The following is a 71143-nucleotide window of genomic DNA, read 5'->3' on the forward strand; positions in this document are numbered from 1 at the left end:
ACCGACTGAGGAGTCGGCCAATCGCGCACACACGCCGTCTTGTCGGGATCCGTTGCTATTCCGGAATCGCCCACGATGTGACCCAGATATCGCACAGAGGTTTGCAACAGGTGGTATTTCGCAAGTTTCAACTTAAAGTATGCCGACCGTATCCTCAACAACACGGAATGCAACCGTTGCAAATGTTCCTCGAAAGTGCGGCTAAACACAATATCGTCAAGGTAAATGAGAAGTGAGTCCCATTGCAACCCCGCTAGGACTAGTTCCATCAACCTCTGGAAGGTGGCCGGGGCTGAGTGTAAGCCTATGGGAAGGCAGTTGAAATGGTACAATCCTTGAGGTGCTCTAAATGCCGTTTTTGGTTTGGATGACTCATCCAGGGGAAGTTGTCAAAATCCCGACAAAAGGTCTAAGGTGAAAAACAATCTGGCCCCTGATAGCGCACCCAACGAGTCGTCCATACGGGGAAGTGGGTACGCATCTGCGACTGACACTTTATTCAACTTGCGGAAGTCTACGCAGAACCCGCACCATGCCATCAGCCTTTTTTACCGACACTACGGGAGCACCCCAAGGACTGGTCGAGCGGGAAATAATATCTGCCGCCAGCATTTCCTCCACCGCCAGTTGCACGCTTTCCTTTTCCCCCGGGCTTAACCTATACTGATTCTGTCGAATGGGGGCAGCCGTTCCCGTGTTAATATGGTGTTGCAGAAGGGAAGTGCGCCCAATATCAAACTTACCTTACTGAACACCTCCGAATATTCACGTAGGAGGGATCACAACACGGCCCGCTGCTCCATGGACAACTTCGGGTTTTCCCCACACAGCTTTTCTATCCATGCTTCATCCTCTCCCCCTGTCTGCACCACTCCACCTCCCACGGCATCCCCGGTGGCCTTGAGGGAATCTCTCCCCGTCAACATCGCATGGGCTAACACCGTTCCCGCCTGAACCACCACCGGCTCTACCCCAACATTGAGGACTTGTAAGAACGGCTCCTGACCACCTCACAACAGCGTCAACGCACCCACCAATGTAAGCCCCCGGGATACCGCCTTAGACGGGTTAAGGAGGACACCTGCCTCCAGGTCAGACAGGTCCAACCGTCTACGGTAACGCAGCGGGACCAAAACTTGAGTACCGGGCAGAATCTCCAAAGTTTCCTTAACCAGAACCTGGACCGACAACCCCTGTATTTCGTATCGATGCGGGGAATAAAAAAAAAAACAACCGCCGCCCTGATGGCATCTGAACACAACTTGTTCGGTGAAAATCAGTAGGGACATCCTACTAAAAAAATCCATGCCCAAAAGGCAGGGAACTGCTAATGTTTTCGAAATACTGGCCCTGGTATCTCAATCTCCCCCAATGAAATGTGAGTATCTATTTGACCTACAATACCCATACTTCCCCTGTACGCCGCCACGCACACGTCAACCACCGGCGCCACACGATGATTCGCAAAAGGCAACGTTTCAAAAACAACCTCCGATATGATAGTAGCCGAGGCGCCCGTGTCAACCAGAACCCGAACGTCCACCCCTTGTACGCGCCCGACGATAACCGACGTGCCTGCCGCCCCTGCTACCACTCTGCATGCCAGCTGTTCCCATTGCGTGCGCGAGATTGGCCACCCCTGCATTGACCGTGCCAATCGATCGTTGCCCCCGACTAGAGAGCCCCCTTGTCCCGACGCGTGAAATCTGGGCGATTCCTATCTGAAACCTGATTCTCACCACCATCTGGCACAGAAGAATTCCCTCATCAAAACACTACACCATAGGGCCCCCCACTGCATTTCTGACCAACACCACCTAGCCAGTGAACTGGAACACGTACACCAGGCCCTGAAGATGAATGGATATTCGGACCGCATTATCCGCAAAGCTGTTTCTCCAACCATGGAGAAACAACCCCCTGAGACGCCGATCAAAACCATCACGTTACCATACATAGCAGGCGTTACCAAAAAGATTTCCAAAATCTTAAATAAACACAAGATCCAGGTCCGATTCAGGACAGTACACAAAATCCATGATCTAATCCCATCTGTGAAGGATGCCATTCCTGACATGCAATATCCTGGAGTCTACAAATTGGTTGTACCTGTGGTGATGGGGAAACGAAACGTCATCGCTCGGACCATATTCGCGAGCACAAGGCAGATCTGAAACACGGCAGAACTAATACCTCCGCCGTGGCTGACCATTGCTATAATGCTGTGGGCTCTCATGATATTGTTTTTTACTGAGACCAAGGTGCTCTGCAAACCTTCGGGCAACTATCAAAGGTTTGTTCATGAAGCCATCCAGATTTATAAACATAGAAATAACTTCAACCGGGAAGATGGATACAGATTGAGCAATTGGAAGGATGTTATTAACAGAGGTGTAAAGTACTTGAGTAATTTTACTTGATTACTGTACTTAAGTATTATTTTTGGGGATTTTTACTTTACTTGAGTACGAATAAAAATCAATACTTTTATTTTACTTAATTACATTTTTTTTAGAAAAAAGTACTTTTTACTCCTTACAATTTTATTTACAGTCAAAAAGTACTTATTTTTTGGAGATCACTTCATTCTATTTTCCCTTGCTATTACCAAACCAATTGAATTGCGCTGATGCCCAGTTTAATTTAAATGTTATTTATTCTGCCTATGAAAATCGTTTTCACATTACATGAAATTGGTCAGACATGTTCATTGATCCTTTGGAAGTGACGTCATGTCACATCTATTACCACAATGCACAGCACCTTGACCTGGAAATTAGAGAAATTATAACAGTCAATCAGTGGAAGAAAATGGAGGAAGAACGTGATTCAGCTACGAGCACAGTCCAAAATCAGCCGCAGGATCAAGAGCACCCGTGGCCGTATCTTAGCAAATTCTTTTCTTTTAGTGGTATTAATAAGGATTCATTCAAGATGAAATGTGTCCTTTGTCTCCCGCTTAATAAGGAAATATCGGCCTTCAAAAGTTCGCCATCAAACTTAAGGAAGCATATTGAGGTAAGTACGTTAAGTATTTTATATTACTGATAGTTTTTTGTGTGTGCATGTTTTGACCTTGACGGCGCGCCTTTTATACGTGTAGTCGTTCTATTTTCACTAATGCATGCGATTGACAATATAAGGCTCACGTAATAAAATGCTAAAATGCATTTGTAATTGTCTGTAAATTATTTGATATGGTAACGTTAGGTCCATGGGAAATTTAGCACCTACAGCAGTATTGCTTTGAATCATCATTATCGTTCCGTGCTCTCATTGTGTTTGAATTCATGCACAACACAAGAAAACCAAGCGAGAAATTTTTCTTTTCAATAATTACCAAACATCATGTTGTATTGTCAAAACGGTAACACTTTACAATAAGGTTCATTAGTTAATGTATTAACTAACATTAACTAACCATGAGCAATACATTTGTTACTGTATCTGTTAATCTTTATTAACGTTAGTTAAATAGAAATACAGCTGTTCATTGTTTGTTCATGTTAGTTCACAGTGCATGAACTAATGTTAACAAGATTTTAATAAAGTATTAGTAAATGTTGAAATTAAAGATTAATAAATGCTGTATACGTGCAGTTCATTATTAGTTCATGTTAACTAATGTAGTTAACTAACGAACCTTATTGTAAAGTGTTACCGTCAAAACTAATGTAATGAAATCAATTCACCCTGTCATGTCAGCCTTACAGTCCTGTGTTTTTGTCAATATAATCAGAAATAAAATTAATGTTTGATAGTCACTAAATGCTGCTGTATTTCTAAAATCAACAAGAATTTAACATTATAAAGTGTGCAATTGGATGCAAATGTCAGTTTTATTAATGCTGTAATCAGAGAGTGCATGTGTAATTGTTACATTTATATTGAATATAAATATTTATTTGTTGTTTTTACAGAGAATGCACCCAAATCACCTCAAAAACTACTCTAAATTGACAGCACGGAAGAAAAAGATCGGGACCTCCACCCATGTGTAGTGACATAAGAAGGGAGGGGCTGCTGTAGGCTCTGGGTTCCCAGGTGGGTCCAGACGCGTAAGCCTCTGGGCGCCAGGCACTGGGTTCCCAGGGGATCCAGACGCTTTTAAGCCTTTGGGCGCCAGGCGTTGGGTTCCCAGGCGCTTAAGCCTTTTTGGCGCCGCCAACGGGGGGGGGGGCTGTGTGTGCTCTGTGGGATGTCTGGTGGCGCACAAGACCCACCCCTCGTCGGACCAGGCATAAAAGGAGAGCTCCCTGGACGATCGGCCGAGTTGTAACTCAAGACCCAAGACCCACGACCAGCCATCTGAAGACCCTGGGATGCTGTGAGAGCCAGCGCTGGGACTCTGGAACTCCCGACGCTACGACCTTGTGAGGGCGAGTCCAGAGCGTAGCCAGAGTAGAGTATCTAGGCTGTGTAGCTAGGCTGTGTACCTAGGCTGTAACAGAGTATCAGGACTGTTGGAGTGTTGTATTGTAATAAAGAAGTTACATCTACAAGTGTCTCCGGAACCCATTACATTTGGCGTCAGAGGTGGCAATGGAGACCTTCAGTCCTGACGGCGATGTTGAGGAGCAAGCGGCGACGGGGCAGCCAACTCGGGCCGACAACAACGCCGCACCACCGGCTGAGCAGGCGTCCACCACACCTGCCGATCCTCCTCCAGCGTCGGGAGCAGCAATGGAGGAAACGCTGCTTCGCCTCACCGAGCTGCTCCACGCCACCGTCTCCATCCTGGACGACATGCGTCGCTCACAGGCGGAGGCAGGAGGGAGAGAGGCGGCGCAGCGACCGCGCCATCCCGCCGGCTCCAACACAAACACATCCGGGTGTGTCGTCACTTCTGCGGGGGGAGCAGTGGCTGCTGGGAGCGACGTCACTTCCGGGCCCAGCGTGGGCCATCCCGATGACGCCGCGTCATCAGCGCGGCGTCCCTCACCGCCGGGTGACAGCTGTTTGCAACCGCCGAGTGAGAGCGCTGCGAACGCGCAGCCAGCTTCAGCCGGGTTGCCAGGCAACGGAAGCTTGGCTCACGTCCAACAACGCCTGCCAGCACTCAAGGCATTTTCTTCAGAGGGGGGTGAGTGGGCAGCGTTCGAACGCCGGTTCGTCTCTCTTATAGAGACGTCCGGCTGGTCGGAGTATGAAGCGCTCCAGGGCCTCCCGGCCATGCTCGACGACGACTCCCTCGCAGCACTCCTTGCTGTGCCACGCGCGAAACGTGCCACGCTCACGGATGCCCTTCATCAGATGCGGCTGATTTATGGACCCCCATCCGAAGCACGTCACCGCTTCGATGCGAGGAGGAAGAAGGCCTCCGAGTCGGCGATGGGGTACCGCAGCGCGCTGCTGGCCATGGCGAAGGTTGCCTACCCTCGCATGGATGAAGACGCTGTGGAGTCACTCGTGCTGCAGAAGCTCATGAGCTTGGCCCGCCAGCTTCGAGTTGCCATGCCGACAGCCGACGACGACGACGACTTCACGTCGCTACGTGCTGCCAGGTGCATCCAAGCACACCTACATTGCGATGAGGACACGACCATCGCCGCCTGCGCAGGCCCACCTGATGCACAAGCCTATGACGTGCATTCGGGGCCTCATCAGGCCTTCGCAGCAACAGAAAATCGCGGATCGTCCAACTGGCGATCCCAGCGAGATCACCACCAGCGGGACCGGCCAACCTCGCGCCAGGACGGAGCGTCCATCGTCTGCCACAACTGTGGCCTTCGGGGCCATGTGGCGTCCGGCTGCCGGGTCCCCCGACGCCGGACTTCAGGACCTCCGGCGCCTCGGCCACCACCTTATCCTCGGCATACCCAGGCGAGTCACGACACCTCGCACTCTCGGCCCCCACTTACAACAAGCACGCACCCTCACACCACACAGGGGGGTCATGCTTCGGAGGAGGGGGATTCGGGCCCATCATTGAACAACCGGGCGCTCGGACCGGGTCAATGGTCCGAGTTGGCCCATAGGGTCGTTGCCGCTGCGGCAGGGTCCTCTGCCGTAGTGGGTTCCATCGAGGGCGTTGATGTTCGTATGTTGATCGATACGGGTGCGTCGGCGACCATCATTTCAGACATAATTTATAACATTTTGCCCGATACATGCCGTCCCTTGCAGCCAGTTGATGTGCCATGCTATGCCGCAAATGGGGGTTCGTTGGGCATCACCGGACGGATCAATGCTCAGATCCGCATTGCTGACGTCCAATTAGTTGGGCCCATTTTGGTCTCATCAACCCTCGCCGTTCCGTGCCTCCTCGGAACAGATTTCTTGGGGAAGATGCCCATTAAAATTCTCATTAACAAAGGGTGTATTGAGCTCCCCTCCGGCCGACGCATGGCCTTCCTACCCACACCCACTCGGTTGCACTCCGCATCTATGACGGTGCAGGCGTTGGCGGCGTGCACAATTCACATTCCTCCTGGCTCTCAGATGTTAGTTCCCCTCCGGTTTCGTAAACCCCTTGATTACGACGCGTTCATGGGGGGTGCTGTGATCGGGCCTTCGCGTTCAGCTGAGCGGGTGCCGGACCTCGTGTGTGCACAAACGCTCGTGCGAAGTGACCACGACCCCTTTATCCAGGTCCTTAACGCGGGATTGGAAACGGCCGTTATCTGTCAGGGAATGGTGCTTGCTCACGCGACGCCAGCCCCGCCAGAAGATGTGATCGTGGGTCACGTAGGGGGCGAGTTCTCTTCCGTTGCCAAGCCAGGTCCTGACACAGGATGGCTCGACGCGCTTTGCTCCACTTCTGCCGATTTGTCACCATTACAGCATGCTAAATTACGCACGCTGCTGAGCGATTTCGCCGACGTTGTCAGTCAAAGCAAATTCGACTCTGGCTGCACTAAATTGCTAAGCCACCACATCGACACGGGTGATGCCGCTCCAATTCGTCAAAACCCATTCCGGTTGAGCCCGGCCGAAAAAGAACATGTACGGGTGGCCGTCAACGATATGTTGGCGGCCGATGTCATTGCGCCATCAAATAGCCCATGGGGGGCGCCGATCGTTCTTGTTAAGAAGCACGACGGGAGCCTCCGCTTTTGTGTTGACTTCAGGAAACTTAATAAGATTTCTGTGGCCGACGCCTACCCGCTTCCCAGGATGGACGAGTCGCTCGATGCCTTAGCAGGTGCGCATTACTTCTCCACCTTGGATCTCCTCTCGGGGTTTTGGCAGCTACCCCTTGATGACGCATCCAAACCAAAGACGGCCTTTCGCACGCCGCAGGGACTGTTCCAATTCAACAGACTTCCCATGGGTCTTCACTCGGCCCCGGCGACGTTCCAGCGCCTGATGGAGCTGGTCCTCGCTGGGCTTCAGTGGGATTCTTGCCTAATCTACCTCGACGATGTAATCGTGTTCAGCAAAACTTTTGATGAACACCTCACGCGATTGAAGGCAGTTTTCCTTAAAATGCGAACGGCTAACCTCAAATTCAAACCGCAAAAGTGCCACCTCATGAGGGATTCGGTTCGTTATTTGGGCCATATTGTCAGCCGCTCGGGAATTGCCACGGACCCCGAAAAGACAAATTGTGTGCGCTCATGGCCAACTCCTACCTCTGTTGGGGAGGTGCGGAGTTTTATCGGCTTCGCCTCATATTATCGACGATTTGTTGCGGGATTCGCATCCATCGCGAAGCCCCTCCACGCATTGACGGCCAAAGGGGTCAAATTCCGCTGGGGAGAGTTAGAACAGGCATCTTTCAATGCCGTCCGAAAAGCACTGGTCGATGCTCCTACCCTGTCTTATCCAGATTTTACCACTCCGTTCATTCTGGATACAGACGCCAGCAACACCGGAATTGGAGGGGTGCTGTCGCAAATTGTCAATGGAGTGGAGCGCGTCGTCGCCTATGGCAGCAGGGTGCTGTCGCCCGCGGAGCAACGTTACTGCGTGACGCGCCGCGAATTGCTTGCTATCGTTTTTTTCATAAAGCAGTACAGGCCATACGTGTATGGCAGGCATTTCACAGTACGCTCCGACCATGCGGCGCTACAATACGCCTTGCGAGTGGACCAACCATCTGGACAGCTCTCGCGTTGGCTCGAGATCCTCCAGGACTTTGCGTTCACTGTCATTTACCGCAAGGGGATTCAACACGGGAACGCCGACGGGTTGTCGCGGCTGCCGAACAATGGGCGCTGTGCTTGTTTTTTGGGTGCGGGGCGTTGTAGGCAGCCTGACGGGGTACCGCCCCCATCCCTTGCGGCCGCGGCCGGGGATGGGGTCGGGGACCACGGGGCTCCCTCCACGCAAGTTCCGCAGGACGCATTGCTGGGCCTCGGGTTGTACGACTGGGGACGTCTTCAGATGGAAGACGTCTCCCTCCTCAAATTGAGACGCCGCGCTAGGGATGCCGAGGGTCACAGGGGGCAGGGGGGCCCCGTATCATATGTCATCCGGGAAGGCGTCCTCATGCATTGGGATGGGGGGTCCCAATCCCACACATTGGTGGTGCCCACCTCCCTGCGGGGGCGACTTGTGTGGGAAACCCACAGTCGCCTCTTGCACTTGGGTGTTCAGAAAACACTAGCTAAAATCCAATTGGAATTTTTCTGGCCGGGCATGGCAAACGATGTGGCTGACCTTGTGCAAGGTTGCACAGAATGTGCACGGCGGAAACCACCTGCTAGGCCGTCCTGCCCGCCGCTCCAATCCATTAAAGTTTCCCGGGTCAATGAGATCGTCGCATTGGATATTTTGGGTCCGTTTCCCGCTACTCCTCGGGGTAGTAAGTACCTTTTGGTTGGGGTCGAATATTTTACCCGATGGGCCATGGCCTGGCCACTCCCCAACCAGTCTGCAGCAGCCATTACGGAGGCCTTTTTCCAGGGCTACGTCCTGGACAAGGGTGCTCCCGAACGCCTGCTGACCGACCAAGGGAAAAATTTCTCTTCCACGCTGTTGCGGGATGTGTGCAACCTGCTAGGGACACACAAAATTCGCACCTCGCCATATCACCCCCAGACTGACGGTATGGTCGAGCGATTACATAGGACACTTACCTCCATGCTAAGCCACCAGGTGTCTGAGTCACAGACTGATTGGGATCTCCACATACCTGGTGTCTTGGCCGCCTATAGAATGGCGCCCCATGCTGCCACCGGGTACTCGCCATTCTATCTTATGTATGGTAGGGAGGTTTGCCCCCCAATCGACGTACAATTGCACATTAAACAGCCCGCACCTAAGGCTAAGATTGCCGACCACATCCGTGCTAATGTGCGTCGTCTCATGGATGCCCGGGAGGCTGCTCAAAATAACTCAGAAGCCCGTCAGCTTGCCAACGAGCGGTTGCGGAATCTCCGCACATCCCGCCACGTTTGGGTGGAAGGGGACCGCGCCTGGCTCCACTGCCCGCAGGTACCATTGGCTACTTCCTCAAAACTGCTTAAGCCTTGGAGAGGCCCGGTTGTTATTATTCGCGTTCTCCGCCCGCAGTGTGTCAGGATCCAGCATGGCAAGCGACGTTGGTTCGTGCACCCGTCACGTCTAAAACCTTACATTCAACCCTACACACCTCCTTCACTTCTCCGGGGCCGAGAGCGCGACATGTCTGACGAGCCGCGCCGCGATGATGCTGCTTCTAACTCTCGGGCAGGTCCCGCTGACCCGCCCTCAGGTGCCTTGGGAATGAAATCCGCCACGGCCGACCAAGCGGGAACAAGCTTGCCCACGGGATCAGCGACCCAGGACACAAGCGCAACAGCGGGTCGTCGGTCCCCTCCCGCCTCCGTCGCGACCGATGGACCTGCCACTCGGACTCGCTCAAAACTCAAACGATTTTCATGACCCCCGCCCACGAACTCTCGTCCCAACGCGGCGCCACTCACTTTGCCATCATGTATAGTGGGCGATTGGGGCGTGCGTTCATCCTGCATATATGTGTTTATACAGTGTTGTTCTGCATCGGTGACCACAGGAGGGGGAGAGGCGCTTTCTTCTCATTTTTTTTTCTTGATTGTCACACACTCATTCTGATGGTTAACAAATAATTTCTTGTACAATTGTATTTTTTTTTGACAGCCGGGTCGGCTGGAGGCTACGTAGAGGGGGGTAATGTAGTGACATAAGAAGGGAGGGGCTGCTGTAGGCTCTGGGTTCCCAGGTGGGTCCAGACGCGTAAGCCTCTGGGCGCCAGGCACTGGGTTCCCAGGGGATCCAGACGCTTTTAAGCCTTTGGGCGCCAGGCGTTGGGTTCCCAGGCGCTTAAGCCTTTTTGGCGCCGCCAACGGGGGGGGGGCTGTGTGTGCTCTGTGGGATGTCTGGTGGCGCACAAGACCCACCCCTCGTCGGACCAGGCATAAAAGGAGAGCTCCCTGGACGATCGGCCGAGTTGTAACTCAAGACCCAAGACCCACGACCAGCCATCTGAAGACCCTGGGATGCTGTGAGAGCCAGCGCTGGGACTCTGGAACTCCCGACGCTACGACCTTGTGAGGGCGAGTCCAGAGCGTAGCCAGAGTAGAGTATCTAGGCTGTGTAGCTAGGCTGTGTACCTAGGCTGTAACAGAGTATCAGGACTGTTGGAGTGTTGTATTGTAATAAAGAAGTTACATCTACAAGTGTCTCCGGAACCCATTACACATGCTTCCAGCAGTAAGCAACTGAAAGTTGACTCAGTTTTCCCAGTCAAACACGTGTCTCCAGTCACTGTGAACAAAGCTATATTAAGGTACATCATTCAAGGACTTCATCCTTTCAGCACTGTTGATCTGCCATCATTTAAAGAGCTGATTAGTACACTGCAGCCTGGCATTTCTGTCATTACAAGGCCTACTTTACGCTCCAAGATAGCTGAAGATGCTCTGATCATGAAACAAAAAGTGGCTGCTGCCATGAGTGAAGTTGAATGGATTGCAACCACAACGGATTGTTGGACTGCACGTAGAAAGTCATTCATTGGTGTAACTGCTCACTGGATCAACCCTGAAAGTCTTGAAAGACATTCCGCTGCACTTGCCTGCAAAAGATTAATGGGCTCTCATACTTTTGAGGTACTGGCCAGTGCTATGAATGATATCCACTCAGAGTATGAAATACGTGACAAGGTTGTTTGCACAACCACAGACAGTGGTTCCAACTTTCTGAAGGCTTTCAGAATTTTTGGTGTGGAAAACAATGATATCGAGACTGAGGCAAGAAGGTGTGAAAGTGATGACACTGATTCTGAAGGCTGTGGTGAGGGAAGTGATGGTGTGGAATTCCAAGATGCCTCTCGAGTCCTGGACCAAGACGATGGCTTCGAATTCCAGCTACCAAAACATCAAAAGTGTGCCTGTCACTTACTTAACCTAGTCTCAAGCGTTGATGCCCAAAAAGCTCTCTCAAATGAACACTACAAGAAACTCTACAGCTCTGTCTTTGGCAAATGCCAAGCTTTATGGAATAAAAGCAGCCGATCGGCTCTAGCAGCTGAAACTGTTGAAGCAGAAAGCAGGCTTCAGCTTTTAAGGCCAAACCAAACGCGGTGGAATTCAACTTTTATGGCTGTTGACAGAATTCTTCAAATTTGCAAAGAAGCAGGAGAAGGCGCACTTAGGAATATATGCACCTCTCTTGAGGTTCCAATGTAAGTGTTTTTCCCCTCTATTGATGTAAACAATGTGGGTTGTTGTTGTTGTTGTATACTCTTTGATTATGCCGATTTCTCCTGTAGGTTAAATCCAGCAGAAATGATGTTCTTGACAGAGTGGGCCAACACAATGCGTCCAGTTGCAAAAGTACTCGACATCTTGCAAGCGGAAACGAATACACAGCTGGGGTGGCTGCTGCCTAGTGTCCATCAGTTAAGCTTGACACTTAAGCGACTCCACCATTCTCTCAGGTACTGTGACCCACTTGTGGATGCCCTACAACAAGGAATCCAAACACGATTCAAGCATATGTTTGAATATCCTGAGATCATCGCAGCTGCCATCCTTCTCCCTAAATTTCGGACCTCTTGGACAAATGATGAAACCATCATAAAACGAGGTAAAATGAATGCAAGCAACATACACTTGACGAATTCTAATCTGGGCAACATTTGAGCCATACCAATATTTTTTATTTTTTTGCACTTTTTAGGAATATTATGATCCGATCTTTGGCTGTGATCTCAATATGAATATTGATGTATAGTATTCTTGCAGCAGGTTGTAGTTATCCCCCAGTGTTTCTTGAAACAAAACTCTCGTATCATATGTGGCTTGGAAATGCTGTTAGAATTTATGCTAAAATAAAGGATTTGCATGATTTTAGACATTTAGATGTAGATGACTGGACGTAAATGTAGTTAATGACAAAATCCATAAAATTTGTTCCCAGTCAGAAGCCCCTCAACCAAACCTTTATTTGTGTCTGCTCACTCTGCTTGTAGGCATGGACTACATCAGAGTGCATCTGGAGCCTTTGGACCACAATAAGGAATTGGCCAACAGTTCATCTGATGATTTTTTCGCTTCTTTGAAACCGACAACACATGAAGCCAGCAAAGAGTTGGATGGATAACTGGCCTGTGTTTCAGACACCAGCGAGTCTCTGCTCACGTTCCCTGCTATTTGCAGCCTCTCTGTCAAGACTAATACACCTCTTCCTGCATCGGCTGCCTGTGAGAGGCTTTTCAGCACTGCAGGATTGCTTTTCAGCCCCAAAAGAGCTCGGCTTGACACTCACAATTTTGAAAATCAGCTTCTGCTTAAGTTAAATCTGAGGTTTTACAACTTTGAGTAGCATGTTGCATACTGGCATTACATAGACTTATAGTTTGATAATTAAATACAAACAGTTCTAAAGCAGGATAAAACATTGTATGCATTTCATTTAATGTTTTTTGAGATTAAAAGCTTAAACAAGAATCTCTAGTTTTCATTCTTGCTGTTACTTTTACTTCTTTAATACTCAAGTATAATTTTAATGTGGTATTTTTTTACTTTTACTCAAGTAAGATTCTAGCCAGATACTTTTACTTTTAATTGAGTAAAATTTTCCCTCAGTACTTGTACTTTCACTTGAGTAACATTTTTGAGTACTTTTTACACTTCTGGTTATTAACCAGGTAAAACCATAACTGCTTTTGGCCTGCCTTCATATCCGCATCTCCAGTTTCCTAATCCTCCCACTCCCAGCCCCGCCCACTTCCCCTCCCCACCCTGGCATTTTTTGCCTTGCTTCTAATCCTTCGAGCAGCGCTCAATTCCCTTACCCCACACCCCCCTCTCTATCTCTCCTCCCTGGCTCCTCCCCGATCTCTTGCCTATATAGTCTCTCGTCACGGCAGCCCTTTTGCCCACTTCAGCAACTGTTTTTGCTGTGGTTGTCCCACCTGATGACGGATGCTTGTGTTGCGCCCGAAACGTCGTGATTTAATGTATTTTATTTTATACCTACGTGACTTTACCGAAAGAACCAAAGAATATGGATCCCTGCAGTCACGAAAACTGCAAATCGAGATTTAACACACACACATCGACTGCACACACATCGACTGAGACACACACACATGGTGGCAGACACGCACACGGACTCACACGCAGACAAGAACTTAGACACAATAATAAATATATTAATACTGACCAAGTAATTTTTTTCGAAATATTAGTTGTCAGCACACAAAAAATATATTTTTAGATTCCCAAGGTGATATTATCACAACCCACCCCCACCAGCACCTCCCCTTCTTCCTTACAGGGCGTCGCGGTTTAATAAACACAATCCTGTGGAGCTGGTAGAAACGTTGGGTTGCTCGGTCAATGGCCAGGGTCAACGGCGGCGTGGTGTATTCCACAAATATGGCCGACTGAGGGCGGGCACAAGCCGGCGTGAGTAGGTTAAACGTTGAGTTTTATAAGGGCACCACGGGGTGACCAGCCCCTCCCCACCCAGCCCCACCCCTCCCACCCCCACCGAGCTCCCGACCCCCACCCTCCCCTCTCCACCCAGCCCCACCCCTCCCATTTTTGGATGCACGACGGACGGACACAATAATCCCTTGTGGGCTGGTGTAACCAGGAGGTTCCGACCAGTACAAGCTTTACTACCCGGCTTCGCCCGAGACTTGGATTCTTGTCTTGGATTAATACACGGCCTATGCGGAGGGTTTGGGGGGTGGGGATGCGTGACGTCAGCAGACACACTTTAATGCTTCCGCATGTGGGTGACATCACAGATGTGACGTCACCCCTGACTTGCCGTGCAAAATATATCCATTATTGCGCCCACCCCCCCCCCCCCCAAAAAAAATACAAGAGTCTATTTTTATATTTTTTTTCATTGTGTACAGTCGGGAAGCTACCCACATGCCAAATTTCAAGTTATGCATGTTGGGAAGTATGCTAAACATTTCGAACAGACACATGTATTCACAAATTTCCCTTTTATATATATGTAGAGGTGTTACATAACGGGGAGAAACAGGCAGTTACACTGGGGTGTCTACATCCACGTCCGCAAACGGTTACCACCCTGGGGGCCTGTGTCGGGGGGGAGGCTGGGATCCCACACAGCCCCGCCCCTCGAGGGCATGTTGGTATATAAGGCGGAGAGCGAGAGAGCTCGAGGCAGTCGTTGGGTACAGATCAAGATGAAGAGCCAGTGAAGACTGAAGGCCAGCTAGCTAGACCTGGAACTACCCTGACTCGCTGTTCTTGTAAGAGCCGAGCAGGGCAAGCCAGTGGGCGACCTAAGAGCAGCGAGGTCTGATGTCCTTGTGTAATGCGAGCAAGGACAGGGTGGGCGCTGCCTCCGCACCACTCACACGGGCCGGTGTATTGGAGAGGCGGAGCCTGGTCGTCGGGGTGAGTGGGGGCGGAGACAGGGGCAGTAAGAGAAGGTAGAGTTTGGGTCACGTGAGAGAGGGGATATAAGGAGAGAGCCAGAAGAGGAGGGAGAGGAGAAGAGAGTGAACCACGGAGGGAGCCACGCTGGCAGTGGAGGGAGAAGTGGCGCCATTGCCACGTGGTCGGGGGTCATAGGCGCACTGGGGTCCAGCGTGCGCGGGGCAGCGGAGCGTGCGGGACCGCACGGAGATAGAGAGAGCCAGCAGCGTGTGCGGGGTACCCGAAGGGCGGTGTGGCCCGGGCGGGTGAGGAGAGAGCACACGGAGGGGCCGGAGGAGACGGCGTGGCGAGAGCCACACGGAGCGTGCGCGGGGCGCACGGCGACAGAGAGAGCCACACGGAGCATGCGCGGGGCGCATGGCGAGGGAGAGAGAGAGCCACACGGAGCATGCGCGGGGCGCATGGCGACGGAGAGAGAGAGCCACACGGAGCATGCGCGGGGCGCATGGCGAGGGTCGGAGCGAGGACCAGCGGGTGCGAGGAAAGAACTCAATAAAGGACCAACGGAGAGCGACATCTTGTGAAGGAGTCCTTTATTACACTTGTAAGGGCCAGACTCGTGTGGCTGAGGGTCGGAACCTGCGCCGAAGCTGGGCCAGGTTAGCTAGCCTACATTGAGGAAGGTCTGGGATAGAGGGAAGTAAGGAGTTAACGGAAAGCGTTAGCTGGGGAACACTTCCTCTAATAGACCGGGTGAAGAGGCCGATACACCTCTTCGAGTGTTAGAGTTGTTACTCTGCTGTATTACATTTTATTGTAATAAATACGTGTTGCCTCCATAAACTTCTCCTGCATCACATACCCCCGTTACATATAGATTATCACCACCCACCCCCACCAGCACCTCCCTTTCTTCCTTACAGGGCGTTGAGTTTTAATAATAAAGGTTTGTTATTAATATTATCGCCTCGTCTCAATGCTTTTGAGTGTCTGGGACACACCAGTGGGCTCACATTTCCCACGCTAAGGGCTATTTCGACAGTGTGGCTGTTGCGGAGCTTCTAGAAACCACATGTGAGGCAGAGTTCTGTGTTCCTTGGGAAATGCCAGCCCTCCAAGGGGTTTGCACAGCTTGAGTAGGGGGCAACAAGCAGAAGGTTGTGGAGGTGGTGATGGTGGTGGCAATTTAGGACGGCGAGGAGGAGATGTCCATGAATAAACTAGTTGGCCACAGTGGAACCAGGAACCATCGTCGTTCCTACGTCCCCTGATGTGAGCGGCGGCACTGGAGAGCAATTCCAAGATCTCAGGCAGATGTGGATACTCATTCCCATAATCGAACAGTTACTTCACCTTGGAAAAAGTATTTCAACCAAGAGATTTAGATCGAATTAATTTATAAAGCAATAATTACTATCATAATAATATCCCATATAAATATATAAAATTAGGATGATGCTGAAATGGTGATGTTTGCCTAATATGTGGAACTGCCCTACATGTAGTGCCAAACACTGACGCTCTGAAAAATATTTCTGCAGCAAATCTGTAGCCCTATCCCCAACTCAAAGCCTGAACAGACTATGGAACATATGACAATTCAATGTCCGATTCACAAATTCGAAGGAGGCATCATCACAGCGATGCACCACTCTTCTACTCCTTACGTAATAATCTGGCTCAACTACCTCAATGCAATATAGTTTTTGCTCTACATCAATGTCAGCCATATGAAGAACATGACTCCAACCCCTGTTTGTCCCCTTGTGCAAATTCAAATGTCCATCTGTCCTAGTTTTATTGGAGGTCGCATTGCTCAAGACAATGCTTTTCCATGTAGTTCTCCCCTCTTCGGGTTTTGATAGATCCTTCTTCCCAAGATGTGTCCCAGGTTGTGAATGTCAGAGGTGGCGATCCTGACCCTCGTACACGGACGGTCACATAGCGCCCCTTGTCTCCTCCCATCACCCAGCACCAGCCATCCCATCCCCCCCCCCAACGTGATCCCTCAAAACCAACTGTGATTGGCTGCAGCAATCTTTTTCACAGCACTGTTGTGTATATGCCCCTTTTTCCAAAAAATAATATTACGAATAATTCGGCCAATAATTTTTTTTGGTTCACATAGTCACTCGGAAGCGCAAACACCCATTTCCCCACCTCCGCGAGCAACTGCTCAGACACGCTCGCAACAAAAAGCCAGAGGGCAGGACATGAATCATAAATGGTCATAAACCCCTCCCCGTATACCCGCAGAGAGAGATGGGGGGAAATCGCAAATGGGGTTAAAACAGTCACCTACACTTCAAAAGGCCCCCACACAATACAGGCAGTAGACGCCACGAGACATATATAATAAAAAAAATGGTAACGGTTAAAACTTCTAAAATTGCCAACAGGGAAAGCAAAAAGACGGGTTTTGAGCCATATTAGTTAAACAAAGTTACCAACTTAGCCACGAAGATTAAGCAAACATTATCTATCCTCATCCTCACTCCAATTGAAAACCAAACTACAGTCTGCACCAGGGGGTCGTGAGTCCTCAATTGTTAATTCAATACTGATATTATTTACCTTTAATAAGTTTCTACGCGACCTGACCGAAGCATCAAAGAATAATTATGGCAGTCAGGGTCGCTCTTAAGCCAAAACAAATTTCCTAGCCCCGTGATATCAGAAAAAAATAATAACTCAAGAACAAACAGCCAGAGAACCCACAATACAGGCAGTGGAACGAAGATTAGTAAAACCCTATGAAATACGTGGTAATAACAGGCTAAGTCACAAATCTTGAATAAACACAAACCAAATAATAAGTATGAAATCATCACTACCCCTATCATTACCCCAAATCCTATCACTACCCCAACCCCTATCACTACCCCTATCATTACCCCAACCGCTATCACTAACCCTACCCCTATCTCTACCCCTATCACTACCCCAACCCCTATGACTACCCCAACCCCTATCACTACCCCTATCATTACCCCAACGCCTATCACTACCCCTATCATTACCCCAACCTCTATCTCTACCCCTATCATTACCCCTATAACTACCCCAACCCCTATCTCTACCCAGTGGCGGCTCCTGCAAAATCTCTCAGGGGGGGCAAATGTCTGGATGATTGATAAGGATAAGGTCCACCCATGCAATGAATAAATTAACAGCTTAAGCATGTAAAGGCAACTTCACTTCTTTAATATTAATGAAAAATAAAGTGACTCTTACAATACATCTTGTTTGTTTCTATACTCACTATTAAAACAAACCACTCAAGTTTATTTTATTAAAGATTCCACTAGGTGGCCACAAATTATATTGTTGGATGAAACGTGCTTACGTATGATGACGTAAGCACGTATGATGACGTAAGCACGTTAGGGCGAGCCCTCCCGGAAGCCATAGAGAATGCATTGCAGCGCCCCCGTTCGAAAAAAAACATCTTTAAATGTAAGTCTATGGGGCCACTCGGGGCGATTCTCAGCCGGAGTGAAATCGCCCAAAAAGAGGCGGTACTCGACAGAACGTGACATGACGCTGATTGGACTATATCCAGAGGCTGCAGTGACGGCTAGCGTGACTCTGTGGTTGAATGACATTGGTGGTGCGTCGCCCAATCGCCCTAATGAAGAAACCGCCCCTGTCTCTACCCCTATCACTACCCCAACCCCTATCACTACCTCTATCATTACCCCAACCCCTATCACTACCCCTATCATTACCCCAACCGCTATCACTACCCCTATCACTACCCCTATCCTTTGGGTCTTTCGGTAAAGTCACGTAGATAGAAAAATAATAATGCAATAATAAAAATAAAGTGAATTAAAAAAATATCACGTTTCGACGTTTTTTTTTTCCTCCCGATGACCATTGCTTGTGTTGCGATCGAAATGTCGTGACATTTTTATTATTTTTTATTAACTTTATTTTCATTTTTATTATTTTATTGTTATTTATATCTACATGACTTTACCGAAAGACCCAAAGAATATGAATTCCTGCAGTCACGAAAGCTTTAAGTTGTACTTATTAAAAATTAGCTTTACATTTAGAAAGCCCCGATCTCAATGGCCTCTTGGTTTTTATTAGGGTCTATAGTACTACTATTTTGGCATCAGATGGAGCGACCCACCGGCCAAAGTATTTCTGTGTCGCATCTATGGCAACGTCAAATCAACTTGGAACAAGCTAGGGCGCCCCCCGGGGGAAACGCACGCCGCCCTCGCCCAAACGACGCGAGAAATGGACGAGGGCTACCTGCTCATGGACGGGGCAGGCTAAAGAAGTTAGTCCGACTACGGCTGGGAACACTCAACATCGAAACATTGACAGGGAGAAGTCGAGAATTGTCAGCTGCCCTAAAGGCCCGTCGTATCGACATCGTATGTATCCAAGAAACGAAGTGGAGTGGAGCAAAGGCCAGAGAGATTGGAGAAGGATACAAACTGTTCTACAACGGTGAAAGAAACACCAAGAACGGCGTTGGAATCGCAGTCAGCCAAAATCTACGAGACAACGTCGTGGCCGTCCACCGTGTTTCCGACCGCCTCATGTCCATCGAAATCGACTAAAAACGACCTACGCCTCTGGGTGGTATCTTGTTATGCGCCGCAGTCTGGCTGCCCAGCAGATACCAAGGAGGAATTTTGGGAACAATTTGATGGACACATGCAAACGATAAATGGAGAAGAGCAGTTAGTAATTGGTGGAGACCTAAATGGACACGTTGGAAACGCCCGGGATGGATACCCTCGAAACCATGGTGGCCAAGGATATGGTACCCGGAACGATGAGGGAAACCGAGCCCTGGATTTTGCGGAAGCCCATGATCTTGTCCTCGCCAACACCTTCTTCAAGAAGAGACCGTCCCATCTCATTACGTACGCCAGTGGTGGGAGATCAACTCAAATTGATTACTGGCTTGTCAAGCAGGATAAGCTGAAAACGGTGACAAACACTAAAGTCATACCATCGGACAACATCGCCCCACAACATCGCATCCTGGTCATGGACATGAAAATGGACTTTGGCCAGCGACATCGCCCACCAACAACGGGACAGCAGCGAATTAAGTGGTGGCGGATGAAGGAATGCAAGGATCAGCTGAGAGTCGCCCTCAATCAGATTGACGTGAACACCAACCGACCAGCGAATGCGATTTGGGAAGATCTCGCCGGCCAACTGTGCACAGCAGCAACGGAAGCACTGGGGCTAACGAAGCCGGGAAAACGCTTCATTGACAAACAAATATGGTGGTGGAACGAAGAAGTGCAGCTAGCAGTGAAAGAGAAGAAGCTAGCTTTCAAGAAGTTGCGCCAAACGCTCGCATATCTGGATAACCAACACTACAGAAACTGCAAATCGGCAGCGAAGCGAGTAGTAGCAGCGGTGAAATTAGCTCAATACGACCAACTGTATGTCGAACTGGACACCCCAGAAGGTGCCAATAAGATCTATCGACTGGCAGAGGCGCGCCATCGTTCGACTCAGGATATTGGTCAGGTTAAATGCATAAAGGATGAGAATTACAGCGCTCTCAGAGACCCGCCCGCCATCCTTCAACGCTGGAGCGACTACTTCTCTGGAATCTGCAACCAGGAATTTCCCCACCCACCAATTATTAGCGCTGAACACGTCCTCGGTCCCGTTTTGCCTATCACCATCATCGAAGTGGAACAAGCTATCAATAGAATGAAGAATGGGAAAGCGACTGGCCCGGACGATATCCCTGCTGAGGCCTGGAAGATCCTTGGCAGGCAGGGTGCTGCCCTCCTTACCCAGCTCTTCAGCACCATCATGAGCACCGGTGAGGTCCCAGAAGCCTGCTCCTGTGTCATGCGATGAAGATCTGATATTGATGATGGTGGTGATGCTGAAGTCTCAGGGCTCGCACTGGAAGGTGGCTCCCCCGTGCACCTGCGGCAGCTCCGTGCAGTCGAGGCTCGCGATCAGCGTGAGCTCCCCGCGGCGCTTGGGAACCACGGGCACGCGCGTGCAGCCGTGCCCCTCCACGTTGCTGCGCCGAGACAGACACAAAGACAAAGGTCCCCTGTATAGCCTACAGCAAACTGTTGGGGCAAGCACTGCGAGCACCTGTTAAGGCCGGGACAGGCACAAGAACGGGTGGTGTGAGCAGCACGTCTGACCGCCTATTGTACCCCCAGTGCTGAAGCTTGCACACACCGCCTCAGTCATTTGAGGCTGAATCGACCTAGGGGAGGCCCAGAACTGGGTCGCGGGTGCATAACAAATTACACTCACCGCTACACTATCGTGAAGCGAGAGACACATACAGGCACGTGTCATCATCATCATCAGCAGAAGCGTGAGCATCAGGTATAATTGTCACTAAACACATGAACAGTATTGTGAGATTGCATTAGCAGTGGTGCATACGCACGCAAAAAGTTAAAACTCTCAATCGTCAATAACATCCTGGACTTAAAAAGAAAATTATATAATAACGGACGTTTCGGGCGATGATCCGTCTTCTTAGGAAATGTGTTTGGTTCAATCGATAACACGTGTGTTATGAACAAGGGTAGTTGCCCGAAACATCGTCTATTTCTATTTGATCTTGTTATGATCGTGAACTTGTGACGACGGCACCATACCCGACGAGTATGTTGCTCGGCGTGTGCACGCCGGCTCCCTCCACGCGGACGCGCACGCGGTGCAGGGCACGTGCCACGGGGTTCGTGAAGCAGAGCTCGGAGAAGAGATCGCGACCCACGTGGGTCCCCTCCATCACCTGTGGGGGGATATCACACCATCTACCACTGCACCATTATCAGGCAATCACAAGCACAGCTTCTAGCATGAAACCACTATCATCATCTTGACACTATCATCGAATATCGTATTATTATCACACCATCACACAAAAACAGCTTCGAACATCACATTACCACCATCATCATGATCACACTTTCATGTAACTTCGCATTTTCATCATCACACCATCAATTACCACCACACCATTATCATGCCATCATCATCACACCATCATTAAACCATCATGCCATCGCAAACACACCTCCGTTAAGCACTGGTGTCTACGTACATTGCGAAATAAGTTCAACATACATCTAACATCACAGCATCATCTAACATTATACCATCATCATGCCATTATAAACACACCACCACCTACCATCGCACCACTGTGTCGGGTGGAGGAGGATTTATGATACCCAAAATAAATTTTGAGACGTATAGTTGTTGCTGCTGTTGTTATTGTTGATGCTGTTGTAATGTGCCACTCACGTGCAAGCGTGGGGAGCGCACACGGGTCACGTGCAATCTCGGCGCCATGTCGAGCACCGGCGCACACGCCACCAGCACGAGTGCGAAGTGGTCCACGGCCAGGTGCAGGTACGCACTCGGGGGCTCGCACACCAGCACGCGCCGCTCTGTGCCGGACAACAAAGACAAACATCCCTTCGTAGAGCCTCCCCATCTCCATCCTTCCGTCTCACCCTCGTGCGGTCCCAGCTCCAGGATGGGCCTCCTCCTCCTCAAACCTGCCCAGGTTGACGCCCGTGTAAGTGGCCTCGTGGCCCGCACACTCACGCGGTGTCACGTGCTTGTTTTCGCCACGCGCACCTCGGCCGATAATTCCCAGCCCAGTGCAGTCTCCTCAAGAACTGGCACTGTCACCTCGGGGGGTAGTGGGTCCCCACCTGGGTCCCTGCCCATTGGGGCCCCAATAGGGTCCCCGTCGGGGGATACAATCAGGTGCTCATCGGAGTTTACAATGGAGCGTACATCCAGAGCCCTGCCAATATCCGCTGCGTCTCCTGCCCTCTCGACCCCGCCTGGACGCCGCTCGCTTTGTTCCCCCAGGAGGACCCTGGCCCTCCTGTCTCCACCTCGTGGGTTCGCCTCTCTGCACTCCCGCGCTTCAGCAGGCTGAGTGCTTACACCACCACGCGGCGCTCCTCCTCGGAACCTGTGGGGGTGGACGAAGGTGGGTGGAGAGGGGCATCATCATTGTCAGCAGCAGATGCAGCATCATTATTATTTCAGCAGCTACAGCAATAGTCGCAGCATCGTAATCATCATCTAAAGTACCACTACTTAGCAGGAGCACTATCATCACCATCTTCAACTTCCCCAGCCATCACCAGATTGATAGTTCCCTACCATCACCATGCGTAAAGACATTAGCATTATCATCACTATCTCCTGCATATCCTAATCTCAATATAATTATCGTTAAACATTATATTCAACATCATATCGATGATTGCACACTTGTAAATTGTTCTAGTTGTATTCAATAAATATCAGTCAACATTTGCATCACAAGAACATTCCGCGCCACTGACCCACTCCCCGCTGCCCTTCTCCATCCTCCCCTTGCTCCTTGGCCCATGACCATCTGCACACTTCCCCCTGCTGCCCGGGCTCATGGTTACCCGCAGAGGGTTTGTATTTGGCTGTGATATCGAGGCTGCAATACATATCCACGTGATAAGCCACTTCGTTGAGCTATAATTTATGATTGCCAGGTAGCTTCTGAGAAACACCTATATAGCTCATTGAGCTTTACCGGGTAAAATAAAAAAATGTTAAGTTTTTGTTAATCTGATGGGGAGGTACCACACGAACCACGACCACCGCCATCATCATGACCACTGTCAGGCTTCGTAGAGCAGGGTGCGTGTTTGTTGTCATCGTCTACGAGAGCTGCACGTGGCAAACCGGGGGCGCTGTCGCATGGCTCGGCGATTGCGTACTTGCTGAATGAATCTGGAAATTGCCACGTGGTCAGCAAAGGGGCAGTACAGCAACATGAACCCTTGCATAGTGCCCCGCTTCCCACACCTGCAACCAACCCGCACCGACCAGCGTGAAGTATGGTCAACGATCCACTAGGTCGTGGTGGTGGGGAGGTCCCCATACAGCAGCGGACTCGTGAAAGGGCCATGACGTGGACGCACATGCATCATCCCATGTGATACCACCTGCGGGGCACGCCTCGCGACGCTCAGGTGAGCGTTACATGCCCCCGCTTCCTGCGGGATAGCAACAACCGCCTGCCAGCCATCATATCCCGATGGCAAGTCGGGTCTCTTCATTCATGCGTTGCTCCACGATTGGAAGTTTCTGGCACAGATGCGCGAGGTGGATGAGTTGCAGTCCTGTTTGTGAGCGTGTGGGTTTAGAAAGCTGCGTTATGATGAATCCAATGTACCGATTCCCGCTTACGTCCACCATCACCAGTGGCGATAATCTGAACCGGTCCTGGATCTCTAGAGGTCGGCTTTAAATGAGTATCCGGTGCAATGTGTACACATCGCAACTCGAGAGACAAAGGCGGCCGAGGATTGTCCCGGCCACCCACACAGAACACGTGTGAAACAGACATCATGCGAGAAACACGTGCAGATCATTCGGAAAGCAGGCAAATATCTTGTTTAATATCACATATGGATCGTGCGTAGAACGCATACCGATCATACATAAGAAACAAACACCCAGGTAATGTATGAAACACACTCATATGCTCCTGTAGGATACGTTGGTTCAGCAGGCGTATCGGGTGATTGATTACAGTGTTAGTTTTTTTTCAATGGCGATAGAAAATATTGTTCATTCATTTGCTGTCCAGCTGTACACTCATTCATCCATGCGCTATCATATTAATCTGTGCATCTGTCAATCCACAAGGTACCTACTATGATAACAGCAGTGCATACTGTGGTGGTACATTGTTTCACAACAGCAGTGCATACTTAATGCGGTGGTACCTGCTATGATTACAGCAGTGATACTGACTGTGGTGGTAGCTGGTATGATTACAGCAGTGCATACAGTGGTGGTAGCTGCTTTAACTACAGCAGTGGATACTGTGGTGTAACCTGCTATGATTACAGCAGGGCAAGCGACAGTGGTGGTACCTGCTATGATTACAGCAGTGCAAAGTGACTGTGGTGGTACCTGCTATGATTACAGCAGTGCAAAGTGACTGTGGTGGTTCCTGCTATGATTACAGCAGTGCAAAGTGACTGTGGTGGTACCTGCTATGATTACAGCAGTGCATAGTGACTGTGGTGGTTACCTGCTAGCACTACAGTAGTACATGCTGACTTTATAGCAGTATATATCGAATCTATAGCACAAAGTAGTAAGCAGACAGAGTGACGTAGTGAGGCCTAGTCCCGTGCAGAGCCCCGGCCTCGCCTAGATTTCCCAGCCGGTCGAGGTGTGACCTTGGCAGGCTGTGGGGCTGGGCCGCTCCCCCCGGCCGCGCTACAATAATGGCATGTACGCGTTAGAAGAATAATATGTAGGGGCTCTATAGTAGTTTCAGGACGCATTGGGGTATCATTGGGGTGGGGTGAAGAGGACATCGCAATGTGAATAATTTACGTGTTCCGTGTTTTTGCTGCATGTTTAAGGCAAATTAAAATTCGTGCCGATCGTGTGCGCGTTGCTAAGGGCAACCCATGTGAGCACACATTAGTACTATAAGCATGAGTGTAATTACACTCATGCTCATAGTACTAATGTGTGCGACTTACGCCTTGTATAAATGCACATAATACAAAAGTGTGCGCCTGACCTTTGGCGACGGCGCGTGTGGATTGCTGCTGGGGGGTCACCTCGTGCGCGTTGTGCGCAAGTGCAGCTGGCTGCGTTGTCAGCCCGCGCGCGGCGAAGCGAAATCAATAAATAATCGCGAAACTTTCTCTTAAAATAAAGAAAAATCGGCAAAAGACGCGAATTTAACTAATTTTAAGGTGACGGGCGTGAAAAAGGAATCGCCTATGCCAAGCACGGGGCTTCCGGCGTGGTACCTGGCTAATTTTTGTTTACGCCAGGGGTGTCCAAACTTTTTGCAAAGAGGGCCAAATTTCATGAAGTGAAGATGCCCGGGGGCCAATAGTTCCTTCTGACATTTTTTGCCACAAAAGTTACATGAAAACACACACTGTTATAAAAAAAAATCATTGTCACAATTACCTTAATTTTTCAAATGACAATGTAACCAAATATAAGCCACTCAGGCAGACGTGAACAACTCTAAAAACGCAATTCTGCCTTTCATTCAGTCAGATAACATTGAACAAACTGTATAGAATACCTTAAATTTCCATGAGTGAAATATCTTTGCCTCATGAACATTTTAAACAGGAGTTATAAGTAATGCAAAGTGGTCTGTTATCATTAAACTTTAAAACAAGTGAATTTTGCCCTTGTCTTTTACAAGATCTTTCAGAAAGAAATAGTTTGTGTTACATCTACAGGTACATAACATCAACAGTTATAACCAAATCTTATTCAAGAGTTTAATACAACAAGTGCCATAAGACCAAGTGCATTAGTGTGCTTTATGCTTTTCACTGTTAATAGTGACAGATGTTCCCGTTCAAAACACTAAATTTCAGATTGATCAAGGAACAGCCACCTCACATCGTTGTGATGTATTACGTCACCGTAGAAGTTATTCAAGAGCCAGATAGCATTAGAATGGTGCTGCCACCGTGTGGTGAAAAGAGGAATTTATTTATTCTGACAGAGCTAGCGAGCCATAAATTACACATTATAAATTACACATTATAAATTACACATTATAAATTGCACATTATAAATTGCACATTATAAGACCGAAGCTGCGGGCCGTATGAAATCTGACCGCGGGCCGGACTTTGGACATGCCTGGTTTACGCGAACCCCACCGTTTGAGAGCCAAATCCCTCGCAAGCGCGTCAACACTCACAGACAGACAGAGACACAAAATGACATTTATATAGGTAAAAAACAGATTATACGTGTCTGCTACGAAGAGGGTGGGAGGATGAGGTGAGGAGAACGAGGTGAGGGGTGAGGACGAGGTGAGGAGGACGAAGTGAAGAGTGAAGATAACGAGCAGATGGGTGAGGAGGACGAGGGGTGACGAGGCGAGGTCAGTAAGGGAGGTGCCCGTCTCAGGAGTGTTATATTTGTCGCTTATGCTCGATGTTTGATGTGTGACAAACATTGAATAAAATACTTCATACATCTGGAATTATCGTCAATTATTCGTGTCTGCTACATCTACCTACACGCGTGCGCGTATTTATCCCAGAGGGATCTCATGAGCTTGACGTTCTCTTTCACACACGTCCAGAAGGGGCGGGTCAGCCGGTTGCATCAACAACAAAATGTAATAAAGGATACTAGAGTCAGGATTGAAAAAATGTAATCAAGTCACAAATAAATATGTAGTGCAAAAACAAACTGTGCAGCACATACCTTCCTGTAGATTTGTCAACATCATATCCAAGCTTGGGCAAGACGGCAAAACACCGACAGTCAAAGGAGCACACCAAGACCAGAGACAGTCGCCTCGTGAGTGAATTTCACTGCGACATTGAACTCTCGACACGTGGCGAGGAGGCTCCGAGTCTCAAGTCGCAGGGAGCTTCCTCTGCCCCCATTGGCTGCCTGGGGGGGCGGGGTTCACGGGCTCTGGCTCCGCCCACAGTAGGCGGGGCCAATGACGTCACCTCCGGCTTTGACGTCACTCCGACAGGGCGAGCGAGCTGAGCGGCTGCTTCTATCTCTTGCGCCCCCAACAGGAACTATGAGGTTCTTCAAGAGAGCGCAGCAGTTGCAAGCGACGCTGGAGACTCCGAATTCGTCAACAGTGGAGGTGAGTGGCGCCACCTCTTGCCTTTCAGCGGCATCGGAGTTATACGAAATAAATACCGTGATCACATCGAGAAAAAAATATATAGATTTTTTCTGTTATTTAAGTTTCACTTTAAAATTGAACGCTTGATACGTAGGTAAGGAGGTTCATAGTTTAATATCACAGATTGAGAGTTTCATCAAGGATTTTAGTCGGAAGGAGCTTTCTCTGGGCAAGGTGGTCCTTGTTTGCGTTGCCATGGTGACAGCATCTCGGACCAACTGCCGTTGTCCAGCAGCTGTGCCTGGGGGTCACGTGGCATTTGGTGACGCGATAAGGACGAGCCGTAGACTCCGCCCATATAGGGTTGGCTCCGCCCACATAGGGTGGAGCCAATGACGTCACCACTGTAATGTCTGTTACGTCATTCATATCGGTTTTTGGGTGAGATCGCGTTATTATAAATGTGTCGCAACCCTCCACCACCCGACACGGCCAATCAGTAAAAAATGTGTCACGTTAACAAAACGCCAATTAGTTACTTCTTCAGCCCACGGGTGTGTTTGAAGAGTGAATCCACAACATTTAGAATTTGAGTACGACGTTTCGCTGGTAATTACATTACTAATCTTGACTTAGGGGCCGTCCATAAATGACGTCACGCAATTTTGGGCGATTTTTAACCCCCCCCCCCTCGTCACACGGCGTCACCAAAAGTCAGACCCCCTCAAATATGACGTCACATAGCTCTGCCCCCCCCCCCCCAAACCATATTTCCATTTTGAAAATAAAACATGCTTTAAATCACTTTAAACTATCGTCATTGTAGTGCGCATTTAATGTGGCGCTACACTCTGATGTTGTAGGAGAAAGTATGTATTAAAAAAGTTGTTGGAAAGCTGAAATTTAGCATAAAATTCACTTGAAAATATTCAACGTCCAACTAAAACTGCAGATGTTCAGAATATTATATTGAAATTCTCTTAGGATTATAAAATTTTAAAAGTAATTATGACTAAAAAATTACTTGAAACTGTGCAGTAGAACGAAGCAAAATGGAGAGTACAATTATAACAATCCCATATTCATTTCACAGAATGTTTTGATGGCAGAGTTGTACTTGGCAAGAGAGGGGAGACAAAGCTAGGCTGGAGTGGAGGCCACCGCTGGAAATCTGTATGGAAATAATACAGGCAGTCCTCGCTTAGCGCTCAAGATGCGTAGGTGGAGAAGTGAGCATTCATCATAATAAAGGCATTCATCGAATCAGCGCTTGAAGGGTTATACCATTGTACATATGGGGATGCCTTCCCTACAGCGTTGTCTCTTATGAACAATAAACGAGGGCTTCATTGGGGTGTCAGTATCAGCACAATTTAATTACAGTAATAAAACAGATGGTAAACATTATATCAAAACAAATATACATTTTTTATTATCAATAAGTATTATGTAATGTACTCGCCTGATGCTCACCCACCTCGACCGGCCTTATCACTTGCATGTTACCATTCTAAGTGATACTTTTCCTTGACCTGTTGGTCTCATTTCCAGCACTAACATTTGCAGGCCTCTTTCCAGACATTTTGGGGTTAAGATGCTCACTAAAAATATGAAAACAAGGCAAAGAGAGACCAAGGAAGAACAAACACGTCGGCGGACCAGGGTGTCTTTTAAAAACTGGCGAGCGCTGCGTGGCTCAAAGCGTACTGTGATTAAACTGAATAACAAATATTGTAACAACATTGACAAAATTATAAAAAAAAAATTTTATGTACTCGTGACCATACATCGTCATAATTGAATCGTGGGGGTTAGTTGCTGGTTGCCCCAGAGCGTTAGTCACTCTCACTAGCTGAGCGAATGTAAACAGAGATGGCGGTGGGTGCGTTTCTGAGACCAACGCTGCTGCACGTTCTACCACGGTGTTTAGGCTGTGTGGGGAATAGTGTTGTCTTGCGTGGGTGTGTGGGTATCAGCGTATCTGTCTACTTCACTTGCCATGTGCCATGGTGTTGTCTCCACCATCCGAAGTCAAATGGCGTCCGTCACGATGCGAATGAAGGCAGGATTTACAGGGAGGAGCTAACGTGCCCATGCCATGTGCCCTTGCTCCAGTCGCAGTTGCCAATGCCGGAGAACGAAATGCTCCAGCTGTCTCAGGAGGTGTCGAACCTGCGGGCCAACCTGGGCAGGGCACGAGCGCATTTCAACACCCTGCGTCGTGCACTGAGCCAGAAGGATAAGAGCCTTCACGAGATGCTGCACCAACTCGAGATCCACCGTGCTGAGGAGGTACCGTGGCCGCCGCCAACCCCTCCCCCGTCCCATTGTTGCCCGGAGCGCGGCTAAAATTAAACGTGTTCTCGTTGTGAAGCTGCGTGGTGCACAAGCAGGGATAACAAAACCTCAACATATTCGTCAATAAGACTGCAATGAATATTGCTTTGAGTTATCTGCTCTAAAAAAGGGCCATTGCCTGAAACGTCACCATTTCGTTTTTGATGAATGTGTTGAGTTTTTATTCAGAGTGCGATCTAAACGTCAAGGAAATGGGCCATTAAAAAAGTGCATTCTGGGAGGTGGCTGGGTGCCCCAGGGGTCAGAGATGCTGTGCCAGCACTGCTGAGATGCCAGGATCAAATCCAGATTACAGCCACCCAACCGCAGTGATTTAACCGGGTTCCCAAGCGTAATGAGTTGGTGGTCTCAGCCTGGCCACCAATGAGTGCACAAATAAACCCAACGAATAATATTTTGGTTCTGTACTTAATTTGGCTAAATTTGAATCCTAATACTGTTGAAAATGAAAAAAAGCAGATCAAACACAATTTTTGTATCATAGCATCTCTCCACAGAATATGCATGTATGTTTTACTGATTAATACACCTGTATGGGGCTGACCAGCATGGGGAAGTATAGTAAAACACATCCCCATGACCGACATGGCATTGAGTTGTTCTGAATATAGACTCCATTTGAAGACGATCATTTGGGTGCTCGGAATTTCTTCATAATCTTATGATGAAGAGCGTTTCCATGTTGTATGCATGCTTACCAATGGTTGATATATCATGGTTATATTTTTGGAATTTCTTTTAGTATTCGAAATATTTTATATTCTCTTTAAACGTGATTGTGGTATGTTCATTACAGCCATGGGTGTTTACCCGTGGTCGTATTGTTCACAATATAATCTAAACTTCTTCTCTTTTCATTTTGAAAAGCATCCATTGCATGTGTGCGTACCCATCTGCGTGAGTGCCACCTATATGGGCACATGTGCGTCTCTGTACTCGATCTCTGTGTCTCTGCATGTGTACGTTGTCTCCCTGTACATGTAATGCCTGTGGCTATGTACATGTCTCTCCATATGCACTGTGACTTTCCGTACATGTGTCCAATTTTTTACATGTGACTTGCTTGTGTCATTACGTGTATATGTCTCTGTATGTTTGTCATTTCTCTGTTTCTTTTCGTGTGTCTCCTGCCTGTGTCTCTGTCTCTATTTCTCTGTACAACTACATACTGCGTGTGTCAGTATGTCTCTACCTGTCCTCATCTGCACGCTGCACGTGTCTGTGATAAGGGGCTGCCCACCTATGCATACACGTGCCTGTGCCACTGTGCCCATCTGTCCGTGAGCAGCTACGGGCGCACTCGCAGGCCATCGACAGCCTGCAGGCGGAGTTGGAGGCAGCGCGGCGGGGTGAGCGGGAGGCCGAGGAGCGTTCCGTGCACGACGCCAAAGCCGCGTCATCGGAGCTGGCAGAGTTCACGCTTAGGACTGAGCGGCTTCAGGAGCAGCTGAGACATGAGCACGAGGAGACTCTGAATCTGGCACGCATGGAGATGGCCGAATATCGTGCATCGCACACGCACGCCGACTCAGAGTACGACGCTCACGTCGTGCACATCGCGGTCCTGCAGAAGGTGAGGCCTCCACTCTCGCTACAGCCACCCCCTACCCCCCCCCTACCCACACTCTAGCTCCCTTGTCATTCGGGGCCATTGATTGGTGTCCTGGAAAATACTTGATAAGCCACATAATCACTTAGAGCTCTTTTCATAATTGGCCAAGGTTCATCCATTGCTGGATGAAGGTCTCCCTTAAGCCACCACCACCTCTCACAATCTTGCAATGATAACAATCCACTTAGTACCTGCACACAATCAGATTCCATCGCTCCATTCCCAGGCTGACCATCCGTCATCCCCTTGAGCAATGTGTCCTGCCCAAGCCCACTTAATTTTCTCAATATATTGGGTGAGCGATGAAAAGAATTATGAATGTATTCAAATTACATGTAATTATGTGTAATATAGATACTGCCCGTCCTCCGCCCGCAGGAGGTGAAGGAGCGTGACGAGCTGCTGCGGCGCTCTGAGGCCGACCTGGTGGTGGCACAGGAAGTGGCACGAGAGCGTGGCACTGAAGCCGAGCGGCTGGGCGCCGAGGCCGCGGAGCTGAGTGTGACCGTGCGTGACCTCTATGCCAACCAAGAGGTGCAGCAAACTAAGGTGGACACCCTGCGGGATCAAGCGCTGGAGTTGCAGCAACGGCTGCAGGAGACCAACACTTGCTTCGAGGAGACCGGTGGGTCGGGGCCTGTGCTCCCAATCTTTCTAAATCCACGGACCCATTGAACACTCATTTTTGTAGACCACTATGCACCAATAACTTATTTTCACGAGTTTAAACGAGTCTAAGTCCTAGAAACATTTCACACGTGGACCACTTCCATTGTCTAACATAGTAGGACTGCACTGGGTTTACTAAATGCTCTCTCACTAAGTCCTTCCTGTGCATGTATTATTATTTTGGACCCTGTTTGAATGCAAGCTGGTGAATAAGTTTGAGGTACCTAATCCCTCTTAGCCCTGAGTCTCTGCTACTACTCCCGCTGCTGTTACTCTTCCTCCTGATGCTTGCTGCTCTTTCTCCACCTGCTGCCGCTGGTGGCTATACTGTCTTCATCGCCGTGGTTTTGTGTCCCTTTCGACAGCCAATTCTCTGAAGCAACAGCATGAGCGTGCGGAGCTGTCTCAGGCCGATCTGGTGGCGATGCAGGCACGGCTAGGTGAGCACAAGGTGGAGAGCGAGCGGATGCTGCAGAATGAGAAGCGCCGTGCCCAGGAAGAGCTCGACAACACCAGGTGCGTAGCGCAGGCACCGGTGGCAGCGACGGTGAGATTGGAGACATGGGGGGGCGTGTTTAGGAGGGTGCTCGGTGGGTGTGGGAGTGATGGAATGGCGGTCCGTAGCGAGGTGGCAGAGGTGAGTGGTGGTGGAATGGCGGTAGAGTCACATCAAGGAATCATGGCACGAGAAGGACAAATACGTGCAACGTCCAAGGTGTTCAGATCACACATGTGCGAGCGTGTGCTTCCGAAGAGCAGAACACAGGGTAACTGAGGTTGAGTGATGGACATACGGGAAAGTAGAAAATCAAGGAACAATTTGTAATACAATCCACGTTTGAAAAAGTTCCCAGGCTGCTCTCCTTGTAGCACCAGTCGTACCATGGCCATGCAATTTCTTTTACTGAGATTTAGTGATCTGCACATATGCACCGTGGCCTTCAGCTTACCGCTTCTCGAATGCTCATTCTCTTCCTCTTCACTCCCCTTGCCCCGCTCTTTCCTTTACCTCCCCGACCCATTTGTGATCCCGAAGTACCCTATGTCACGGTCTCTCATTCTTTAACCCTTGTATGCCCCTACCATCTAAATGATTAAATTCTGTCACTTTTTTAAAAATATGTCAAACGCTTTGAATTAAGTCGCTCTATAAATATACAATTAGATTAGATATATAGGATAGTGCAGTGTGAGATCTTCCATGGTTTGGTGTTGGATTCTCAGTGCGAGTGAGCGAGCGAGTTAGTGAGCGTGGGAGTGCCCGTGCTTGACGCCGTGCTGCCTCCTTGTGGTGTTGTACAGGGGCAAGATGGAGTTCATCAAGGCCGAGCTGGGAGTCTCCAGGGCAGAGGAGGCCACGACGGCACAGGAAGTGGTGCGGCTGCAGTACACAGTTCATCACGCGGATGCTGAGATGAATTTCATGCGCGGCCAGATCGACGGGCTGCAGCACCAGGTAACCAGAGGCTTAAGCTGCAGTCCCACACCTCTATTTGTGTGCACATGAGTTCGCGTTTAAAGTCAATCTTAAAAAAGATATATATTTCATGGAAGCAGGTTCTTAAGTACGAATGTTCGTAAGTCCAGTGTTCGTAAGCCGAGGACTGCCTATATACACTTATTTTTCACACTGATGTATAGATGCGCGCTGGGTTACTGAACATCCTCCGTTTAGGGACTGTACCACATTGCAATCCATCATCCCACCTCTAGTAGAAGTACCTACTACGACTAGACAATCTCCCTGTTGCTACGTGCATCTCGATCCCATCCCTTAATTGCACCTTTTGGGTTAATTCATTAATATATATGAGCTTTTATAGGTGTTATTTTGGGTTGTATGGATGGTGGTCGCCCATCCAAGCACCATCAAAGTTAAACCGTGCTTTTCTTCTAAAATATAATATTGGGTGTATTTTGGGTCATTTGGTCATGGGTGGTGTGGTGTATGGACATATGTGAAAGAGAGTTTCATAGCTGTTCAGATTCCTATATTTAAAATAAAGATACTGGTTCTGTATGTCTGCGTTGTATCTGAATGTTCTATAGTAACTGCACGCAGTCATTAAAATGCTTTGCCGTATCCCTCTGCTGCTTTATGGCCGTGGCCCACACAGCTCATTGAGAACAACAATCAGCTGGGATCCCTGCAGGCGGGGATTCTGGGCTACCAGCGCGTGGTGGCGGAGCTGCATGCTGCGCTGGCGCCATCCCACGAAAACTTGCAGAGCTTGCACGTACAGCTCCAGGATCTGCAAGTGCTGCACCAGCAGAGCGAGGCGAAGGTGAGCGCACAGCATTCGGCGTCACAAAGATCCCCCGTATAGCCTTAATAGACTATTGGGGCAAGTGCTGTTAGCGAGCACCTATGAAGGCCGGCACGGCATGCGAGAGGATGTGTGACCAGCACCATACCCATCTGCCTGTGTATCCCAAGTGGTGATGTTTACACACCATCTAGGTGCTCATTTGAGGCTGAATCGACCTAGGGGAGGCCTAGGAACTATTCAGAAAATTGTCACTAGTGTTGGCCATGAGTGAGAATTTAACTCGGGTCGCTGGGTTCGTAGCGCAGCGCGCAAACTGCTAAAGTGCCGCTCCCCACGCACTCAATTTCACATACACACACGTGTGTGTGCACACCCACTTTCACTTCCAGCACGAGGCTGACTCATGACATCTCATGGAGGATCGCTGCAATGAACAAAATAGTTCCACGGTTCAGTTTGCAAATGCGAGTTTGCATTTTAAGTCAATGGTAACCGAAAATTAATACATTTCATGGAAACAGGTTCGTCAGTCGGATATCCGTAAGTTGATGACTGCCTGTATACACTTCTTTTTCATACTGATTGTACAGTATGGATGCGCACTGGGTTACTGAGCATCCTCTGTTTTGGGACTGTACCACGTTACGACCCACCATCCCACCTCTAGTAGAAGTACCTACTACTACTACGAGACCATCTGCTTCCCTCTGCTACGTGCATCTCACTCCCTGTTTTTGGTTGGAAAGCAATCTTAATCTGAGATTGTAATGCAGCTTTTGGGTTAATTCATATATGTAGGCTTTTATAGGTGTTCTCTTGGGTTGTATGGATGGTGGTAGTCCATCCAAGCACTATGGAAGTTCAGCCATGCTTTTCTTCCAAGATCTGAGGTGATTGGGTGCATTCTGGTAATTTGGTCATAGGTGGTGTATGGGCATCTGTGTAAAAGAACTTCATAGCTCATTACATTGCTCAATTATAAATAAAGATTCCGATTCTATGTGTCTGTTGTTGCATCTGTATGTTATACAATAACCGCACGCAATCGTTAAAATGCTTTTCTGTTTCTTTGCCGCCGTTTGCCCATGGCCCACACAGCTCATTGACAGGAATTGGCAGCTGGAATCTCTGCAGGCAGAGATTCAGTGGTATGAACGTGTGGTGGTGGAGCTGCACGCCGAGTTGGCGCCCTACCGCGACAACAGCCAGAGCGCACACTCAGAGCAGCAGCGTCTGCAGAGCGAGGTGGAGGTGAGCGCACAGCACTCGTGCGTCGCACACACACAAGTATATAATTTGCGTTAAACGTAAATAATATATTCATACACACGATTCAGTGTATGATGATAATGAGCTGGTCTAACCATCTCGTTAAGTCGTCATAGTCCCCGTTTACAAATACAGATTATCTATCTATAGACACAATTCCATTATTGGTGTAAACAATAATAACGATAAGAATGATTTAGCACCTTTCTGTACACCGGGGCATCTCAGAGTGCTTTACATCACATCTCATCTCAACACGTTTGAAGGGAACCCCTCAATTACAGATGTCCCTGTGGGCACAAGGTGACTCAGCACCTGGCGTGAAATTGGCATTTGTCTGCCAGTAGGGGGTGCTGATTGTTGTGTGTAATCCCAGTTGAGCTGGTATATGTACTTAGTTGTGTGTAGTGTATAATGGGTCGGTTTGTCCACAGCTTCCTACGGTTGAGGAAGAGGACATCTCAATCTGCTCACTGGAGCCCGGCGTTCCAGAAGCCTCCCAAGACCTGCCCCCCAAGGCCTCCAACACCCTCCGCGCCTCTCACATTGACTAACACACACATATCGACTGATACACACACATATCGACTTACAAATACACATCGACTCACACACATGCATGGACCTAAACACACATGGACTTACACACACACACATCGATGCACACACACACACATTGGACTTACACACACACACACCGACTCACACACACACATGGACTTACACACACAATTTTATACGGACTTATACACACACATATCGACTAAGACACACACACGTGGACTATACACACACATGGACCCCCGCACACACATCGACTGACACACAGACTGACACACACACATCGACTCACACACACACTGCCCTACACACACATACACATGGACTCACACACACAGACATCGACTTTAGATACACACAAAGACAAAGATCCCCCGTATAGCCTTAACAGACTGTAGGGGCAAGTGCTGTTAGCGAGCACCTATAAAGGCCGGAACGGCACACGAGGGGGTGGGTGGCCATCACCACGCCCGACCACCTTTGTCTCCCCAGTGGCGATGTTTATGCACCACACCAGGTACTCATTTCAGGCTGAGTCGACCTAGGGGAGGCCCAGGACTGGTTCAGATAATCGTCACTGGTGTTGGCCGTGAGCGGGAATCGAACGCGGGTCGCCAGATTCATAGCGCAGCGAGCTAACTGCTACACTACCGCTCCCCACACAAATAGACAAATATCCCCCGTGTCGCCTTAAAAGACTGTAGGGGCAAGTGCTGTTAGCGAGCACCTATGAAGGCAGGCATGGCACACGAGGGGTTGGGTGGCCAACACCACGCCTGGCCGCCTTTGTCTCCCTAGTGGCGATGTTTACACACCGCACCAGGTACTCATTTTAGGCTGAGTCGACCTAGGGGAGGCCAAGGACCGGTTCTGATAACCGTCACCGGTGTTGGCCGTCAGCGGGAATCGAACTCGGGTCGCCGGGTTCACAGCGCAGCGCGCTAACCACTACGCTACCGCTCCCCACACACACTCACACACACGTAAACGTACACACACATCGACTCGCACACATATGGACTCATCACACACACATACACATCGACGTACACACATATCGACTGACACATGTAATATAGCTCGCAGAGACGGCGTCTCTCTTCTGTTTGTTTATTATCAAATAAATATCAACCAATAACTCAATGTGCAACTGCGAGTGACTATATACACATGGGTGTTTCACACGACACGATTCTGGGATAACATAACCTCTTCTTGTCAGACAACTCGCGGACGATGAAGATGGCCTGGACCCAGATCACGACGACGCAGTTCCCCACACCAAGCAGTGCCCTGAACCTTCACTCACACTGCTACTTATCCCCACCGGGCCCGACCACACCCTATGCCTTAATCCAATTGGTTCCCATCTAAGGAATGCTTATTAACTCGTCCTTCCTTACCATTGGCTCCCGTCGCGTGAATGCTCATGAACTCATTAGCAACCATGGTCCCGGTAACCCTTCCATTAGTAACTATGGTCCCTGGGAGCCCCACCGTCTGCTATCGCCCCGCACTGTCATTACAACACCCCCCCTTTGCAACGTCAATAACGGCTTCCGAACGCCGAGATGTAATAATTTGGTTTCGTGTACCTCTCGAGTCAACGCACCCCGTAAAACCGTAAGAACTACCAGGCCGTAGTGTTGAAACCCCTCATTCCATCTCATAAGCATCCCGTCCCTCAGCACAATCTTTGAGGACATCGCCGAGCTAGGGTTCGTTCGTTTCTGCTCCGCACGCCCCCGGAGTCGCAACAAGGACGCGTCATCCGTTTGCAACCGACCCCATTCGGCAAGCGTGAGGCCCAGCGTTCCATCTACCGGCGCAAAGTTACCAATGGCTGCTGCGCTCTCCACTGACGTCACTACCCCGGATGGCTTTGCGCCCAGTGGCTTACATCGTCCTGCGCCTGTTGAACAAGCACAGCCCTCCCCCGTCGGCATTCGGGATAATGTGTCCGCATTACTATGCCGCAACCCTTTTCGTTAAATCACCTAAAATTAAAATTCCTGTAATATCTCCAACCAACGTGACAGTTGGCCCGAAGGTCGATCCACACGCAAGGAGTATTGAAGGGCCGCGTGGTCCGTGTGGACCACGAATTCCCTACCGTGCAGGTAAGGCCTGTACTGTTGCCTGCGTCAACGTCGCATGGGCTAACACCGTTCCCGCCTGAACCACCACCGGCTCCACCCCAACATTAAGGACTTGTAAGAACGGCTCCTGACCGCCTCGCAACAGCGTCAACGCACCCACCAATCTAAGCCCCCGGGATACCGCCTTAGACGGGGTAAGGAGGACACCTGCCTCCAGGTCAGACAGGTCCAACCGTCTACGGTAACGCAGCGAGACCAAATCTTGAGTACTGGGCGGACTCTCCAAAGTTTCCTTAACCAGATCCTGGACCGACAACCCCTGTATTTCGCGTCTATGTGGGGAATACAAAAAAAACCGCTGCCCTGACGGCATCTGAACACAAACCTGTTCGGTGAAAATCAGTAGGGGCATCCTACTAAAAGAAATCCGTGCCCAAAAGGCAGGGAACCGCTAATGTTTTCTAAATTAATACTGGCCCTGGTATCTCAATCTCCCCCAATGAAATGTGAGCATCTATTTGACCTACAACACCCATACTTCTCCCGTACGCCACCACGCACACGTCAACCACCGGCGCCGCACGACGATTTCAAAAAGGCAACGTTTCGAAAACAACCTCCGATATGATAGTAGCCGAGGCGCCCGTGTCAACCAGAACCCGAACGTACACCCCTTGTACACGCCCGACGATAACCGACGTGCCACTCTGCGTGCCAGCTGTCGCCATTGCGTGCGCGAGTTTGGCCACCCCTGCATTGACCAATCGATCGTTGCCCCCGACTAGAGAGCCCCCTTGTCCCGACGAGTGAAATCTGTGTGATTCCTATCTGAAACCTGATTTCCACCACCATCTGGCACATTAGAATTCCCTCATCAAAACACTACACCATAGGGCCCACTGCATTTCTGACCAACACCACCTAGCCAGTGAACTGGAACACGTACAACAGGTCCTTAAGATGAATGGATATTCGGACCGCATTTTCTGCAAAGCTGTTTCTCCAACCATGGAGAAACAACCCCCTGAGACGCCGATCAAAACTATCACGTTACCATACATAGCAGGCGTTACCAAAACGATTTCCAAAATCTTAAAAAACACAAGATCCAGGTCCGATTCAGGACAGTACACAAAATTCGTGATCTAATCCCATCTGTGAAGGATGTCATTCCTGACATGCAATATCCTGGAGTCTACAAACTAAGTTGTACCTGTGGTGATGGGGAAACGAAACGTCATGTCTCGGACCATGTTCGCGAGCACAAGGCAGATCTGAAACACCAACTAATACCTCCGCCGTGGCTGACCATTGCTATAACGCTGTGGGCTCTCATGATATTGTTTTTTCCGAGACCAAGGTGCTCTGCAAACCCTCGGGCAACTATCAAAGGTTTGTTCATGAAGCCATCCAGATATATAAACATAGACATAACTTCAACCAGGAAGATGGATACAGATTGAGCAATCATTGGAAGGATGTTATTAACCAGGTAAAACCATAACTGCTTTTGGCCTGCCTTCATATCCGCATCTCCAGTTTTCTAATCCTCCCACTCCGAGCCCCGCCCACTTCCCCTCCCAACCCTGGCATTTTTTTCCTTGCTCCTAATCCCTCTAGCAGCGCTCCACTTCCCCTACCCCACACCCCCTCTCTATCTCTCCTCCCTGGCTCCTCCCCACTCTCTTACCTGATTCCAAAGAACACAGGATGAGATGTTACTATCCTTTGTGCAAGCACTTCCAAGAGTTCATGAACAGTGAGCCTGGTGAAATTTGGGGAGCGCATCGTCAGTAGTGACCCTTTGGTTCCTAGGGTGTTTCGGCCTTTCATACTATACACCCTCCCCAAAGGCGGCCAGCGACAGGGTGATCAATCCTACGCTTGCGTCCCATTCCCAATTAGTCATAGGAGTTGCCTTGTTGTTGATAGCCAACATCCCATGGGACTATGCATGGCAGGGGCGTCCTCCTCCCTGAGTCAAGCATTGTTGACTGCATACCTCCTGGCCCTCTCACTTTGGGGCCCAGCTGGGGTCTTTCCTCTTCATCCAGAGCCACTGACTGCTGCCTTCTGCCGCCTCCGATACAGCTCTGATTGCCGAACGCTGGTTCTGGCCCTTAATTCCCAGGTCTCTAAGCAGTCTGGTTGTAGATGTTGCCACAAAACCTCTGCAGCCCACCTCCACTGGTCGGACTTCTGTGTTCCAGCCATGATGCCGTGCTTCGGAAGCTAGATCGGCATAGCGCAGATGTTTTCGCTCATAAGCCTCATCTACTGAGTCCTCCCAGGGTACTGTGAGCTCAATGATGAAGACCTTCTTGAGCGAACGGGACCAGAGCACCAGCCTCTTGTCACGACAGCCCTTTTGCCCACTTCAGCAATTGTTTCTTGCTGTGGTTGTCCCACCTGATGACGGACGCTTGTCTTGCGCCCGAAACGTCATTTTTTTTATTTTATACCTACGTGACTTTACCGAAATAACCAAAGATCCCTGCAGTCACAAACTTCAAATCGAGATTTAACACACACACATCGACTGGCACACAGACATATCAACTCATGCACACACACATCGACTCGCACACACATCGACTGAGACACACACACATGGTGGCAGACACGCACATGGACTCACACGCAGACAAGAACTTAGACACAATAATAAATATATTAAGACTGACCAATTTTCGAAATATTAGTTGTCAGCATACAAACTAAAATATTTGTAGATTTCCAAGGTATTATCACAACCCACCCTCACCAGCACCTCCTCTTCTTCCTAACAGGGCGTTGCGGTTTAATAAACACATTCCTGTGGAGGGAGCTGGTAAGAACGTTGGGTTGCTCAGTCAATGGCCAGGGTCAACGGCAGCGTGGTGTATTCCGTAAATTTGGCCCACCCCCCACCCAGTTCCACCCAGCCCCTCCCCACCCTCCCCTCTCCACCCAGCCCCACCCCTACCATTTTTGGACGGACGGACACAATAATCCCTTGTGGGCTGGTGTAACAAGGAGGTTCCTACCAGTACAAGCTTTACTACCCAGCATCGCCCGAGACTTGGATTCTTGTCTTGGATTAATACACGGCCTACGCGGAGGGTTGGGGGACGGGGATGCATGACGTCAGCAGTCACACTGTGTAACGTTTTCGCATGTGGGTGACATCACAGATGTGACGTCACCGCTGACTTGCCGTGCAAAATATATCCATTATTGCGGCCCCCCCCCCCCCAAAAAAAATTACAAAAGTCTATTTTAATATTTTTTCATTGTGTACAGTCGGGAAGCTACTGTGATGCCACCACTACGGAGTCGATCGGCGGGTGCCCCCACCTACGATCTCGCCGCCCCGAGCAGCGAGGGCGACGCTGCTTCCTCCTCACCACCTCCCACCTAAACACACACTCACGCATTCCCCCCACACATAGAGCGCGAGAAGAGATCCCCTGGCTGACAGGTTTTAACCCGGAAGCCCTCGTATAGGGATAATCTTCACGGTTTCCTGCGGCCAGGGAATTAGACGGTCTCCTCCGACGCTAACGCACACCGCGGTGTCGTGACTCGAGTGGAAATTACATGGTCACGACGGGGCTGTCCCGCCACCATGGTTGAAACGCACCCCCCACACACACATATCGACAAGGCAGACAGGGGCGCGCAGCCATGAAAGAAGGGAGAAGCCAGGGGGGAGGTGGGGGGCGGCTGATTGGCAGAACAAAGGCGCCATGGACCGCCGCCAGCGCCGCAGTCAAGCCAGCAAACCCATTGTTAGGGAAACCTTGGAGTGCGGCTGATTAGCGGGTACGATGTGCTCGGGAACCACCGGCGCGAAGCCGTCCACACCGAACCTTTGTTACGGAAGCCGCGGCTGATTGGCATAACAAAAGGCGCCGCGGGCGTGGACGGGCTCATTGTTAGAGCAATCGGGAATGGGGCTGAATGAGCATGACGACCTGATTGGCCGAGAAGGCGCTCGGGTCGGCATTCTTTGATGTAGATGGGGGATAAAAAGGGGACGCAGAGAGGTAAACGTGCTCTTACTCCAAAAAGTCAGCGCTCGAGACGGCTACCAGCTCGGCCACCCGAACGTCCGTGCGAAGCGTCGAGGTGAGCGGCGAGGAGACCAACGGAACGCCGAGCGCATCCAACCGTGAGTAAAGATGTGAAAGAGTATCCAAATCCGCTTAGAGCGTATCGAATTAGGTAAACCGGGAATAGACCCTTGGGCGTTAGCGTAGGTCAGCCTTGTCGATCAACACTGATTTAACAGCAAATCACAGGTATCGGATAATAAATAATTAACAACTAATCGTAGCCTCGTGTGGTTTCGACGAGAAGTGTGAACGCGCGCGGTGCTGGGCGTACGTGCGCTCGCAGCGTGTGAGTGCTGCGCAGGGCGGTGCGGTAATGCAAATGAGCCCGGAGATGCTGGCGGGGACCCCGGGGAGAGTTCTCTTTTCTCGGTGAAGGGCAGGGCGGTGCAGTAACGCAAACGAGCCCGGAGATGGAGGCGGGGGAGACCCCGGGGGCCAACGGCCCCCACACTACCCACGTGCCAAATTTCAAGTTTTGCATATTGGGAAGTATGCTAAACATTTCGAACAGACACACGTATTCACAAATTTCCCTTTTTTATATATATGTAGATAGATTATCACCACCCACCCCCACCAGCACCTCCCCTTCTTCCTTACAGGGCGTTGCGTTTACATAATAAAAGTTTGTATTTAATAGTATCGCCTCGTCTCAATGCTTTTGAATGTCTGGGACACGCGAACGGCTCACATTTCCCATGCTAAGGGCTAAGTCCACAGTGTGGCTGTTGCGGAGCTTCTAGAAACCACATGTGAGGCAGAGTTCTGTGTTCCTTCGGAAATGCCAGCCCTCCAAGGAGTTTGCACAGCTTGCGTAGGGGGCGACAAGGACAAGGTTGTGGAGGTGGTGATGGTGGTGGCAATTTAGGACGGCGAGGAGGAGGAGATGTCCATGAATAAACTAGTTGGCCACAGTGGAACCAGGAACCATCGTCGTTCCTACGTCCCCTGATGTGAGCGGCGGCGCTGGAGAGCGGTTCCACGATCTCAGGCCGACGTGGATACTCATTCCCATAATCGAACAGTTACTTCACCTTGGACAAAGTATTTCAACCAATAGATTTAGATCGCATTAATTTATAAAGCAATAATTACCTTCATAATGATATCCCATATAAATATATAAAATTAGGATGATGCTGAAATTGTCATGTTTGCCTAATATGCTCTACATGTAGTGCGAAACACTGACGCTCTGAAAAATATTTCTGCAGCGAATCTGTAGCCCTATCCCTAACTCAAAGCCTGAACAGACTATGGAACATATGACAATTCAATGTCCGATTCAAATTCGAAGGAGGCATCATTACAGCGATGCACTACTCCTCTACTCCTTATGTAATTATCTGGCTCAACTACCTCAATGCAATATAGTTTTTGCTCTACATCAATGTGGGCCATACGAAGAACATGATTCCAACCCCTGTTTGTCCCCTTGTGCTAATTAAAATGTCCACCTGTCCTAGTTTTATTGAGGTCGCATTGCTCAAGACAGTTTCGTTCCGACAAACGGGGCACTACTTTTTCTTTTGCTCAATATGTTCAACGTTAATAAAAGGTATCCAAGCAAAAAGTTCTCCACGCATTATCCTGCAGTTAATGAGAAAAGTGTAATTTATTGGCACACTATATTGACTGCATATTGAGAAATATAAAACTGTCGACCTAGATTTTCAACCAATCAGCATCGAAAATGTAAGTAGGTCAGAGCCAAGATCAAGCCAATATCACTACGCACATGTAAACATGGAGGAGGACGTAAGCAGCGCAGCTTCATCTGATAGCGGCGATCAAGCTCGATTAACACCCGTAAAGTGTATTCTTCATGTCGGAAAAGATGGTGGGAAAGGTCCGCAGCCCTTTACTGAAGTCCGATGGAAAAAAATCAAGCAATGTGCGAAGGAATGGCTCAAAACGTCGGACACTACGGAGCTAGCTATTGCTAATAAACATGTTGCTCTCCTGGACAAACCGGTCTCTGATGTCCCAACAAACTACGGGTTTCAACCGGCCTGCTATCGGCGTTTTATAGACAAAAAACGCTTGACTTGTGCACTAAAGCGTCAAGATAAGACTGAACGGTTGCAAAGACTTGTAACCCCGGTTGAAAGCTCTGAAACAGTTTCGCCAAAGACGCTGCGTTCCAAGCACAGCTTGATGAAGGTTACCCCTACCACAACAACCACTTTTTCAAAGCCATCAACAAGCCAGCATGTTCTGCCTAAATTGTGCATAATTTGCAAAATGTTTTATCGGTTTATTATAATCAACAGAAAGCGCCAGCTTGACAAGTTGGTGCAGTCCGAGACAGAAAATGCAGGTATGTTTACTCACTTGAATTGAATGTTATGCAAGCTAATATATTGCCAACTGGGTTTAAAATTTATTCTTCATATCTTTAATATAGGACTTCTTCGTGAGGCAGCTCAAATGAAATCAAATGAGAGCATTCTGACACACATTCGTGGGAAAGACTGCATTGCAATCGAGGTCCGATACCACAAATCCTGCTATCGAGATTACACAAGATTTCTCAGCTAAACTGAAAAACAGATAGGTAGGTACAAAAAAAATGTTTGTTCACAAATCTGTAGGGTCACTCCAATTACATTTACATATTGCGTGTGAATGCAATGTAATTCCATAATCAAATTATTTCTCTATAGAAGGTAGGGCTTTACATATACATGTCCTATCTAATGCTCTTGGTGCCCTTCACATTTTTCTATACATATGAAGTACCGTTGATGACGCTTGGACACCGTTGTAAGGCACACGTGTTAATTCGTACAAGTAGTCACACTGCGGAGATACGATACTAGAGGGGTGTATCGGCCCCCTCACCCGGATAGCTGGGAATACTCTACTAGCTACCCCTGACCTACCTCCTGGTCCTCCACTAATGGGCTAGGGGAGGCTATCTGGCCCGACACTGGTCAGTCGGGCTACGGTACCCGGAGTCCCAGAGTACTAACTCTGGCTCACGGGACCACGCCACTGGCTCGGTCCTGCGCGGCCCTGACAAGGGCGGCGTCCCAGGGGAGTCCAGGGCTCTAGCTAGTCGATCTTCTGTCTTCCCTCCTTTTACTCTAAACTCCACCCCGAGCTCTCCGGCTCATCCCCATTTATACCCCCCGGAGGATCACAACCCCCCGGGCAGCCCCCCAGGCCGCCCGGTGCGGACGTCGTTGCGGGCACCTCCCCGTGTACTCACGGAGCCCCGCCCACTGTGTTTGTTACCCGTGTGATCCTATGCATACAGCCCTACACATACAGCCCCTCTGTAACAGCCCTACATCACCCCCCCCTGTACAGCTCGCAGCCGTCCCGGCTGCAACAAATTCAATAAAGGTTTTATTAACCCCTTGACCTCCGCGTGTGCCTAAAAAAAAAAAACTTTTAACCATAACGTGACGAGATCAACAACAAGAACCAACAACCCCGAATGGAAAATAACCCGACGCACCCCCCCTGAATAAATACGAATTCCGTAAAAGCAACGTATATACAATTAGCAAGGAACCCCCAGCACACACACAACACAACACAATGTGGCAGGAGCACCCCACTTCTGACACCAGATGAAGTACCGTTGATGACGCTTGGACACCGTTGTAAGGCACACGTGTTTATTCGTACAAGTAGTCACACTGCGGAGATACGATACTAGAGGGGTGTATCGGCCCCCTCACCCGGATAGCTGGGAATACTCTACTAGCTACCCCTGACCTACCTCCTGGTCCTCCACTAATGGGCTAGGGGAGGCTATCTGGCCCGACACTGGTCAGTCGGGCTACGGTACCCGGAGTCCCAGAGTACTAACTCTGGCTCACGGGACCACGCCACTGGCTCGGTCCTGCGCGGCCCTGACAAGGGCGGCGTCCCAGGGGAGTCCAGGGCTCTAGCTAGATCTTCTGTCTTCCCTCCTTTTACTCTAAACTCCACCCCGAGCTCTCCGGCTCATCCCCATTTATACCCCCCGGAGGATCACAACCCCCCGGGCAGCCCCCCAGGCCGCCCGGTGCGGACGTCGTTGCGGGCACCTCCCCGTGTACTCACGGAGCCCCGCCCACTGTTTGTGATCCTATGCATACAGCCCTACACATACAGCCCCTCTGTAACAGCCCTACACATATAAAAGGACCAAGACTATTTCAAATAAAATTTCAGTGACATCTGATATTCAAATTTAATTAATTACTTGTTTGTTTGGTCGTGACAATGCATGTTAATTAATCTCTTACCCCCTGCCTGAACCGAGTGCATTTTTTCCATTTTGGCTTTACCCAAATCTAAAATCTTCTCACTGGAGAGCAACAGTGTAATGCCTCAAAAAACATAGAAATCAAGGCACTCTCAGCGTAATGCCTCATTTGCAAGCTATGACCTACTAATGTGATTGTAACTTTGTTGTCACATTGTTGCCGCGTTTTTGTCACATTTTTGTTGCGTTTTCGTCACGTTTTTGTGTCACTTTTTTGTGGCTTTTTGTCATGTTTTTGTCGTTTTTTTGTTGCTTTTTCATTGCTTATTTTCATTGCTTTTTTGTTATGTTTTCGCCTTGTTTTTGTTACTTTTTTGCTGCGTTTTCATCCTGTTTTTCGTCGTTATTTTGATGCTTTTTTTTAAGCTTTTATGTTTTGGGTTGCCAAATTGGAGAAAATGTGCTCGGTTCAGGTGGGGGTTAAGAGGTTAACATACATCAGACTCATGCATGTGTAGAGGTGTTACGGAGGGCAAACAAACACACTGGGCGTGGTTATGCCCGTACGCCGAGAGGTGCTTACATCCACGTCCGCACCGTTTAGCCTGGGGGGCTAACACGGCGCTGAGATCCCCCACGGCTGGATGCTGGGGGAGTTGCTATATAAGGCGGTGAGCCGGAGGGCTCGGGGTTCAGTGTTCAGCCTTAACCAGCGAAGCAAGAAGACCTGCTATATAGGCCCTGGGACTCCCCTGGATCGCTGTCCTTCTCAGGACCGACCAGGGCAAGCCAGTGGCGTGGCCCCAAGAGCCCAGAGCCGATGCTCTTGCAAGAGCCGGTCTGGGGACTCAGGGTGCCGTAATCCCAGCTTAACCAGAGCTGGGTTAGCTAGCCTCTCCGAGCCCTGTAGTGGAGGATCTAGGAGTAGGCTAGCTGTGACATAGATTGTTGATCTCCCTGTTAGACGGGTGAAGGGGCCGATACCCTTTCGAGTGTTGTACATCTCGGCCTGTTGTGTACTTTTGGCTTAATAAATAAGTGTGCCTCCAACTACGTCGTCCAAGTCTCCTGGAACCAACTACACATGTAAACACGCCACACGGATTGTATTCATGGACTAATTTGCATCTGTTTACCCGCACTCACACTCTAAAACACACAAACTCATTCATCCTGACATATTGTACATGTTTTCATTTGCTTATCAGAGAATAGTTGCTTTGCAGGTGACTCATTATGACTTTCTGTTTTCCTATTTCAGAGCACGTTACTCAAATGTCCTGCAGTATCAGAGAGGCTACAAAGCATTCTGCAAAACAGTGATTGAGGATTGCCTAATTGAGAAGCAAGAAATTCTCCAGATGACAAGGCGTGTGCAGTTGTTTTGTAAGGCTATAAAAGAAGAAGGATATGACGTTAGATCATACAGGTGTAGAGGTCTAATTGTAAAGGTGTATTGGTGCGAATGGGTAACAAACAATCGGCCCCCCCACCCCCCTGGGGGGGGCCGATTGCTATAAAAGGTGGTGAGCCGGAGGGCTCGAGGTCGAGTGTTAGCTTTAACCAGCGAAGAGTGAAGACCAGCTAGAGTAGGCCCCGGACCTCCCCTGGCTCGCTGTCCTTGTCAGGACCGACCAGGGAAAGCCGGTGGCGTGGCCCCGAGAGCCCAGACTGATGTTCTTATAAGAGCCGGTCTGGAGACTCAGGGTGCCGGGAATCCCAGCTTGACCAGGGCTGGGATAGATAGCCTCCCTTAGTTCTGTAGTGGAGGACCTGGGAGCAGGCTCGCCGGGGTAGACGTGGGGCCTCCCTGTTAGACGGGTGAAGGGGCCGATACCCCTTCAAGTGTTGTGTATCCCCGGCTCTGTAAATACGTTGGTGTTAATAAATACGTGTGCCTCCAACGACATCGTCCGAGCCTCTTGCAACTTACTACACAGGTAATAATTATACAATTGTGAAGTTTGTGTTCCCACATAAATGTTGGCTATAAAAACCCAAGTTAGAACAGTGATTTGTTTTCTGTGAAACTATGAATTGTTGTATTGTTTTCTTCTATGACAAAAACTCTTATACCTCGTATCTCGTGCTCCTGGTTAAATGTGAAATTGAAAAATATTTTATTCACCCACAATTAAGTCACTAAAAAGGTATCTCTATTTTACAGGTCCGATCTGCTGAAGCGTTTCCTACAGCGAGATTATCCACAAATACTCTTCCATAAACCTGTGAGACGGAATCTCAGCGAGATGGTGTTTTGTGAAGGACAGTCAGCTACAGACTTTATGGAGCCAATGTCGACCTCAAGTACTGAGACTGAAAAAGATAGTGATAGTGCAGAAGATATCGGTGAACTCTCTCGTGACACTGCACCTTACACAACACATGAGGTCTACAGTTCAGACAGAAAGCATACTTTGTTCTCTGCTGGCATCCTAGTGCAACAAGCTATGCGAGGTACTTCTGGTATGACAATGCCATGGCCACCACTGTCAACAGATCTGAATATTGATGCAGCAGATACCATGGTACCTGTGGAGCTGTACAATCTGATTGCCTGGTGTACTGGAGCATCAGATGAACCTATGTTTGATAAGAAAGTACAGTTGCCTGAGGATACCAACAGGAGATTACTGTCCATCTGCCAAGACATAGTATACCTGGCATCAAGTGGTAAAAAGCCTACACCTAAATCCCTTGCATTAGGACTGACCGTTAGGCACTTAATCGGCTCTTCCCAATTGTTAGATATTCTGAGCAGACTTGGACACTGCATATCAACATCAAGTACCATTGGTTTTGAGACAGCCTTAGCCGAATATCAGCTGGCTACCGGAACAGATATACCAAAGTGTATGTCAAAGCAGCATCCAACCGTTTTGGTGTGGGATAACATTGACTTTGGGGAGGAGATCCTGTCTGGACGAGGTACTATCCACCACACCAATGGTATAATGGTTCAGAGTAAAATGAAAAGCGAAGACCATAGGAGGACTGTGTTCATCAGAAAAGGTGTAAGGACACTGCAACCACAAAAGAGTGTTCTGGACCTATACATTCATACCAAGAGACAGGGCCCTCAAGAGCTAAATGTTCCTCTGCTGGAGTATAATACTGTCCCATCTATGGAGCTGGCACAAAAAACTGATACAATCTATGTGCTGCTAAAATATAGCTGTCATGCAGTATCAGAAACTTCTCTTCCAGGATGCACTGGGTTTAATTGTTCTACTCAGACTAGCTCACTGCCAAAATCTGCTCTCTACTATCTATCAGTTATAGAGGCTTCCCCTACAGAAATGACCACTGTAAACACCATACTCACTAGAAGTGTGGAAATTGCTGATCGACTAGAGTTGGAGAGTATTGTCACTGTGTATGACCAGGCTATATACGCTAAAGCACAGCAAATAAGGTGGAAAGACCAAAATTTGATGCAGCGTATCATCCCAAGACAAGGTGAGTTCCACACAAATATGACCAACTGAGGGCGGGCACAAGCCGGCGTGAGTAGGTTAAACGTTGAATTTTATAAGGGCACCACGGGGTGACCAGCCCCCCCCCCCACCCAGCCCCACCCCTCCCCTTTTTGGATGCACAACGGACGGCCGGACGGACACAATAATCCCTTGTGGGCTGGTGTAACCAGGAGTTTCCTACCAGTACAAGCTTTACTACCCGGCTTCGCCCGACACTTGGATTCTTGTCTTGGATTAATACACGGCCTACGCGGAGGGTTGGGGGGCGGGGATGCGTGACGTCAGCAGGCACACTGTGTAACCCTTCCGCGTGTGGGTGACATCACAAATGTGATGTCACCGCTGACTTGCCGTGCAAAATATATCCATTATTGCGCCCACCGCCCCCGCCCCCGCAAAAAAAAATACAAAAGGCTAATTTTTTTTAATTGTGTAGAGTTGGGAAGCTACCCACATGCCAAATTTCAAGTTTTGCATGTTGGGAAGTATGCTAAACATTTTGAACAGACACAGGTATTCACAAATTTCCCTTTAATATATATGTAGAGGTGTTACGTAACGGGGAGAAACGGGCAGTTACACTGGGGTGTCTACATCCACGTTCGCAAAAGGTTATTACCCTGGCGGGCTGTGTGGGGGGGGGAGGCTGGGATCCCACACATCCCCACCCCTTGAGGGCATGTTGGTATATAAGGCGGAGAGCGAGAGAGCTCGAGGCACTCGTTGGGTACAGATCAAGATGAAGAGCCAGTGAAGACTGAAGGCCAGATAGCTAGACCTGGAACTACCCTGACTCGCTGTTCTTGTAAGGGCCGAGCAGGGCAAGCCAGTGGGCGACCTCAGAGCAGCGAGGTCTGATGTCCTTGTAAGGGCCGGACTCATGTGGCTGAGGGTTGGAACCTGCGCCGAAGCTGGGCCAGGTTAGCTAGCCTACAATGAGGAAGGGTCTGGGATAGAGGGAGTAAGGAGTTAACGGGGAGCGTTAGCTGGGGAACACTTCCTCTAATAGACCGGGTGAAGAGGCCGAAACCTCTTCGAGTGTTACAGTCGTTACTCTGCTGTATAAAATTTTATTGTAATAAATACGTGTTGCCTTCATCAACTTCTCCTGCGTCACATACGTCCGTTACATATAGATTATCACCACCACCCCCACCAGCACCTCCCCTTCTTCCTTACAGGCATTGCGTTTTAATAATAAAGGTTTATATTTAGTATTATCGCCTCGTCTCAATGCTTTTGAGTGTCTAGGACACACACATTTCCCACGCTAAGGGCTAAGTCCACAGTGTGGCTATTGCGTAGCTTCTAGACACCACATGTGAGGCAGAGTTCTGTGTTCCTTGGGAAATGGCAGCCCTCCAAGGGGTTTGCACAGCTTGAGTAGGGGGCGACAACCACAAGGTTGTGGAGGTGGTGATGGTGGTTGCAATTTAGGACGGCGAGGAGGAGGAGATGTCCATGAATAAACTATTTGGCCACAGTGGAACCAGGAACCATCATCGTTCCTACGTCCCCTGATGTGAGCGGTGGCGCTGGAGAGCGGTTCCACGATCTCAGGCAGACATGGATACTCATTCCCATAATCGAACAGTTACTTCACCTTGGACAAAGTATTTCAACCAAGAGATTTAGATCGAATTAATTTATAAAGCAATAATTACCTTCATAATGATATCCCATATAAATATATAAAATTAGGATGATGCTGAAATTGTGATGTTTGCCTAATATGTTGAACTGCCCTACATGTAGTGCCAAACACTGGCGCTCGGAAAAATATTTCTGGAGCGAATCTGTAGCCCTATCCCTAACTCAAAGCCTGAACCAGACTATGGAGCATGACAATTCAATGTCCGATTCACAAATTCAAAGGAGGCATCATCACAGCGATGCACCACTCCTCTACTCATGACGTAATTATCTGGCTCAACCACCTCAATGCAATGTTGTTTTTGCTCTACATCAATGTCAGCCATACGAAGAACATGACTCCAACCCGTTGGTCCCCTTGTGCAAATTCAAATGTCCACCTGTCCTAGTTTTATTGAGGTCGCATTGCTCAAGACAATGCTTTTCCATGTGGTTCTCCCCTCTTCGGGTTTTGAGAGATTCTTCTTCCCATGATCTTCCCAGGTTGTGTACATCAGAGGTGGCGATCCTGACCCTCGTACACGGACAGTTACATAGCGCCCCTTGTCTCCTCCCATCACCCAGCACCACCCCCCCCCCCCCCACAACGTGATCCCTCAAAACCAACTGTGATTGGCTGCAGCAGTTTTTTTCACAGCCACCAGTCTTTTTTATAAAAAGTGCCACTTGGAGTTTGTTGAATGCGCTGAGTGTGGTTCAAGCGGCGGCCGGGAGTTGGTGGGGAGTGGCGGTACGGTTAGACTCGTCGACCCGCACCGGTGTGGCTCAATCGCCACGCGGCGTCTCAGTGAGACGAGATTTCACCGCTCTCGTCGAGCACGTGGCAAGTAACCAATAGAGGGGTCCATGCCAGGTAGCCATGGGCGCCCATGAAGACTAATATCTGAGGGGGCAAGCAATATACCCTGCCCCCTGTCCCTGCGAGCATGGGGTCTCTGCCACACCAGCAGTGTGGGGCTCATCGTGATGTGCTGCTCACAAGTGCAATTTTTATGCAAAAGACTTGTTAATGCGGTCAAATGAACCTTATGGCGGGACCTCAGGGTGCCAAATAAACGGAAGTAAAAATCAGAAGTAAAAAAAGACGTATAATTGCGACTCCATCCCACCGCGCACAAATGCCACAACCCACCTGGCGCGGATTATTCTGTTGTCATGTCGTACAAGCACAGCGAGGACGAATGCGCAGAAGAAACTAAACTTTGAAACTTTGATTAGCGCATTGTGTCGAGCTCGTCAAGAGGAAGAGATTGCCATATTGTTCGCCTTCAACAGCAACAACAAAAAAATCTCCAAAGGTGCCCGCACTTGGTCTCTCGCCCCTCTCTAGTGCGGACTCTTCGTGCACAGCAATTGAGCGGCGAGGGGGCATTAGCGCATGGAGAAGGTGCGACAAACTGAACGGAGGTAAATTACTGGAACAGCAATGGCACTGCGCTCAGGTTATCTCAGCCTTAAAGGAGTACCCGTTGTGATGTGGAAATACCAGCACTGGGGAGACAAAGGCGGCCGAGCGTGGTTGTTGGCCACACCACCCCTCGTGCTGTGTGGGCGTTCAAAGGTGCTCACTAACCGGACTTGTACCAACAATCTGTTAAAGGCTACACGGGAGTTTTTGTCACCGCGACCGCCTGCTTAGCTCGGCACGTTTAGTAGCGCAGCACACAAACCGCTCTGCCACCGCTCGCCTATAATGAAGATAATCGATTATAATTGCGTGGAACATAATGTTGTTTCTGCTGCTTGGAGTTGTTCGTGATTTATCGTAATGGGTGTGGCCAGCGTTAGAGAAAATAATTACATTAATTGTTTACAGCTTCAATTCTTGTCGCTTTAATGCTTAGCGATATATAATGTGCAGTCATCTCTATTACAAGTGGTAACTGTGAAGGGGCATTGATGCTGTGGTGGATGGGACACGTGCGTAGAATGGAGGAAAATAGGGTAAGCAACTTGAAGGTTGGGAATAGCACGTGGCAGGAAAGTGTTGTGGGAAGGATCAGGAGGAGGAGGTTGAGATGGGCGGGACACGGGTGGAGAACGAGGGCAATTTACCACGCCGGGCATTGGAGTGGCACCCAGAAGTTGGGCGATCATGAAGCAATCATCCTCACTGACCTGCTTCCGCTCCTCCCCTACAACCCATCTCTTCTCCCGACACCAGGGCTTGGCAACCTGCGGCTCTGGAGCCGCATGTGCCTCTTTAGGGACAGCTTTGTAACATTGTTTATTTATTTAGGACCCACCCTCTCATATTGACGTGCATTGCAGCTCTTGAAATATTGAGGGAGGGGGTTGTTTTCCGAATAAAAAAAAATATTCTTGTTATGTTGGATGATGACCCCTGTCCGAGTCCATCCTGCTGCTACTTCCAGCCCCCACCCCCCTATCACTACCCCAACCCCTATCACTACCCCTATCATTACCCCAAACCCTATCACCACCCCTATCATTACCCCACCCCCTATCATTACCCCTATCTCTACCCCTATCACTACCCCAACCCCTATCACTACCCCAACCCCTGTATCCACCCCTATAGCTACCCCTCCTTAACCACTCACACATGTCCGATCACCATAACTACACCAGCCCCTTTAATAACCCATCATCTTATGTTATAATTGTTGTAAAGCACTTTGGAATAAGCCGCTATATAAATCTATATGAAATAGGAAAAATAAGAAGACCTTGAGCCAGACTGTTACCATCGAAAGACATCGGAGGTGCAGTGTCGTATCCAACAAATGCGGGAACTGGAAGAAGGAAGCAAGCGATGGCGATGCGCGTGGCTAAGTAAACGCCACTGGCCACGAAGATCTGGGATTGTTAATCACGAATACTGTCTCTGAATGAGTTCAACTTCTACAGGCGACATCAACAACGTCATTCCCCTTCTTCACGAGTACCCGCAGTCCAGTGACGTTACGGCGGTAGCGTTCTTGTCGATCGCGCCTGAAGTCTGTCCATGACATCGGCTCTGTAATGATTATTCTCCACCACCCACATCCCGTCACGATTTTTGGTCCCCATTCGATTTGATGATTCTGATAATGATCATCTTATGATGATGAACACGATCGTGGTGATTGACATGTACGTTGAACTTCTTTCGCACCGTGCGTAGCCAACCGCGCTAGTCGGAGGTGCGGGGAAGGACAACAAACTAAACATTTAACAGTGAATAGCTTCAGGGGCTTCCTAATATCGGAAGAAAGAGTGCTCCAGACGGCCACACAAGCGGATCTGAAAGTGTGCGATGCAGTGACCGTCTTTGTTTGATGGCTATCCAAAAGCCACTGCAAGGATGACCAGAGGTCTCGTGATGGTTTATGCTCCTTGACGAGATCAGCAAGGAATTTGTGGTATATTTGTGGCAAGCACTTTGTGTGTAATGAGTGCGACTTTGATGATGAACACGCTCATGATAGTTCACTCGATCACGATCATGGTGGTACCACTCTTGATGCTGATGATGGTGGTTGACTCATGATGTTGATGATGGTGGTGATGCTGAAGTCTCAGGGCTCACACTGGAAGGTGGCTCCCCCGTGCACCTGCAGCAGCTCCGTGCAGTCGAGGCTCGCGATCAGCGTGAGCTCCCCGGGGCGCTTGAGAACCACGGGCACGCGCACGCGGCCGTGCCCCTCCACGTCGCTGCGCCGAGACAGACACAAAGACAAAGGTCCCCTGTATAACCTACGGCAAACTGTTGGGGCAAGTACTGCGAGCACCTGTTAAGGCCGGGATAGGCACACGAGCGGGTGGTGTGGGCAGCAGCACGTCTGACCGCCTATTGTACCCCCAGGGCTGAAGCTTGCACACACTGCCCAAGATAGTTATTTAAGGCTGAATCGACCTAGGGGAGGCCCAGAACTGGATCGCGGGTGCATAACAAATCACGCTCACAGCTACACTATTGTGAAGCGAAAGACACATACGGGCACGTGTCATCAGCAGCAGCGTGAGCATCAGGTATAATGGTCACTAAACACATGGACAGTATTGTGAGATTGCGTTAGCAGTGGTGCATATGCACGCAAAAATTAAAACTCTCAATCGTCAATAACATCCTGGTCTTAAAAGGAAAATTATATAATAACGGACGTTTCGGGTGATGATCTGTCTTCATAGCAAATGTGTTTGGTTCAATCGATAACACGTGTGCTATGAACAAGGGCAGTTGCCCGAAACATCGTCTATTTCCATTTGATCTTGTTATGATCGTGAACTTGTGACGACGGCACCATACCCGACGAGTATGTTGCCCGGCGCGTGCACGCCGGCTCCCTCCACGCGGACGCGCACGCGGTGCAGGGCGTGTGCCACGGGGTTCGTGAAGCAGAGCTCGGAGATGAGATCGCGACCCACGTGGGTCCCCTCCATCACCTGTGGGGGGATATCATACCATCTACCACTGCACCATTATCAGGCAATCACAAGCACAGCTTCTAGCATGAAACCACTATCATCATCTGACACTATCATCGAACATCGCACTATTATCACACCATCACACAAACACAGCTTCGAACATCACATTACCACCATCATCATGATCACACTTTAATTTAACATCGCATTTTCATCATCACACCATCAATTACCACCACACCATTATCATGCCATCATCATCACACCATCATTAAACCATCATGCCATCGCATAAACACCTTCGTTAAGCACTGGTGTCTACGTACATTGCGAAATAAGTTCAAAATACATCTTACATCACAGCATCATCTAACATTATACCATCATCATGCCATCATAAACACACCACCACCTACCATCGCACCACTGTGTCGGGTGGAGGAGGATTTATGATACCCAAAATAAATTTTGAGACGTATAGTTGTTGCTGCTGTTGTTATTGTTGATGCTGTTGTAATGTGCCACTCACGTGCAAGCGTGGGGAGCGCACACGGGTCACGTGCACGCGCGCGATCTCGGCGACCATGTCGAGCACGCGCGCACACGCCACCAGCACGAGTGCGAAGTGGTCCACGGCCAGGTGCAGGTACTCGCTCGCGGGCACGCGCACCAGCACGCGCCGCTCTGTGTCGGACAACAAAGACAAACATTCCCTCGTAAGAGCCTTCAAACAAACTGTTGGGGCAAGTGCAGTTAGCAAGCATCTATGAAGGCCGGGACGGTACATAAACACGCATGCACACATGTGCACTTAACTATAATACTCATATAATTGCCCTCATTCTCTCCCTCCCCATCTCCATCCTTCCGTCTCACCATCGTGCGGTCCCAGCTCCAGGATGGGCCTCCTCCTCTTCAAACCCGCCCAGGTTGGCGCCCGTGTAAGTGGCCTCGTGGCCCGCACGCTCACGCGGTGTCACGTGCTTGTTTTCGCCACGCGCACCTCGGCCGATAATTCCCAGCCCAGCGCAGTCTCCTCAAGAACTGGCACTGTCACCTCGGGGGGTAGTGGGTCCCCACCCGGGTCCCTGCCCATTGGGGCCCCAATAGGGTCCCCGTCGGGGGATACAATCAGGTGCTCATCGGAGTTTACAATGGAGCGTACATCCAGAACCCTGCCAATATCCGCTGCGTCTCCTGCCCTCTCGACCCCGCCAGGACGCCGCTCGCTTTGTCCCCCCAGGAGGACCCTGTCCCTCCTGTCTCCACCTCGTGGGGTCGCCTCTCTGCACTCCCGCGCTTCAGCAGGCTGAGTGCTTACACCACCACGCGGCGCTCCTCCTCGGAACCTGTGGGGGTGGACGAAGGTGGGTGGAGAGGGGCATCATCATTGTCAGCAGCAGATGCAGCATCATTATTATTTCAGCAGCTACAGCAATAGTCGCAGCATCGTAATCATCATCTAAAGTACCACTACTTAGCAGGAGCACTATCATCACCATCTTCAACTTCCCCAGCCATCACCAGATTGATAGTTCCCTACCATCACCATGCGTAAAGACATTAGCATTATCATCACTATATCCTGCATATCCTAATCTCAATATAATTATCGTTAAACATTATAATCAACATCATATCGATGATTGCACACTTGTAAATTGTTCTAGTTGTATTCAATAAAAATCAGTCAACATTTGCATCACTAGAACATTCCGCGCCACTGACCCACTCCCCGCTGCCCTTCTCCATCCTCCCCTTGCTCCTTGGCCCCTGACCATCTGCCCACTTCATCCCCTGCTGCCCGGGCTCATGGTTACCCGCAGAGGGTTTGTATTTGGCTGTGATATCGAGGCTGCAATACATATCCACGTGATAAGCCACTTCGTTGAGCTATCATTTGTGATTGCCAGGTAGCTTCTGAGAAACACCTATATAGCTCATTGAGCTTTACCGGGTAAAATAAAAAAATGTTAAGTTTTTGTTAATCTGATGGGGAGGTACCACACGAACCACGACCACCGCCATCATCATGACCACTGTCAGGCTTCATAGAGCAGGGTGCGTGTTTGTTGTCATCGTCTACGAGAGCTGCACGTGGCAAACCGGGGGCGCTGTCGCATGGCTCGGCGATTGCGTGGTCAGCAAACGGGCAGTACAGCAACATGAACCCTTGCATAGTGCCCCGCTTTCCACGCCTGCAACCAACCCGCACCGACCAGCATGAAGTATGGTCAACGATCCACTAGGTCGTGGCGGTGAGGAGGTCCCCATACAGCAACGGATTCGTGAAAGGGCTATGACTTGGACGCACATGCATCGTCCCACGTGATACCACCTCCGGGGCATGCCTCGCGACGCTCAGGTGAGCGTTACCTGCGCTCGCTTCCTGCGGGATAGCTTCAACCGCCTGCCAGCCATCATGTCCCGATGGGAAGTCGGGTCTCTTCATTCGCGCCTCTTAATTCGTGCGTCGCTCCACGATTGGAAGTTCCTGGCACAGATGCGCGAGGTGGATGAATTGCAGTCCTGTCTGTGAGTGTGTGGGTTTATAAAGCTGCACTATGATGAATCCAATGACCCGATTCCCGCTTACGGCCACCATCACCAGTGGCGATAATCTGAACCGGTCCTGGATCTCCAGAGGTCGGCTTTAAATGAGTATCTGGTGCAATGAACACATCGCAACTCGAGTGACAAAGGCGGCCGAGGATGGTCCCGGCCACCCACACAGAACACGTGTGAAACATAGAGATCATGCGTGAACCACGTGAAGATCATTCGGAAAGCCGGCAAATATGTTGTTTGATATCACATATGGATCGTGCGTAGAACGCATACCGATCATACATAAGAAACAAACACCCAGGTAATGTATGAAACACACTCGTATGCTGTTGTAGGATACGTTGGTTCAGCAGGCGTATAGGGTGATTGATTACAATGTTAGTTTTTTTTCAATGGCGATAAAGAATCTTGTTCATTCATTTGCTGTCCACCTGTAAACTCATTCATTCATCAGCTATCATATTCATCTGTGCATCTGTCAATCCACAAGGTACCTGCTATGATTACAGCAGTGATACTGACTGTGGTGGTAGCTGGTATGATTACAGCAGTGCATACAGTGGTGGTAGCTGCTTTAACTACAGCAGTGCATACTGTGGTGTAACCTGCTATGATTACAGCTGGGCAAGCGACAGTGGTGGTACCTGCTATTATTACAGCAGTGCATAGTGACTGTAGTGGTACCTGCTATGATTACAGCTGTGTATACTGACTGTGGTGGTACCTGCTATGATTACAGCAGTGTATAGTTACTGTGGTGGTTACCTGCTAGCACTACAGTAGTACATGCTGACTGTATAGCAGTATATATCGAATCTATAGCACAAAGTAGTAAGCAGACAGAGTGCCGTAGTGAGGCCTAGTCCCGTGCAGAGCCCCGGCCTCGCCTAGATTTCCCAGTCCGCGGAGGTGTGACCTTGGCAGGCTGGGGGCTGGGCCGCTCCCTCCGGCCGCGCTACAATAATGGCATGTAAGCGCTAGAAGAATAATATGTAGGGGCTCTATAGTAGTTTCAGGGCGCATTGGGGTATCATTGGGGTGGTGTGGGGTGAAGAGGACATCGCACTGTGAATAATTTACGTGTTCCGTGTGTTTTTGCTGCATGTTTAAGGCAAATTAAAATTCGTGCCGATCGTGTGCGCGTTGCTAGGGGCAACCCATGTGATCAGTGCCAAGTGTACACTCATGCTTATAGTACTATTGTGTGCGACTTACGTCTTGTATAAATGCACATAATACAAAAGTGTGCGCCTGACCGTTGGCGACGGCGCGTGCGGATTGCTGCTGGGGGGTCACCTCGTGCGCGTTGTGCGCAAGTGCAGCTGGCTGCGTTGTCAGCCCGCGCGCGGCGAAGCGAAATCAATAAATAATCGCGAAACTTTCTCTTAAAATAAAGAAAAATCGGCAAACGACGCTAACTGAACTAATTTTAAGGTGACGGGCGTGAAAAGGGAATCGCCTATGCCAAGCACGGGGCTTCTGGCGTGGTACCTGGCTAATTTTTGTTTACGAGAACCCCACCGTTTGAGAGCCAAATCCCTCGCAAGCGCGTGAACACTCACAGACAGGCAGAGACACAAAATGACATTTTTATATGAAAAAAAACAGATTGTACGTGTCTGCTACTTACAGGATAGGAGGATGAGGTGAGGGGTGAAGACGAGGTGAGGTCAGTAAGGGAGGTGCCCGTCTCAGGAGTGTTATATTTGTTGCTTATGCTCGATGTTTGATTTGTGACAAAACATTGAATAAAATACTTCATACATCTGGAATTATCGTCAAGTATTCGTGTCTGCTACATCTACCTACACGCGTGCGCGTATTTATCCCGGAGGGATCTCATGAGCTTGACGTCCTCTTTCACACACGCCCAGAAGGGGCGGGTCAGCCGGTTGCATCAACAACAAAATGTAACAAATGATACTTGAATTTCGATTTAAAGCTTTCGTGACTGCAGGGATTCATCTTCTTGGTTCTTTAGGTAAAGTCATGTAGAAGGGAGATAATAAAATAATACAATTCTCACTGTGAGAATTGTATTATTTTATTGTTTTATTTATCACACATTCTCACTGTGAGAATTGTATTATTTTATTATGTTTTATTTATCACACATTCTCACTGTGAGAATTGTATTATTTTATTATGTTTTATTATTTTATTATCTCCCTTCTACGTGACTTTACCGAAAGAACCAAGAAGATGAAAGGATACTTGAGTAATGATTGAGAAAATGTCATCAAGTCACGAATAAATATGTAGTGCAAAAACAAACTGTGCAGCACATACCTCCCTGTAATTTGTCAACATCATATCCAATCTTGGGCAAGACGGCAAAACACCGACAGTCAAAGGAGCACACCAAGACCAGAGACAGTCGCCTCGTCAGTGAATTTCACTGCGACATTGAACTCTCGACACGTGGCGAGGAGGCTCCGAGTCTCAAGTCGCAGGGAGCTTCCTCTGCCCCCATTGGGTGTCTGAGGGGGCGGGGTTCACGGGCTCTGGCTCCGCCCACAGTAGGCGGGGCCAATGACGTCACCTCCGGCTTTGACGTCACTAAGACAGGGCGAGCGAGCTGAGCGGCTGCTTCTATCTCTTGCGCCCCCAACAGGAACTATGAGGTTCTTCAAGAGAGCGCAGCAGTTGCAAGCGACGCTGGAGACTCCGAATTCGTCAACAGTGGAGGTGAGTGGCGCCACCTCTTGCCTTTCAGCGGTATCGGAGTTATACGAAATAAATACCGTGATCACATCGAGAAAAAAAATATCGATTTTTTTTTCTGTTATTTAAGTTAAACTTTAAAATTGAACGCTTGATACGTAGGTAAGGAGGTTCATAGTTTAATATCACAGATTGAGAGTTTCATCAAGGATTTTAGTCGGAAGGAGCTTTCTCTGGGCAAGGTGGTCCTTGTTTGCGTTGCCATGGTGACAGCATCTCGGGCCAACTGCCGTTGTCCAGCAGCTGTGCCTGGGGGTCACGTGGTATTTGGTGACGCGATAAGGACGAGCCGTAGACTCCGCCCATATAGGGTTGGCTCCGCCCACATGGGTGGAGCCAATGACGTCACCACTGTAATTTATGTTACGTCATTCATATCGGTTTTTGGGTGAGATCGCGTTATTATAAATGTGTCGCAACCCTCCACCACCCGACACGGCCAATCAGTAAAAATGTGTCACGTTAACAAAACGCCAATTAGTTACTTCAGCCCACCGGTGTGTTTGAAGAGTGAATCCACAACATTTAGAATTTGAGTACGACGTTTCACTTGTATTTACATTACTAATCTTGACTTAGGGGCCATCGATAAACGACGTCACGCGATTTTGGCAGATTTTTACTCCCCCTCCCTTAAAGTTGCGCATTTTGATGTGACGTCACATTTCTCAAACCCCCCTCCCCCCGATGTGCGTGACGTCATTTATGGACGGCCCCTTAAAGCTTTCGTGACTGCAAGAATTCATATTCTTTGGGTCTTTCGATAAAGTCACGTAAATATCTTCAAAGAAAATAAAAAGTAACAAAAAACCGACGACGTTTCGATCGCAACACAAGCGGTCGGCATCAGGAAAAAGGATGCCGACCCAAAAAATATGATTGCTAATCTATTATACAATTACAATAACCCCCCACACCTCCGCTTCTGATCTGAAAACCTGATGGGGTTCAACGATGATGACGTCATCCTGCACTGTTTAAGACGGGAAGCAGGTGGGTGGCTTCAATATTCTGGCAAATCGCCCGAAGATGCTGGATGTAATTACCAGCGAAACGTCGTACTCAAATGCTAAATGTTGTGGATTTACTCTTGAAACACCGGTGGGCTGAAGAAGTAACTAATTGGCGTTTTGTTAACGTGACACATTTTCTACTGATTGGCCGTGTCGGGTGGTGGAGGGTTGCGACACAATTATAATAACGCGATCTAACCCAAAAACCTTTATTATGAATAATACTGGTAGTGCAATGTCTACGTGATTAATTGTTACGTCATCACCGCATGGACTTCTTGTCACTGCGAGGTGGCCTGTGTTTATTTCTCTGGGTCGGCAAGAGCATCAATGAGATCCTTCAGCATACCACAGTTGAAAGCCACACAGGAGACACTGAATTTGTCAACAGTGGAGGTGCGTTTTGATGGCAGAGTTGTACTTGGCAAGAGAGCGGAGTCAAAGCGAGGCTGCAGTGGAGGCCACCGCTGCAAACCTGTATGGAATTAATAAAGGCAGTCCTCGTTTAGCGCTCAAGATGCGTAGGTGGAGAAGTGAGCATCATAATAAAGGTATTCATCGAATCAGCGCTTAAAGGGTTATTATACCATTGTACATATGGGGATGCTTTCCCAACAGCGTTGTCTCTCATGAACAATAAATGAGGGCTTCATTGGGGTGTCAGTATCAGCGCAATTTAATTACAGTAATAAAGCAGATGGTAAACATTGTATCAAAAAAATATACATTTTTTATTATCAATAAGTATTATGTAATGTACTCGCCTGATGCTCACCCACCTCGACCGGCCTTATCACTTGCATGTTACCATTCTAAGTGATACTTTTCCTTGACCTGTTGGTCTCATTTCCAGCACTAACACATTTGCAGGCCTCTTTCCAGACATTTTGGGGCTAAGATGCTCACTAAAAATATGAAAACAAGGCAAAGAGAGACCAAGGAAGAGCAAACACGTCGGCGGACCAGGGTGTCTTTTAAAAACTGGCGAGCGCTGCGTGACTCAAAGCGTACTGTGATAATACTGAATAACAAAGATTGTAACAACATTGACAAAATTTTCGACATTTTAATGTACTCGTGACCATACATCGTCATAATTGAATCGCGGATGTTAGTTGCTGGTTGTCCCAGAGCGTTCGTCACTCTAATTGGCTGAGCGAATGTAAACAGAGATGGCGGTGGGTGAGTTTCTGAGACCAACGCTGCTGCGCGTTCTACCACGGTGTTTAGGCTGTGTGAGGAATCGTGTTGTCTTGCGTGGGTGTATGGGTGTCAGCGTATCTGTCCGATGTGTGTCTACCTGCCTATGAGGAACTTCACTTGCCATGTGCCATGGTGTTGTCTCCACCATCCATGTCAAATGGCGTCCGTCACGATGCAAATGAAGGCAGGATTTACACTGGGAGGAGCTAACGTGCCCATGCCATGTGCCCTTGCTCCCGTCGCAGTTGCCAATGCCGGAGAACGAAATGCATCAGCTGTCTCAGGAGGTGTCGAACCTGCGGGCCAACCTGGGCAGGGCACGAGCGCACTTTAACACCCTGCGTGGCGCCCTGAGCCAGAAGGATAAGAGCCTCCACGAGATGCTGCACCAACTAGAGATCCACCGTTCTGAGGAGGTACCCTGGCTGCCGCCAAACCCCCCTCCCCGTCCCCTTGTTGCACGGAGCGCGGCTAAAATTAAACGTGTTTTCGTTGTGAAGCTCCGTGGCGCACAAGCAGGGATAACAAAACCTCAACATATTCGTCAATAAGACTGCAATGGTTATTGCTGTAAAGGACCATTGCCTGAAACGTCGCCTTTTCGATGTTCTGCCCTATTGAGTGCATCGTTTTTGATGAATGTGTTGAGTTTTTATTCAGAGTGTGATCTGAAAGTCAAGGAAATTGGCCATTAAATAAGTGCATTCTGGGAGGTGGCTGGGTGCCCCAGGGGTCAGAGATGCTGTGCCAGCACTGCTGAGATGCCAGGATCAAATCCAGATTACAGCCGCCCAACCACAGTGATTTAACCGGGTTCCCAAGCGTAATGAGTTGGCTAAATTTGAATGCTAATACTGTTGAAAATGAAAAAAGCAGATCAAACAAAATTTTTGTATCATAGCATCTCCCCACAGAATGTGCATGTAGTATGTTTTACTGATTAATACACCTGTATGGGACTGACCAGCATGGGGAAGTATAGTAAAAACACATCCCCATGACCGACATGGCATTGTGAGTTGTTCTGAATATTGACTCCATTTGAAGACGATCATTTGGGTGCTCGGAATTTCTTCATTATGTTATGATGCAGAGCGTTTCCATGTTATATGCATGCTTACCAATAGTTGATATATCATGGTTTTATTTTTGGAATTTATTTTATTATTCGAAATATTTTATATTTTATTTAAACGTGATTGTGGTATGTTACGACCACGGGTGTTTACCCGTGGTCGTATTGTTCACAATATAATCTAAATTTATTCTCTTTTCATCTTGAAAAGCATCCATTGCATGTGTGCGTATCCGTCTGTGTGCGTGTCACCTATATGTGCACATGGGCGTCTCTGTACTTGATCCCCGTGTCTCTGCATGCTTACGTTGTCTCCCTGTACATGTTGTGCCTGTGGCTATGTACATGTCTCTCCATATGCACTGTGACTTTCCGTACATTTATCCAAATTTTTACATGTGACTTGCTTGTGTCCGTATGTATATGTCTCTGCATGTTTGTCATTTTTTTTATTTATTTTCGTGTGCCTCCTGCCCATGTCTCTGTCTCTATTTCTCTGTACAACTACATACTGCGTGTGTCAGTATGTCTCTACCTGTCCTCATCTGCACACTGCACGTGTCTGTGATGAGGGGCTGCCCACCTATGCATACACGTGCCTGTGCCACTGTGCCCATCTGTCCGTGAGCAGCTACGGGCGCACTCGCAGGCCATCAACAGCCTGCAGGCAGAGTTGGAGGCAGCGCGGCGGGGTGAGCGGGAGGCCGAGGAGCGTTCCGTGCACGACGCCAAAGCCGCGTCATCGGAGCTGGCAGAGTTCACGCTTAGGACTGAGCGGCTTCAGGAGCAGCTGAGAAATGAGCACGAGGAGACTCTGAATCTGGCACGCATGGAGCTGGCCGAATATCGTGCATCGCACACGCACGCCGACTCAGAGTACGACGCTCACGTCGTGCACATCGCGGTCCTGCAGAAGGTGAGGCCTCCACTCTCGCAAACAGCCACCCCCCTACCCTCCCCCTACCCACACTCTAGCTCCCTTGTCATTCGGGGCCATTGATTGGTGTCCTGGAAAATACTTGATAATCCACATAATTCCTTGGAGCTCTTTTCAGAATTTGCCATGTTTCATCCATTGCTGGATGTAGGCCTTCCTTAAACCACCACCACAACCTCTCACGATCTTGCAATGATAACAATCCACCTAGTACCTGCACTCAATCAGATTCCATCGCTCTATTCCCAGGCTGACACTGTGCTATTATTCTCCACCATCCTTCATCCCCTTGAGCAATGTGTCCTGCCCAAGCCCACTTAATTTTCTCAATATTTTGGGTGAGCGATAAAAAGGATTACGAATATATTCAAGTTACATGTAATTATGTGTAACATAGATACTGCCCATCCTCCGCCGGCAGGAGCTCAAGGAGTGTGACGAGTTGCTGCGGCGCTCTGAGGCCGACCTGGTGGTGGCACAGAAAGTGGCACGAGAGCATGGCATTGAAGCCGAGCGGCTGGGCGCCGAGGCCGCGGAGCTGAGTGTGACCGTGCGTGACCTCTATGCCAACCAAGAGGTGCAGAAAACTGAGGTGGACACCCTGCGGGATGAAGCGCTGGAGTTGCAGCAACGGCTGCAGGAGACCAACACTTGCTTCGAGGAGACCGGTGGGTAGGGGCCTGTGCTCCCAATCTTTCTAAATCTACGGACCCATTGAATGCTAATTTTTGTAGACCACTATGCACCAATAACTTTTTTTTACGAGTTTAAACGAGTCTAAGTCCTAGAAACATTTCACACGTGGACCACTTCCGCTGTCTAACATGGTTGGACTACACTGGGTTTTCTAAATGCTCTCTCGCTAAGTCCTTCGTGTGCATGTATTGTAACTTTTGACCCTGTTTGAATGCAAGCTGGTGAATAGGTCTGAGGTACCTAATCCCTCTTAGCCCTGAGTCTCTGCTACTACTCCTGCTGCTGTTACTCTTCCTCTTGGTGCTTACTGCTCTTTCTCCACCTGCTGTCACTGGTGGCTATACTGTCTTCATCGCCGTGGTTTTGTATCCCTTTCGACAGCCAATTCTCTGGAGCAACATCATGAGCGTGCGGAGCTGTCTCAGGCAGAACTGGTGGCGATGAAGGCACGGTTAGGCGAGCACAAGGTGGAGTGTGAGCGGATGCTGCAAAATGAGAAGTGCCGTGCTCGGGAAGAGCTCGACAACACCAGGTGCGTAGCGCAGGCACCGGTGGCAGCGACGGTGAGATTGGGGGCATGGGGGGCGTGATTAGGAGGGTGCTCGGCCGGTGTGGGAGTGATGGAATGGCGGTCCGTAGCGAGCTGGCAGAGGTGAGCGGTGGTGGGATGGCGGTAGAGTCACGTCAAGGAGTCATGGCATGATAAGGACAAATACTTGCAAGTCCAAGGTGTTCAGTTCACGCGTGTGCGAGCGTGTGCTTCCGAAAAGCAGAACATAAGGTGACTGAGATTGAGTGATGGACATACGGGAAAGTAGAAAATCAAGGAACAATTTGTAATACAATCCACATTTGAAAAAAGTTCCCAGGCTGCTCTGATTGTAGCGCCAGTCGCACCATGGCCATGCAATTGCTTTTACTGAGATTTGGTGATCTGCGCATACGCACCACGGCCTTCAGCTTACCGCTTCTCGAATGCCCATTCTCTTTCTCTTCACTCCCCTTGCCCCGCTGTTTCCTTTACCTCCCCTACCCATTCGTGATCCCGAAGTACCCTATGTCGCGGTCTCTCATTCTTTAACCCTTGTATGCCCCTGCCATCTAAATTATTAAATTCTGTCACTTTTTTTAAACTATGTCAAACGCTTTGAGTGAATTCGCTCTATAAATATACAATTAGATCAGATATATGGGACAGTGCAATGTGAGTTCTTCCACGGTTCGGTGTTGGATTCTCAGTGCGAGTGAGCGAGCGACTTAGCGAGCGTGGGAGTGCCCGTGCTTGACGCCGTGCTGCCTCCTTGTGGTGTTGTACAGGGGCAAGATGGAGTTCATCAAGGCCGAGCTGGAAGTCTCCAGGGCAGAGGAGGCCGCGACGGCACAGGAAGTGGTGCGGCTGCAGTACACAGTTCATCACGCGGATGCGGAGATGAATTTCATGCGCGGCCAGATCGACGGGCTGCAGCACCAGGTAACCATAAGCTTAAGCTGCAGCCCCACACCTCTATTTGTGTACACGTGAGTTCGCGTTTAAAGTCAATGTTAAAAAAGATATATATTTCATGGAAGCAGGTTCATAAGTGCGAATGTTCGTAAGTCTGGTGTTCGTAAGTCGAGGACTGCCTACATCCACTTATTTTTCACACTGATGTATAGATGCGCGTGGGTTACTGAACAACCTTTGTTTAGGGACTGTACCACGTTACAATCCATCATCCCACCTCTATTAGAAGTACCTACTACTACTAGACAATCTCCATGTTACTACGTGCATCTCGATCCCATCCCTTAATTTGACCTTTTAATGCACCTTTTGGGTTGATTCATATATATGGGCTTTTATAGGTGTTACTATCAAAGTTAAACCGTGCTTTTGGGTCATTTGGTCACGGGTGGTATGGTGTATGGACATATGTGAAAAAGAGTTTCATAGCTGTTCAGATTCCTATATTTAAAATAAAGACACTGGTTCTGTATGTCTTTGTTGTATCTGAATGTTCTATCGTAGCTGCACGCAGTCATTAAAATACTTTGCCGTATCCCTCTGCTGCTTTATGCCCGTGTCCCACACAGCTCATTGAGAACAACAAGCAGCTGGGATCCCTGCAGGCGGGGATTCTGGGCTACCAACGCGTGGTGGCGGATCTGCACGCTGAGCTGGTGCCATCCCATGAAAACTTGCAGAGCTTGCACGCACAGCTGCAGGATCTGCAAGTGCGGCAACAGCAGAGCGAGGCGAAGGTGAACGCACAGCATTCGGCGTCACAAAGATCCCCCGTATAGCCTTAATAGACTGTTGGGGCAAGTGCTGTTCGTGAGCACCTATGAAGGCCGGCATGGCATGCGAGGGGATGTGTGACCAGCACCACACCTGTGTATCCCAAGTGGTGATGTTTACACACGCGCTAGGTGCTCATTTGAGGCTGAATCGACCTAGGGGAGGCCCAGAAACGATTCAGAAAATTGTCATTGGTGTTGGCCATGAGTGAGAATTGAACTGGGTTCGCAGTGCAGCGCGCAAACTGCTACAGTGCCGCTCCCCACACACTCACTTTCACATACACACACATGTGGGTGTGCACACCCACATTCACTCCCAGCACAAGGCTGACTCATGGTATCTCGTGGAGGATCGCTGCACTGAACAAAATAGTTCCACGGTTCAGTTTGCAAGTGCGAGTTGGCGCTTTAAGTCAATGGTAATCGAAAATTTTATGGAAACAGGTTCGTCGGTCGGGTATTCCGAAGTCGGGTGTCCGTAAGTTGATGACTGCCTGTATCCACTTCTTTTTCATACTGATGGTTGTACAGTATGGATGCATACTGGGTTACGGAGCATCCTCTGTTTAGGGACTGTACCACGTTACGACCCCCTATCCCACCACTAATAGAAGTACCTACTACTACTAGACCATCTGCTCCCCTCTGCTACGTGCATCTCCCTCCCTGTTTTTGGTTGGAAAGCGATCTTAATCTGACATTTTAATGCAGCTTTTGGGTTAATTCATATATGTGGGCTTTTATCGGTGTTATCTTGGGTTGTATAGATGGTGGTCGTCCATCCAAGCACTATGGAAGTTCAGCAATGCTTTTCTTTCAAGATCTGAGATGATTGGGTGCATTCTGGTCATTTGGTCATAGGTGGTGAATGGACATCTGTGTAAACGAGCTTTACAGTTCAATACATTGTTCAATTATAAATAAAGATTTCGATTCTATGTGTGTGTTGTTGCATCTGTATGTTATACAATAGCCGCACGCAATTATTGAAATGCTCTTTTGTGTTTCTTTGCCGCTGTTTGCCCGTGGCCCACACAGCTCATTGACCGGAATTGGCAGCTGGAATCTCTGCAGGCAGAGATTCAGTGGTATGAACGTGTGGTGGTGGAGCTGCACGCCGAGTTGGCGCCCTACCGCGACAACAGGAAGAGCGCACACTCAGAGCAGCAGCGTCTGCAGAGCGAGGTGGAGGTGAGCGCACAGCACTCGTGCGTCGCACACACACAAGTATATAATTTGTGTTTAACGTAAATAATATATTCATACACACACGATTCAGTGTATGATGATAATGATGAGCTGGTCTAACCATTTCGTGAAGTCGTCATGGTCCCTGTTTACAAATACAGATTATCTATCTATAGACACAATTCCATTATTGCTGTAAACAATGATAACGCTAAGAATTATTTAGCACCTTTCTGTACACCGGGGCATCTCAGAGTGCTTTACATCACATCTCATCTCAACACGTTTGAAAGGGCACCCTCAATGACAGATGTCCCTGTGGGCACAAGGTGACTCAGCACCTGGCGTGAAATTGGCATTTGTCTGCCAGTAGGGGTTGCTGATTGTTGTGTGTAATCACAGTTGAGCTGGTATATGTACTTAGTTGTGTGTAGTGTCTAATGGGTCGGTTTGTCCACAGCTTCCTACGGTTGAGGAAGAGGACATCTCTGGCTGCTCACTGGAGCCCGGCGTTCAAGAAGCCTCCCAAGACCTGCCCCCCAAGGCCTCCAACACCCTCGGCGCCTCTCACATTGACTAACACACACATATCGACTGACACACACACACACACATATTGACTTACAAATACACATCGACTCACACACACGCATGGAACTAAACACAAACATGGACTTACACACACACACCGACTCACACACACACATGCACTTACACACACAATTACATACGGACTTATACACACACATATCGACTAAGACACACACACGTGGACTTACACACACACATGGACCCCCGCACACACATCGACTGACACACACACATCGACTCACACACACACACTGCCCTACACACACATACACATATGGACTCACACACACAGACATCGACTTTAGATACACACACATGGAGTTACACACAAAGACAAAGATCCCCCGTATAGCCTTAACAGACTGTAGGGGCAAGTGCTGTTAGCGAGCACCTATAAAGGCCGGAACGGCACACGAGGGGGTGGGTGGCCAGCATCACGCCCGACCGCCTTTGTCTCCCCAGTGGCGATGTTTATGCACCGCACCAGGTACTCATTTTAGGCTGAGTCGACCTAGGGGAGGCCCAGGACTGGTTCAGATAATTGTCACTGGTGTTGGCCGTGAGCGGGAATCGAACCCGGGTTGCAGGTTCATAGCGCAGCGCGCTAACTGCTACACTACCGCTCCCCACACAAATAGACAAATATCCCCCGTGTAGCCTTAACAGACTGTAGGGGCAAGTGCTGTTAGCGAGCACCTATGAAGGCAGGCACGGCACACGAGGGGGTGGGTGGCCAACACCACGCCCGGCCGCCTTTATCTCCCTAGTGGCGATGTTTACACACCGCACCAGGTACTCATTTTAGGCTGAGT

The 71143-nt window shown here is 49.1% G+C and overlaps 4 protein-coding genes and 2 long non-coding RNA genes across 7 annotated transcripts in view; 4 read left to right on the plus strand and 2 right to left on the minus strand.

The window, feature by feature from the left end:
* Window positions 1–20184: 20184 nt before the first annotated feature.
* On the minus strand, window positions 20185–27153 carry LOC133340290 (protein-glutamine gamma-glutamyltransferase K-like). Its single transcript, XM_061548401.1, has 5 exons — window positions 27030–27153; window positions 22554–22737; window positions 22053–22198; window positions 21401–21537; window positions 20185–20802 (listed from the first exon to the last, which is right to left on the minus strand). The coding sequence occupies exons 3-5, from the start codon at window positions 22098–22100 to the stop codon at window positions 20667–20669; spliced, it is 321 nt and encodes a 106-aa protein (XP_061404385.1). The 5' UTR covers window positions 22101–22198; window positions 22554–22737; window positions 27030–27153; the 3' UTR covers window positions 20185–20666.
* A 120-nt stretch (window positions 27154–27273) lies between these two features.
* LOC133340265 (restin homolog) lies at window positions 27274–36980 on the plus strand. Of its 2 annotated transcripts, none has more exons than XM_061548350.1 (9): window positions 27274–27429; window positions 29527–29703; window positions 31058–31342; window positions 31760–32006; window positions 32416–32566; window positions 33353–33506; window positions 34168–34335; window positions 35419–35571; window positions 36024–36980. In XM_061548350.1, the coding sequence occupies exons 1-9, from the start codon at window positions 27274–27276 to the stop codon at window positions 36141–36143; spliced, it is 1611 nt and encodes a 536-aa protein (XP_061404334.1). In that variant the 3' UTR covers window positions 36144–36980. The 2 variants fall into 2 exon arrangements, with proteins under 2 accessions (XP_061404334.1, XP_061404335.1); XM_061548351.1 differs by having other exon boundaries at window positions 29533–29703.
* Window positions 36981–55940: 18960 nt separating this feature from the next.
* On the minus strand, window positions 55941–57402 carry LOC133340344 (uncharacterized). The gene is made up of 3 exons (XR_009754890.1): window positions 57222–57402; window positions 56586–56740; window positions 55941–56071 (listed from the first exon to the last, which is right to left on the minus strand). It is a non-coding gene; the product is annotated as an uncharacterized LOC133340344 (long non-coding RNA).
* Window positions 57403–61198: 3796 nt separating this feature from the next.
* On the plus strand, window positions 61199–65879 carry LOC133340282 (uncharacterized). The gene is made up of 3 exons (XM_061548382.1): window positions 61199–61312; window positions 63810–63980; window positions 65271–65879. The coding sequence occupies exons 1-3, from the start codon at window positions 61244–61246 to the stop codon at window positions 65637–65639; spliced, it is 609 nt and encodes a 202-aa protein (XP_061404366.1). The 5' UTR covers window positions 61199–61243; the 3' UTR covers window positions 65640–65879.
* LOC133340369 (uncharacterized) lies at window positions 65873–67946 on the plus strand. The gene is made up of 5 exons (XM_061548513.1): window positions 65873–65914; window positions 65998–66244; window positions 66654–66804; window positions 67590–67743; window positions 67929–67946. The coding sequence occupies exons 1-5, from the start codon at window positions 65873–65875 to the stop codon at window positions 67944–67946; spliced, it is 612 nt and encodes a 203-aa protein (XP_061404497.1).
* Window positions 67947–68377: 431 nt separating this feature from the next.
* The window catches only part of LOC133340345 (uncharacterized), a 3042-nt gene continuing 276 nt past the window's right edge, over window positions 68378–71143 (plus strand). The window contains exons 1-3 of the long non-coding RNA XR_009754891.1: window positions 68378–68513; window positions 69591–69743; window positions 70201–71143. The exon at window positions 70201–71143 is cut by the window's right edge and continues 276 nt beyond it. This is a non-coding gene — a long non-coding RNA (uncharacterized LOC133340345). The remainder of the gene's footprint in view (window positions 68514–69590; window positions 69744–70200) is intronic.

The sequence above is a fragment of the Lethenteron reissneri genome, chromosome 9, assembly GCF_015708825.2.
Source record: "Lethenteron reissneri isolate LAM-NWPU_2019-01 chromosome 9, ASM1570882v1, whole genome shotgun sequence".
Taxonomy (NCBI): domain Eukaryota; kingdom Metazoa; phylum Chordata; class Hyperoartia; order Petromyzontiformes; family Petromyzontidae; genus Lethenteron; species Lethenteron reissneri.

Excerpts from the sequence above, each read along its gene's own strand:
- LOC133340290 (XM_061548401.1), bottom strand. The coding sequence starts at position 22,100 with ATGGCGCCGAGATTGCACGTGACCCGTGTGCGCTCCCCACGCTTGCAC. Across the intron at positions 21,538-22,052 it reads TGCGCTCCCCACGCTTGCAC|GTGATGGAGGGGACCCACGT; the intron begins GTGAGTGGCACA and ends ATCCCCCCACAG. Across the intron at positions 20,803-21,400 it reads CCGAGCAACATACTCGTCGG|CAACGTGGAGGGGCACGGCT; the intron begins GTATGGTGCCGT and ends GTCTCGGCGCAG.
- LOC133340282 (XM_061548382.1), top strand. The coding sequence starts at position 61,244 with ATGAGGTTCTTCAAGAGAGCGCAGCAGTTGCAAGCGACGCTGGAGACT. Across the intron at positions 61,313-63,809 it reads CGAATTCGTCAACAGTGGAG|TTGCCAATGCCGGAGAACGA; the intron begins GTGAGTGGCGCC and ends CTCCCGTCGCAG. Across the intron at positions 63,981-65,270 it reads AGATCCACCGTTCTGAGGAG|CTACGGGCGCACTCGCAGGC; the intron begins GTACCCTGGCTG and ends GTCCGTGAGCAG.
- LOC133340265 (XM_061548350.1), top strand. The coding sequence starts at position 27,274 with ATGACGTCACCTCCGGCTTTGACGTCACTCCGACAGGGCGAGCGAGCT. Across the intron at positions 29,704-31,057 it reads AGATCCACCGTGCTGAGGAG|CTACGGGCGCACTCGCAGGC; the intron begins GTACCGTGGCCG and ends GTCCGTGAGCAG. Across the intron at positions 32,567-33,352 it reads GAAGAGCTCGACAACACCAG|GGGCAAGATGGAGTTCATCA; the intron begins GTGCGTAGCGCA and ends GGTGTTGTACAG.
- LOC133340369 (XM_061548513.1), top strand. The coding sequence starts at position 65,873 with ATGTGTCCTGCCCAAGCCCACTTAATTTTCTCAATATTTTGG. Across the intron at positions 65,915-65,997 it reads TAATTTTCTCAATATTTTGG|GAGCTCAAGGAGTGTGACGA; the intron begins GTGAGCGATAAA and ends CTCCGCCGGCAG. Across the intron at positions 66,805-67,589 it reads GAAGAGCTCGACAACACCAG|GGGCAAGATGGAGTTCATCA; the intron begins GTGCGTAGCGCA and ends GGTGTTGTACAG.